At 44.3% G+C, this 72089-nt stretch overlaps 1 long non-coding RNA gene across 14 annotated transcripts; it reads left to right on the top strand.

Moving 5' to 3' along the window:
- The first annotated feature begins 13230 nt into the window (after positions 1–13230).
- Positions 13231–35984, top strand: LOC123092402 (uncharacterized). Of its 14 annotated transcripts, none has more exons than XR_006444541.1 (8): positions 13231–13845; positions 14156–14265; positions 14667–14786; positions 25131–25295; positions 26173–26277; positions 26736–26855; positions 27009–27135; positions 30857–32116. It is a non-coding gene; the product is annotated as an uncharacterized lncRNA (long non-coding RNA). The 14 variants fall into 14 exon arrangements; XR_006444542.1 differs by lacking the exon at positions 30857–32116 and adding an exon at positions 27225–27920; XR_006444540.1 differs by lacking the exon at positions 30857–32116 and adding an exon at positions 35894–35984 and having other exon boundaries at positions 13232–13845; positions 26736–26812.
- The last annotated feature ends 36105 nt before the right edge of the window (positions 35985–72089 follow it).

Raw genomic sequence — 72089 nt, forward strand, 5'->3', positions numbered from 1 at the left:
CTTGATGCTAAATTTGGTAAAAATGGGATTGGAGAGGTCATGACTTTAAATAGTATTGAACCCACTATCTCGGATTTCAAGGATTTTGATTATGATAATTGTTCTTTAGAAAGTTTTATTTCCTTGTTGCAATCCGTTGTTAATTCTCCTCATGCTTATAGTCAGAATAAAGCTTTTACTAAACATATTGTTGATGCCTTGATGCATTCTTTTGATGAAAAACTTAATTTGGAAGTTTCTATACCTAGAAAACTTAATGATGAGTGGGAAACCTACTATAAAGGTTAAAATTAAAGATCATGAGTGTTTTTCTTTGTGTGATTTGGGTGCTAGTGTTTCCACGATTCCGAAAACTTTATGTGATATTTTAGGTTTCCATGATCTTGATGATTGCTCTTTAAATTTGCACCTTGCGGATTCCACCATTAAAAAGCCAATGGGAAGATCAATGATGTTCTCATTGTTGCAAATAGAAATTTGGTGCCCGTAGATTTTATCGTTCTTGATATAGATTGCAATCTTTCTTGCCCTATTATTCTTGGTAGACCTTTCCTTAGAATGATTGGTGCGATTATTGATATGAAGGAAGGGAATATTAGATTCCAATTTCCATTAAAGAAAGGCATGGAGCACTTTCCAAGAAATAAAGTCAAATTACCTTATGAATCTATCATGCGAGCTACCTATGAATCAAGTGCCAAAGATGGCACTACTTAGATCTATCTTCGCTTTTATGCCTAGCGAGGGGCGTTAAACGATAGCGCTAGTTGGGAGGCAACCCAATTTTCTTGTGTTTTTTGTTTTTGTTCCAGTTTAGTAATAAATTTTGCATCTACTTTCTGTTTAGATGTGTTTTCATGTTTTATTTAGTGTTTGTGCGAAGTAGAACCTATAGGATAACCTATGATGATAGTTGATTTGATTCTGCTGAAAAACAGAAACTTTGCACTCACGACAAAAAATTCAATAAATCACAGAAATGTGCTTTGGCATTGATTCTTTTTGCTGCTGATCAATAAACAAATGTTTTAGGACGTACTATTACGGTAGGAGTTTTAATGTTCCATAAGTTTGCGTTAGTTACAGATTGCTACAGAATGTTCTGTTTTTGACAGATTCTGTTTTTCGTGTGTTGTTTGCTTATTTTGATGCATCTATGGATAGTATTAAGTGGTATGAACCATAGATAACTTGGAATACAGTAGGTTTAACAGCAATATAAATAAAGAATGATTTCATTACAGTACTTTATGTGGTGTTTTTGTTTTCTTTCACTAACGGAGCTTATGAGATTTCCTGCTGAGTTTTGTGTTGTGAAGTTTTCAAGTTTTGGGTAAAGATTTGATGGACTATGAAATAAGGAGTAGCAAAATACTAAGCTTGGGGATGCCCATGGCACCCCAAGATATTCAAGAATAGCCAAAAGCCTAAGCTTGGGGATGCCCCCGAAAGGCATCCCCTCTTTCGTCTTTGTTCATTGGTAACTTTACTCGAAGCTATATTTTTATTTGCCACATGATATGTGTTTTGCTTGGAGCGTCGTGTATTATATTAGTCTTTGCTTGTTAGTTTACCACAATCATCCTTGATGTAACACACCTTTTGGGAGAAGCCTACTTGATTGAAATTTATTAGAATACTCTATGTGCTTCACTTATATCTTTTGAGCTAGATAGGTTTTGCTCTATTGCTTCACTTATATTATTTTGAGAGTCTTTTAGAACAACATGGTATTTTCTATGGTTATAAATTGGTCCTATAATGATGAGCATCCAAGTTGGGTATAATAAAAACTATCATAGGAAGTGAATTGGATGCTATGATCAATTTGATACTTGATAATTGTTTTGAGATACGGAGGTAGTGATATTAAAGTCATGCTAGTTGGGTGATTATGAATTTAAAGAATGCTTGTGCTGAAGTTAGCAAGTCCTGTATCATGCACGTATGGTTAAAGTTGTTTAACAAATTTGAAAGAGGAAGTGTACCTGGCTTGTGCATCCTTATGAGTGGCGGTCGGGGACGAGCGATGGTCTTTTCCTACCAATCTATCCCTCTAGGAGCATGCGCGTAGTGCTTGGTTTTTGATGACTTCTAAATTTTTGCAATAAGTATATGAGTTCTTTTGACTAATGTTGAGTCCATGGATTGTACGCACTTTTGCCTCTCCACCATTGCTAGCCTCTTCAATATCGTGCATTGCCCTTTCTCACCTTGAGAGTTGGTGCAAACTTTGCCAGTGCATCCAAACCCTGTGATATGATACGCTCTATCACACATAAACCTCCTTATATCTTCCTCAAAACAGCCACCATACCTACCTATTTATGGCATTTCCATAGCCATTCCGAGATATATTGCCATGCAACTTTCCACCGTTCTATTCATCATCATCATGACATACATTACTTTTGTCATATTGCCATTGCATGATCATGTAGTTGACATCGTATTTGTGGCAAAGCCACCATGCATAATTTTTCATACATGTCACTCTTGATTAATTGCACCATCCCGGTACACCGCGGGAGGCATTCATATAGAGTCATATCTTGTTCTAGTTTCGAGTTGTAATTCATGTGTTGTAATCAATAAAAGTGTGATGATCATCATTATTAGAGCATTGTCCCAAAGGAAAAAAGGCCAAAAGAAAAAAAGGCCAAAGAAAAAAAAGAAAAAAAGAAAAAGAAAGAAAAAAAAGGGGAAAAAGAAAAAAAATAAAAAGGGGCAACGTTACTATCTCTTTTTCCACACTTGTGCTTCAAAGTAGCACAATGTTCTTCATATAGTGAGTCTCATATATTGTGCTTCAAAGTAGCACCATGTTTTTCATATAGAGAGTCTCATATGTTGTCCCTTTCATATACTAGTGGGAATCTTTCATTATAGAACTTGGCTTGTATATTCCTACGATGGGCTTCCTCAAATGCCCTAGGTCTTCGTGAGCAAGCAAGTTGGATGCACACCCACTAGTTTTCTTTTGTTGAGCTTTCTCTCATTTATAGCTCTAGTGCATCCATTGCATGGCAATCCCTACTCCTCATGTTGACATCAATTGATGGGCATCTCCATAGCCCGTTGATCATCCTCATCAATGTGAGACTTTCTCCTTTTTTGTCTTCTCCACATAATCCCCAATCATTATTCTATTCCACCCATAGTGCTATATCCATGGCTCACGCTCATGTATTGCGTGAAGGTTGAAAAAGTTTGAGATTATTTAAGTACAAAACAATTGCTTGGCTTGTCATCAGGGGTGTAGAATTTGGGAACATCTTTGTATGACGAAAATGAAGCATAGCCTAACTATATGATTTTGTAGGGATGAACTTTCTTTAGCCATGTTATTTTGAGAAGACATGATTACTTTTATTAGTATGCTTGAAGTATTACTATTTCTTTTGTCAATATGAACTTTTATTTTGAATCATTTGGATCTGAACATTCATGCCACAATAAAGAGAAATACATTGAGAATTATGCTAGGTAGCATTCCACATCAAAAATTCTGTTTTTATCATTTACCTACTCGAGGACGAGCATGAATTAAGCTTGGGGATGCTTGATATGTCTCCAACGTATCTATCATTTTTTATTGTTCCATGCTATTATATTACCTGTTTTAGATGTTTATGGGCTTTATTTTACACATTTATATCATTTTTGGGACTAACCTACTAACCGGAGGCCCAACCCTTATTGCTGTTTTTTTGCCTATTTCAGTATTTCGAAGAAAAGGAATATCAAACGGAGTCCAAATGGAATGAATCCTTCGGGAGCGTGATTTTTGGTATGAACGTGATCCAGAGGACTTGGAGTGCAAGTCAAGAATCAATCGAGGCGGTCAGGAGATAGGAGGGCGCGCCCACCCCTCCTGGGCGTGCCCCCTGTCTCCTGGGCCCCTCGAGCGGCCACCTACGTACTTCTTCCCCCTATATATACCTACGTACCCCGAAAACATCCAGGGAGCCACCGAAACACAATTTACACCACCGTAACCTTCTGTATCCACGAGATCCCATCTTGGAGCCTTCGCCGGCGCTCCCTCGGAGGGGGAATCGACCATGGAGGGCTTCTACATCAACACCATAGCCCTTCCGATGAGTTGTGAGTAGTTTACCACAAACCTTTGGGTCCATAGTTATTAGCTAGATGGCTTCTTCTCTCTTTTTGTATCTCAATACAATGTTCCCCCCCTCTCTTGTGGAGATCTATTCGATGTAAACTCTTTTTGCGGTGTGTTTATCGAGATCTGATGAATTGTGGGTTTATGATCAAGTTTATCTATGAGAAATATTTGAATCTTCTCTGAATTATTTTATGTATGATTGAGTTATCTTTGCAAGTCTCTTCGAATTATCGGTTTGCTTTGGCCACTAGATTAATATTTCTTGCCATGGGAGAAGTGCTTAGCTTTGGGTTCAATCTTGCAGTGTCCTTACCCAGTGACAGAAAGGGTTGCAAGGCACGTATTGTATTGTTGCCATCGAGGATAAAAAGATGGGGTTTATATCATATTGCTTGAGTTTATCCCTCTACATCATGTCATCTTTCTTAATGTGTACTCTGTTCTTATGAACTTAATACTCTAGATGAATGCTGGATAGCGGTCGATGTGTGGAGTAATAGTAGTAGATGCAGGAAGGAGTCGGTCTACTTGTCACTGACATGATGCCTATATACATGATCATGCCTAGATAATCTCATAATTATTCGCTTTTCTATCAATTGCTCGACAGTAATTTGTTCACCCACCGTAATACTTATGCTATCTTGAGAGAGGACACTAGTGAAACCTATGGCCCCCGGGTCTATCTTTTATCATATAAGCTTTCAATCTACTTTTATTTGCATCTTTACTTTTTGTATCTATATTATAAAATACCAAAAATATATTTATCTTATCATATTATCTCTATCAGATCTCACTTTTGCAAGTGGCCATGAAGGGATTGACAACCCCTTTATCGCGTTGGTTGCGAGTTCTTTGTTTGTTTGTGTAGGTTCGTGGGACTTGTGAGGAGCCTCCTACTGGATTGATACCTTGGTTCTCAAAAACTGAGGGAAATACTTACGCTACTGTGCTGCATCACCCTTTCCTCTTCAAGGAAAACCAACGCATGCTCAAGACGTAGCAAGCAACTTTTTAGCGTTTTTGTACATTGCAATCAAACACACAGGGTTCATAGAGAACATTCAAAACAATCGATGATTATGCATCTCAGCGTCTCACATGTCAGGGGCAATATTTACTTCACAACTAAAGAATAAATAAAAAATTGATCGATGCTGCTGAGAGCAAAGGGTGTCCCATTCGAAAATATCAAACACATGTCTTGCTAAAATCAATGAGGAAAATTTGACAAGGTTGTCCCATTCCAAAATATCAAATGCCTATGATTGTGGAATGGACAGGGTTTGCCATCAGTTCGGACATTGACATGGCACCTCGTACTAAATAAACCAGCTGTTCTTTTTGTGCAGTTCCACCAAAATCAACCAAATTCATGCGTAGCTTGTATGATTTTGCCATTATATGTTGCAACGCCTTGAACTTATCAGCACCTCCTTTCTTGTGGTGGAAATAAATGTTTCGATGTATTCATGAACATTTTGTGCAGTTCCCATTGAAATCAAGCTGAGCACCCCTGTTTGCACAAATACAAAAAAAGTGATTAGTATAAAGCAAACAGTACTATGAATTGACAGTTTAGACAGGCACCACATGGTCCATGTAGAGCACACTTTTAGAAAAATGGAACTCAGCAGAAAGAATCCTAGAACAACATTGTACTTGCGCAACACAGCAAAAAATGGAGATTTGTCAGTCCTTCTGAGCTGAAGTTAGTTTGGTCTTGTGGGGAGTAATGTAACCATCCTTCAACTGCTCCTACTGATGAGAAGATAGATAGGGCTTCTTCATACTGGCATAACCGGAACTAGTCACTTCACGCAGTCCATATTCTTCTTTAGAGGAAGATGATCCTGTTGTGCAAAGAGAAGAGGACAACTAAATGCTAGCATCCCTGTTTCCTCAAAAAATGAAAGGAAATATTTAAAACAACTCAGATGAAGCACTTCTCAAGGACAATACCACTTTTTCATGACAATATCTAAACAGTAGCACAACACCAATAGAGATGTTAAAGCTCAAATCATATGGATGAAATCAGTGGGCGAGTACCAACCTTTGCCAGGAGGCTTATTGTGTAGAGCATACAGATGAAGCACTTCTTCGGAACGTGGTGGCCATGCTTACTATATACTCCTCGATTAGTTTAATGTTTCCAACATCTTATTGTGCAGTTCCACTAAAATATATGGTATCTTCAAAGAAGATCCCTGTTTGCACAAGTAGAGATAATTACATATTACATTAAGAGTGGCATCAAATCAGTGGCAAAACAATTGCTCGTTCCAGCCATAGCAATAAATTAAGATGCAAAACTATATCATTACTTGTGTCATCACAGTCCCAGTGCTTCATTACAGCACCGGGAGTTGATTTTTGTTTTTCTTCCGCTTGTTCTTCCCCTTCATCACTTGGTTCAATAACGGACAAGCTTCGCCTTCAATGTAAGATTTGGCATGTCAATTAGGGAGCACAAGTATAGTACTAAACTTAATTTTCTGATGAAAGTGGCAAAATACAGGCCAATAGTTGTGAAATATCCTAATCTTACCTCAATGGGATATTACGGTGCACATACAGATTGGAAGTCTTGTCTCCATTTGTGTAGTTCACTAAAATCAAGCAACATTATCGTACAAGTAGCACAACATATGAAAGCACACTGCAGAATCATGTGAAAGAAAGCTAGTACTGACCTCTCATGATGCGGAATTCAAACAACTCACAAGAAGAAGATCTGAACCAAATTTGCCAACATGGATAGGAAGGAAGATCTCCTCTTGTGCAGTTCCACTAAGATCAAGCAATCAAGCAACATGTTCAGTGTGACATTTTGGTTGAACTGCACAAAACACTCTTAAAACAAAAGTGTTTTGTGCAGTGCAACAAAAGGTCACAATGGCAACGAGGTGAAGTAGATAACCCTATTTACACAGAGGTGCAAAGGAAACAACTAGTGGTCAATAACGGTGGATGACACATAAGCCAACAAAAAGAAGCATCTACCTTATCTAAATGGGAAAGAAAGCAAGACAGTAGCATTTCTCAAACGGTGGCATTGATTAATATTAACATAGAGATTATATTAACAATAAAATTCGTTAAACATCTAATTTGCTTTTAACTGTGGCATTGCATCAATTTTCCAGCGGCATTATTAGAGGGTGTTTGTTTACAGGGACATTTTGGTGTAGGGACTAAAAAAACTCCGTGTCAGTCCCATCTAAACCAAACAGGAGGGACTTTTAGGGACTAAAAGTGGGCATTTGGGAGTAAAGAAAGAAGACCCCGAGGGAGTCTTTTTGGGACTTTTTCCAACAGTCGCCCCTGCCATGCATCGCGCCTTGTCTCTATTAGTTCATTACTAGGGGTAACAAGGTCTTTTAGCATGTCATTTAATAACATCTAGTCCATGTTTAGTCCCTGGAACCAAGCAGGTAGGGACTCGGGAGTTTTTAACCAAACAGGGCCTTAGATTAACAACAGCTAATGAGTTGCACGGGACAGTGGACGCACCAGCACCATGTGCATCTACTGATGTACTGTGGTCATGCACAGTCTGTTGCAACAAAGAACAAACAACCAAGGAGCATATTTGTGTTGGTCCCAATTTTGTTATCTTTAGACACCTTTCCCTATGTGAGCGCAACAAATCTAGTCCTGCTCATACTCGACAGCCTTGTCCCCCAAAACAAAAGATCAGTTCCTTACAGATGTGCGTATTGTGTTTGTCATTGTTTTCCCTTTTCGACCAACGTAGGTGCTAGATAGCCAGTCTATACTAGTACTTTCATCCCTTCCTTTCCTCTTTGAACCACGTCCAAGATTTATGCGATACAACTTTCCCCACTACTTTCCCCCATTCCTTTCCTCTTTGAACCACGTCCTAGATCCATGCTATACAACTTTCCCCCTTCCTTTCCTCTTTGAACCATGTCCTAGATTCATGCTATATACAACTTTTCCCACTACTTTCCCCCACTCCTTTCCTCTTTGAACCACGTCCTAGATTCATGGTATACGTGCAGCTAGAGCAATGCATGTGGAGTAAGTAAATTATACCTTAAGGTTCTTGGGGCGTGGTTCGGTGGGTGATGGGATGGTGGCGAAGAAGAAGGGGTCGGAGGCCCTCCTGCGCCGCCGCTGGGTGAAAGTGAACAACTGCGCCGGTAGTGGATTCCCTCCCTCGCGGACGGCGACAGTGGTAAGCCTCCTTCCCTTCCCGGCGGATGGATCCTGCCGGTTCTTTGAGCAGCAGTGAGGGGAGAGAGAGGCCAACGAAGTCTTGTTTAGATCTGGAGAGGGCGAGAGAGTGTGAAGAGAGCAACTACAAGCGCTGAGGCTCCAGCGTGTATATATATATTGTAGAGAGAGTTTGAAGCGTGCAAACCCTAGAAAACAAGCGCCGAAGCTGCAGCTTATACATGATGAGGTGATTATACGGTCACTACGAGATCGTATAGCTCCGTATACATCCATTTTGACCAGTCAAAGAATGCTCCTGGCACAAATTATGCTCAAGTGTCGTTATCGAACCCGAGACCTCAAGTTTGATGAGCGAACAGGCTAAACAGCTACAGAACCCTCCCGTTATGTTCAACGAGAGGAAAATAACCTTTTATACATTCCTGCATTCATGTGACAAGCATGCCGTGTTTTTTTGTGTGTGTGGGAGTCATTGGGATTTCAATCATAATCGTGTGATGTGGCTCTGGTGGTAAGACTATCCACATCGGTGCAGAAATCATGCAGCCTTAGTCACCTTACCTCTCTCCACGTAGTACGTTGGGTCCCACCAGTCAGAGGGTGAAACAAACAAATTAATAAGAAAAATTAAAAGCGCCAGTGGTGTATCTTACCTCACACATCTCGCTACTGCTCGGGAACAATGTCCAATTGATCCCTCTGTTCGCTCACGTATTATTTTAAGTGAATCCTTATTATAACATGCACACAATTTTGGGCACTTGTATTCGACCTAAGTCAGTGTGCCACCGTATCTTGTATACTTACTACTCCCTCCGTCTAGGTGTAATAAGTCACATTAGAAGGTGCAACAGGACCAAGGTGCGTGCGTGTGCGTGTGTGTGCTTAACAGCATGTGTGTGTTAGAGAGAGCGACAAATTGACCTACTGCTACACAGAGATGGTGTGTAGTGTATGATTTTAGCCGTGAGAGTCGGTGCATCCTATCGTTTCCGGGCGTGTCCGGTGGGGACATGCGGACAGCTGCCATGCCCGCTCCAGACTAGCCTGGCCCACCCAAAGCCCCTCCATCGCCCCCGCGCGCTTCCCGCCTAAAACGATCAGCGCCGCTCCAAAGAATCGGTGCCGCATTCATGCCCGGGTAGAGCGGACGCGACCTCTCACTAACGCAAGAGTGATGGTTCCTTCGTCCGTCCAACTTACTGCTGGGTCTATGTGATTTGACGGCTCATTGGTCTTTATTACTGAGGTGGTAGAACTGCTGGATGTCCGACGCTTTCGGCGAAAGGAGGTACTACTAGATTACAATTTTCTCCATTCTTACAGCGGAGGAGTGCAAGAGCAGTGAAAACACACAGGATCAGTGATTACATGGCCCACCTCGCACTATCACCATATTTTATGGACACCGTGCGACACCAAACTCTTTACATAGTACTCCCTCCGTTCCTAAATACTAGATGAGTCCTCGCACGTTGCCACGGAACAGCCGTATATCTCTCTGCGCAAAATTATTGATTTCATAGAACTAAAAAAACTCTATAACCGCATGACAAATGTGGTAGCCAAACTAAATAAACTCCCATCATCATTTAGATCATCCCACGTAAGGAAAAAAGATCAGCCAACTCCTACTGCATAATGGGATTATATTTTTATTTTTGACATGTTAATGGGACTTAAAAGCTTACTTACATGCATGCTACTGGTGCATGATTGCATGCAGACATGTTGATGTGATTTAAAACCCACTCACATGCATGCCACAGTATTTCTGCATGCTTGCTTGTGGCTTAGTGTAGAGCCTCTCAACATCTAGATCAGACGGCTATTATGGACTGATTTAGTTCATCTAACGGCTACATTAATTTTGATGATGTGGCTCAAGGAGAGGATAGAGAATTCCTAGTAGTGGGGGCTACTAGCTATTACTAGTAGATAAGTCTTTGTAGAGATTCCACTAGGTGAACTACATACGGAACAAAATGAATGAATCTACACTTAAAATGCATCTATATACATGCGCATGTGGTTCATGGTGAAATCTCTACAAAGACTTATATTTAGGAATGGAGGAAGTACTAGTATAGTACGTACTGTAATTTATCAACGAGATAAATTTGTACAATGCTATGAAGCTTCCAGCTTCTGTTACATGTATCTTGTGTCCAAGGTTGCCCGTTGCAACATTTCATCAAATACAAAGGAGACTAACATGCATGCTATTGCATCTCAATGATTGACAGATCATAGAAAATATGTACTCCCTCCGTTCCAAAATAAGTGTCTCAACTTTGTGCAAACTTTATTACAAAGTTGTACTACTACTAAAGTTGACACTTATTTTGGAATAGAGGCAGCTAAAGAAAAAAACGATCCATGCAGTCCCTAGCCCTTGAACCGTGAACCCTAACCAGACTTCAATTTGCTGGCAACGTTCGAGCTTCCTAATAAATGAAGTTTGCAACCTTTTGACCATCAGATCGTTTTGTGCAGTTTCACCAAAATCGAGATGAGCATCCATGTGGCAAAGAAATTGAAGAAGCGTGATTAGAATAAGATTACTGGGACTAGTATAGTACGTACTATAATTTATCAACGAGATAAATTTGTACAGTGCTATGAAGCTTCCAGCTTCTGTTACATGTATCTTGTGTCCAAGGTTGCCCGTTGCAACATTTCATCAAATACAAAGGAGACTAACATGCATGCTATTGCATCTCAATGATTGACACATCATAGCAAATATGTACTCCCTCCTTTCCATAATAAGTGTCTCAACTTTGTGCAAACATTATTACAAAGTTGTACTACTACTAAAGTTGACACTTATTTTGGAACAGAGGCAGCTAAAGAAAAAAATGATCCATGCAGTCCCTAGCCCTTGAACCGTGAACCCTAACCAGGCTTCAATTTGCTGGCAACGTTCGAGCTTCCTAATAAATGAAGTTTGCAACCTTTTGACCATTGGATTGTTTTGTGCAGTTTCACCAAAATCAAGATGAGTATCCCTGTGGCAAAGAAATTGAAGAAGCGTGATTAGAATAAGATTACTGGGACTAGTTGATGAGACATAAACTCATCACAAATACAGTACGTAGAAGCCAGTAGAGGTATGTGTGGGGCAAAGAAGTAGAGAAATATCCACATGATGTGGGCAGCTAGAGCATTGGTGCAAGCCGGCTGTAAAGGGCGTTGTACCTGATGGACATAGCTCAACCTTGAGGAGGGCGGCGGGAGGCGGCAATTTCCCACGTTGCGGCAGTGAGCAAGGGACGAAGGCAACCTCACCAGCTTTGTGAGAGAGAATGGCGGGGACCCCTGATCGGGACGTGCCGATAGTGGGTTTTCGCCTTCGGCGACGGCGACCGCATCTACACTAAGCATCCACCCCTTCCCCCGGCGGACGTGATCCGCCGGGATGTTAGAGATGTGGCCATAGTCATTTTGTGCTAGAGAGTGTGAAGAGAGCAACCCCAGCAAGCAACCGTGTAGGCTGGCCCGTCCTGACTATGTATATAGTGGAGCAGTTTCCTTTTCTCTCCATATGAACCTATCATATTGCGTACGTGCCACTGAAAAAAAAAACTTTATTTATAAATGACGCGGCACCTACTACTCGTTCTCCTATAACCTTGTGCTTGGCATCTCCACAATATTAACCTTGTGATTGGCTCTTCGCCTCTTCGGGAAGTCGAGCAATAATGGTAGTGCAGTATATATCGTTCTGGCTATATGAGACCGAATGAATTGTTGCACGTCCACCACATGGGTGAGGGTCGAGGGACGAGGGAGACTGCTACATACGGAGCAAAATGAGTGAATCTACACTCTAAAATACGTCTATATACATCAGTGTTTGGAGTATGTACTAGTAGTTCATATTGAAATCTACTAAAGGACATATATATATTCCAAACAATATGATATAATCTCTATAACCAAGGTAGTAGGGACGAGGAGTAAATGGAGGGAGTAGTAATTTTTTCTCCTCGTCTTTTGAGCCACAGCGCGCATGGGCGAGGGAGCGGGCGTAAGGCGGAGCAAGCTTCACCTCATCCTGCGAGTCACCGCGCCCATGGGCGGGGGAGACGGTGTACTAAGAAAGCTTCTCCTCGTTTTGCGAGTTGACGGGACACATCAAAAGTACTCCAGTGTATAGAGCCTTGCCTCTAAGGTAGGCCCCACATGGTTTGCCTCTATTTTTAATTTAACATAACGCATCAAGTCGCAATTTGTTTGTTCACCCATGGTAGATGATCCTCCCTCCACCAAGTGGACAACCAGTACACGTACCAAATTACCACGTGGGATGCCTTTTTCGTACAGAAATGAGCTCCATTGTGTATCCGCGCGGGTGTGGTTGGGAAAGAGATGGGAGTACATGTGTCGTGCATGCAAATCTTCTCTTCGTGCATGTCGCCCACCTACGTGGGTGTGTGTGAGAGATACAAAGCACATTCGTGAGTGTTTTTTGTTTTGGGGTGGGGGTGGGGTGGGGTGGGGGGTTGATTTCATGAATTATTTGTAGGAATATGTGTCGATGACATCTCAAACAAAATTTTGCATGAAATGTGTGTGAAATGGAGGCCTATCCATTTAAAACAATACAGAGGCTAGCCAACTCACCTCCAGGATGCTCCCCTGATTTAAGCCTTCGTTGGCCGTTGGATGGTGGTCAAAATAGTCTTCTACGTGATCTGGAACATCGGATGGTTGCGCTGCTCATTTTCACCGTGTGGTAACCTTGCCTTGGCCAATGACGTGTGGGCTCATGCGATGTGCTGGTTGGCCGGGTCAACCTGCGCACCCTGTCCCTGCACGCCGCGTGCACATCGCGCTGTTTGCGAGAGATCGTGCGAGAGCCACACCCATTGGTCACCGCCCCGCACAAACCCTACCCTTTCCAGTGCTCCCAAATCCATGCAGCCGCCTCCCCTCTCCCTCCCTTCCTCCCCAAACGTGCCGGCCGCCTCCTCTCCACCTGCCGCCTCCCCTCTCCCTCCCTTCCTCCCTAAACGCGCTAGCCGCCTCCTCTCCACCTGCCATACCGCGTCCCTACTGCCGCCATGGCCTCTTCAGGAGGCACGCCCCTCCATGGTGCGAAGCAGCAGACCAGGATCTGGATGAGGAAGAGGAGATCCGGGCCCCCCAACGGTGGATCGATCGATGCGAGGTGATGACGAGCTCCTTCGGACATGGGGGAGCAGCGAGACTAGAGATCCAGTCAAAGCTGCAGCGCTCCGGTCCCCAAACTGCCTCCAGGCTCGCTTCCTCCATCCTCCCGCATCACACCCATCTCGATGGATGGCGTGCAGGCATGGAGGCGAGGTTCTCCGACGGTGGTGGGAACCTCCAGGCAGAGAGCGACCCCATGGATCCGTCCCTGCAGGAGAGAAGGAAGGAGAGGAGACAGGCCATGGAGATGGGATGAGTGCGTGACCCCAGGATTTTGCGCTGTCGTCTTCTTTCGCCGGTCGGTGCCCTGGAAGAGCGACACCGTCCAGGTAGGCCTGTCCCTCCTCTCCATACTCCACATGAGTTGTGCAGGTCACCACCGTGACATATCGTCTCTGGTCTCGCGGTTCTGCCTTACTTGCAGCGTGTGTGATGTGTGCATGCTTACTAATGTGTGGCAATTTCTTAATTATAAGTCCAAGTTTATGCACTTTCTAGAAGGATGACGGTGAGGATGGGCTACCTTTTCCTCGGAGAGGATGCAAACTGAACTTTGTATCAAAGCTTTGTGTGTGTTTCTCCTTAATCTGTGTATGAATTCAGAGTTCTAATCATCATCCTGGTGTTTGCTGGTTTCAGGCATTGTATGGGATGGATCTATCATACTGGGATTAGTTGTAGACTTCCTTGTTGAACCCTACAGGGAGCAATGCATCCCCAGTTTGCTTCCAGAGAAGGAAGGGGAAGAGGTGAACCTGCTTGTTCTTCATTGATTCCTAAATAAATATCTAATCTTTAATATTTTGTTATATCTATGCTTAGTTACAATTACAACATGGGGCTTCAAGTGTCTATTATTGTGGATCACCAACATTTTGTTATATCCATGCATTTTAGTTACGACTAAGTGCCACACCAATGAATGTGAATGTCTGTTCAGGTAATAAGTATCACCATTAGCAATTTCGTTTGTCCCCATAGTCTATGTGTGTCCCATGTCCTTTCAGCACCTTCTGCTCTTTTCCTGCATTTTCGCGTACCATGCTGCAATGTTGCATTAGATTTTGGCCAAAACTTCTTGCCTAGATATGGCCATTTTATTTTTGCTACACCATAGTTAGTTAGCTGAGCCATTTAAATACAATTTCAGGGTTTTCTTGTTGCTGCTATTCCTCGTGGATATTCAAGAGGCAACTTGGCACCTAATGTCAGCAACGTGCTTATCGGTGACGAGGGAAATGAAAGAAGGCTGCAATGGAATTTGTACTAGGTATGTTTCTCCGTCTCCTCAACTCTCTAAGTCTTCATCCCAATTCCCAGATATAGAGATTGATATTGGTCTGTAGCTAGGTTCAAATATTTTCTTCCTTACATTAAGCAACTTCCCTCAAAAAATAATGTTTCATCGTTGTGCCTCTTACAGACTATAGTACCTATTACAGACTACAACTTACCTGTAACTCCAAGTCCTATCATAATCTTGGTGGAATGTGAAAGACATAAATCATATGTACCAATAGACCAAAAAATCCTCTCTGTTGTAAAATAAAAGAATTAAGAACTTAATAGTACGTAGAAAATAGTGGTATTAGTTGAAACACCTGTTGGGGAACGTTGCAGAAAATAAAAAAATCTACGGTTTCACCAAGATCAATCTATGAGTTCATCTAGCAACGAGAGAGAGGAGTGGATCTACATACCCTTGTAGATCGAGCGGGAGCATTCAAGAGAACAGGGTTGAGGGAGTCGTACTCGTCGTGATCCAAATCACCGAAGATCCTAGCGCCGAACGGATGGCACCTTCGCGTTCAACACACGTACGGTCAGGGAGACGTCTCCTCCTTCTTGATCCAGCAAGGGGGAAGGAGATGTTGATGAAGATCCAGCAGCACGATGGCGTGGTGGTGGATGCAGCAGGGATCTCGGTAGGGCTTCGCCAAGCGTCTGCTAGAGGGAGAGGTGTAGCAAGGGGGAAGGGAGGCGCGAAGTGCATGGGTGCGGCTGTCCTCCCTCCCCCCTCTTTATATAGGGACCCTAGGGGGGCGCCGGCCCTAGGAGATTGAATCTCCAAGGGGGGGCAGCGGCCAAGGGGGTGCCTTGCCCCCCAAGGCAAGTGGAGGCGCCCCCCACCCCTAGGGTTTCCAACCCTAGGCACAGGGGGGCCCAAGGGGGGGCGCACCAGCCCACCAGGGGCTGGTTCCCCTCCCACTTCAGCCCATGGGGCCCTCCGGGATAGGTGGCCCCACCCGGTGGACCCCCGGGACCCTTCCGGTGGTCCCAGTACAATACTGGTGACCCCCGAAACTTTCCCATGGCCGAAACTCGACTTCCTATATATAATTCTTTACCTCCGGACCATTCCGGAACTCCTCGTGACGTCCGAGATCTCATCCGGGACTCCGAACAACTTTCGGTTTACTGCATACTCATATCTCTACAACCCTAGCATTACCGAACCTTAAGTGTGTAGACCCTACGGGTTCGGGAGACATGCAGACATGACCGAGATGCCTCTCCGGTAAATAACCAATAGCGGGATCTGGATACCCATGTTGGCTCCCACATGCTCTTCGATGATCTCATCGGATGAACCACGACGTAACCCTTTACCATGATGTCGAGGATTCAAACAACCCCGTATATAATTCCCTTTGTCAATCGGTATGTTACATGGCCGAGACTCGATCATCGGTATCCCAATTCCTTGTTTAATCTCGTTACCCGAAAGTCACTTTACTCGTACCGTAATGCATGATACCATGACCAGACACTTGGTCACATTGAGCTCATTATGATGATGCATTACCGAGTGGGCCCAGAGATACCTCTTTGTCATACGGAGTGACAAATCCCCGTCTCGATTCGTGCCAACCCAACAGACACTTTTGGAGATACCCATAGTGCACCTTTATAGTCACCCAATTACGTTGTGACGTTTGGTACACCCAAAGCACTCCTATAGTATCCGGGAGTTGCACAATCTCATGGTCTAAGGAAATGAAACTTGACATTTGGAAAAACTCTAGCTAAACGAACAACACGATCTTTGAGCTATGCTTAGGATTGGGTTTTGTCCATCACATCGTTCTCCTAATGATGTGATCCCGTTATCAATTACATCCAATGTCCATAGTTAGGAAACCATAAATATCTGTTAATCAACGAGCTAGTCAACTAGAGGCTCACTAGGGACATGTTGTGGTCTATGTATTCACACGTGTATTACGATTTTCGGATAATACAATTATAGCATGAATAACAGCCAATTATCATGAACAAAGAAATATAATAATAACCATTTTATTATTGCCTCTAGGGCATATTTCCAATAGTCTCCCACTTGCACTAGACTTCAATAATCTAGTTACATTGTGATGAATCAAACACCCATGGAATTCTGGTATTATTCATGTTTTGCCCTAGGGAGAGGTTTAGTCAACGGATCTGCCACATTTAGGTCCGTATGTACTTTACAAATATCTATGTCTCCATCTTGAACATTTTCATGAATGGAGTTGAAGCGACGCTTGATGTGCCTGGTCTTCTTGTGAAACCTGGGCTCCTTGGCAAGTGCAATAACTCCAGTGTTGTCACAGAAGAGTTTGATCGGCCCCGACGCATTGGGTATGACTCCTAGGTCGGTGATGAACTCCTTCACCCATATTGCTTCATGCGCTGCCTCTGAGGCTGCCATGTACTCCGCTTCACATGTAGATCCCGCCACGACGCTTTGCTTGCAACTGCACCAGCTTACTGCCCCACCATTCAAAATATACACGTATCCGGTTTGTGACTTCGAGTCATCCAGATCTGTGTCGAAGCTAGCATCGACATAACCCTTTACGGCGAGCTCTTCGTCACCTCCATAGACGAGAAACATGTCCTTTGTCCTTTTCAGGTACTTCAGGATATTCTTGACCGCTGTCCAGTGTTCCTTGCCAGGATTACTTTGGTACCTTCCTACCAAACTTACAGCAAGGTTTACATCAGGTCTGGTACACAGCATGGCATACATAATAGATCCTATGGCTGAGGCATAGGGGATGACACTCATCTCTTCTTTATCTTCTGCCATGGTCGGGCATTGAGCCGAGCTCAATCTCACACCTTGCAATACAGGCAAGAACCCTTTCTTGGACTGATCCATATTGAACTTCTTCAATATCTTATCAAGGTATGTGCTTTGTGAAAGACCTATGAGGCGTCATGATCTATCCCTATAGATCTTGATGCCTAATATGTAAGCAGCTTCTCCAAGGTCCTTAATTGAAAAACACTTATTCAAGTAGGCCTTGATGCTGTCCAAAAGTTCTATATCATTTCCCATCAAAAGTATGTCATCTACATATAATATGAGAAATGCTACAGAGCTCCCACTCACTTTCTTGTAAACGTAGACTTCTCCATAAGTCTGCATAAACCCAAACGCTTTGATCATCTCATCAAAGCAAATGTTCCAACTCCGAGATGCTTGCACCAGCCCATAAATGGATCGCTGGAGCTTGCATACGTTGTTAGCATTCTTAGGATCGACAAAACCTTCCGGCTGCATCATATACAGTTCTTCCTTAAGATAATCGTTAAGGAATGCCGTTTTGACGTCCATCTGCCATATCTCATAATCATAGTATGCGGCAATTCCTAACATGATTCGGACGGACTTCAGCTTCGCTACGGGCAAGAAAGTCTCATCGTAGTCAACTCCTTGAACTTGCCGATAATCCTTGGCGACAAGTCGAGCTTTATAGATGGTAACATTACCATCTACGTCCGTCTTCTTCTTAAAGATCCATTTGTTTTCTATCGCTCGCCGATCATCTGGCAAGTCTGTCAAAGTCCATACTTTGTTTTCATACATGGATTCTATCTCGGATTGCATGGCTTCAAGCCATTTGTTGGAATCTGGGCCCGCCATTGCTTCTTCATAGTTTGAAGGTTCACCGTTGTCTAACAACATGATTTCCAGGACAGGGTTGCCATACCACTCTGGTGTGGAACGTGTCCTTGTGGACCTACGAAGTGCAGTAGCAACTTGATCCGAAGTACCTCGATCATCATCATTAATTTCCTCTCCAGTCGGTGTAGGCACCACAGGAACATCTTCCTGAGCTGCGCTACTTACCGGTTCAAGAGGTAGTACTTCATCAAGTTCCACTTTCGTCCTACTTACTTCTCTCGGGAGAAACTCTTTCTCCAGAAAGGACCCGTTCTTGGCAATAAAAATCTTGCCTTCGGATCTAAGGTAGAAGGTATACCCAATGGTTTCCTTAGGGTATCCTATGAAGACGCATTTTTCCGACTTGGGTTCGAGCTTTTCAGGTTGAAGTTTCTTGACATAAGCATCGCATCCCCAAACTTTTAGAAACGACAGCTTAGGTTTCTTCCCAAACCATAATTCATATGGTGTCGTCTCAACGGATTTAGACGGTGCCCTATTTAAAGTGAATGTAGTTGTCTCTAGAGCGTATCCCCAAAAAGATAGCGATAAATCGGTAAGAGACATGATAGATCACACCAAATCCAATAAAGTGCGATTGCGATGTTCGGACACACCGTTACGCTGAGGTGTTCCAGGCGGCGTGAGTTGTGAAACGATTCCACATTTCCTTAAGTGCGTACCAAATTCATGACTTAAATATTCTCCTCCACGATCTGATCGTAAGAACTTTATTTTTGGTCACGTTGATTCTCTACCTCATTCTGAAATTCCTTGAACTTTTCAAAGGTCTCAGACTTGTGTTTCATCAAGTAGACATACCCATATCTACTCAAGTCATCAGTGAGAGTGAGAACATAACGATGTCCTCCGCGAGCCTCAACGCTCATTGGACCACACACATCAGTATGTATGATTTCCAATACGTTGGTTGCTCGCTCCATTGTTCCGGAGAACGGAGTCTTGGTCATTTTGCCCATGAGGAATGGCTCGCATGTGTCAAATGATTCATAATCGAGAGACTCTAAAAGTCCATCAGCATGGAGCTTCTTCATGCGCTTGACGCCAATGTGACCAAGGCGGCAGTGCCACAAGTATGTGGGACTATCGTTATCAACTTTACATCTTTTGGTATTCACACTATGAATATGTGTAACATCACGTTCGAGATTCATTAAGAATAAACCATTGACCATCGGGGCATGACCATAAAACACATCTCTCATATAAATAGAATAACCATTATTCTAGGATTTAAATGAGTAGTCATCTCGTATTAAACGAGATCCAGATACAATGTTCATGCTCAAAGCTGGCACTAAATAACAATTATTGAGGTTTAAAACTAATCCCGTAGGTAAATGTAGAGGTAGCCTGCCGACGGCGATCACATCGACTCTGGAACCATTCCCGATGCGCATCGTCACCTCGTCCTTCGCCAGTCTCTGCTTATTCAGCAGCTCGTGCTTTGAGATACAAATATGAGCAACGACACCGGTATCAAATACCCAGGAGCTACTATGAGCACTGGTAAGGTACACATCAATTACATGTATATCACATATACCTTTAGTGTTGCCGGCTGTCGGTGTCAAAACCGGCGGATCTCGGGTAGGGGGTCCCGAACTGTGCGTCTAGGCGGATGGTAACAGGAGACGAGGGACACGATGTTTTTACCCAGGTTCGGGCCCTCTTGATGGAGGTAAAACCCTACGTCGTACTTGATTAATATTGATGATGTGGGTTACAAGAGTAGATCTACCACGAGATCAAGGAGGCTAAACCCTAGAAGCTAGCCTATGGTATGATTGTTGTTCCTCCTACGGACTAAAGCCATCCGGTTTATATAGACACCGGAGAGGGCTAGGGTTACACAGAGTCGGTTACAAAGGTAGGAAATCTACATATCCGTATCGCCAAGCTTGCCTTCCACGCTAAGGAAAGTCCCATCCGGACATGGGACGAAGTCTTCAATCTTGTATCTTCATAGTCTTGGAGTCCGGCCGATGATGATAGTCCGGCTATCCGGACACCCCCTAGTCCAGGACTCCCTCACCGGCCTTCTTGTCCGCTAGGTATTTGGGGCAGTTCCGCTTCCAGTGACCCTTCCCTTTGCAATAAAAGCACTCAGTCTCAGGTTTGGGTCCGTTCTTCGACTTCTTCCTGGCAGCTGGCTTACCGGGCGCGGCAACTTCCTTGCCGTCCTTCTTGATGTTCTTCTTACCCTTGCCTTTCTTGAACTTAGTGGTTTTATTCACCATCAACGCTTGATGTTCCTTTTTGATCTCTACCTCTGCTGATTTCAGCTTTGAATATACTTCAGGAATGGTCTTTTCCATCCCCTGCATATTGAAGTTCATCACATAGCTCTTGTAGCTCGGTGGAAGTGACTGAAGGATTCTGTCAATAACCGCGTCATCCGGGAGATTAACTCCCAGCTGAGTCAAGCGGTTGTGCAACCCAGACATTTTGAGTATGTGCTCACTGACAGAACTATTTTCCTCCATCTTAGAGCTGAAGAACTTGTCAGAGACTTCATATCTCTCGACCCGGGCATGAGCTTGGAAAACCATTTTCAGCTCTTCGAACATCTCATATGCTCCGTGTTGCTCAAAACGCTTTTGGAGCCCCGGTTCTAAGCTGTAAAGCATGCCACACTGAACGAGGGAGTAATCATCAGCACGATACTGCCAAGCATTCATGATGTCTTGGTTCTCTGGGATGGGAGCTTCACCTAGCGGTGCTTCTAAGATATAATCTTTCTTTGCAGCTGTGAGGATGATCCTCAGGTTCCGAACCCAGTCCGTATAGTTGCTGCCATCATCTTTCAGCTTGGTTTTCTCTAGGAACGCGTTGAAGTTCAGGTGGACATGAGCGTTGGCCATTTGATCTACAAGACATATTTGCAAAGGTTTTTTAGACTAAGTTCATGATAATTAAGTTCATCTAATCAATTTATTTAATGAACTCCCACTCAGATTAGACATCCCTCTAGTCATCTAAGTGATACATGATCCGAGTCGACTAGGCCGTGTCCGATCATCATGTGAGACGGACTAGTCATCATCGGTGAACATCTCCATGTTGATTGTATCTTCCATACGACTCATGTTTGACCTTTCGGTCTCTTGTGTTCCTAGGCCATGTCTATACATGCTAGGCTCGTCAAGTTAACCTAAGTGTTTTGCATGTGTAAATCTATCTTACACCCGTTGTATGTGAACGTTAGAATCTATCACACCCGATCATCACGTGGTGCTTCGACACGACGAACTTTCGCAACGGTGCATAGTTAGGGGGAACACTTTCTTGAAATTATTATCAGGGATCATCTTATTTACTACCGTCGTTCTAAGTAAACAAGATGCATAAACATAATAAACATCACATGCAATTAAAGAGTGACATGATATGGCCAATATCATATAGCTCCTTTGATCTCCATCTTAGGGGATCCATGATCATCTTCTTCACCGGCATGACACCATGATCTCCATCATCATGATCTCCATCATCGTGTCTCCATGAAGTTGCTCGCCAACTATTACTTCTACTACTATGGCCAATGCTTTAGCAATGAAGTAAAGTAATTACTTGGCGTTAAATCATTGACAGGCAGGTCATACAATAATTAAGACAACTCCTATGGCTCCTGCCGGTTGTCATACTCATCGACATGCAAGTCGTGATTCCTATTACAAGAACATGATCTCATACATCACAATATATCATTCATCTTTCATCACAACTTTTGGCCATATCACATCCCAAATCATATGATGCAAAAACAAGTTAGACGTCCTCTAATTGTTGTTGCATGTTTTACGTGGTTGCAATAGGGTTCTAGCAAGAACGTTTTCTTACCTACGTAAAAGCCACAATGTGATTTGTCAACTTCTATTTACCCTTCATAAGGACCCTTTTCATCGAATCCGCTCCAACTAAAGTGGGAGAGACAGACACCCGCTAGCCACCTTATGCAACTAGTGCATGTCAGTCAGTGGAACCCGTCTCACGTAAGCGTACGTGTAAGGTCGGTACGGGCCGCTTCATCCCACAATACCGCTGAAGCAAAATAATACTAGTAGTGGCAAGAAAGTTGACAACATCTACGCCCACAACAAATTTGTGTTCTACTCATGCAAAGAGAACTACGCATAAACCTGGCTCTGATACCACTGTTGAGGAACGTTGCAGAAAATAAAAAAAATTCTACGGTTTCACCAAGATCAATCTATGAGTTCATCTACATACCCTTGTAGATCGAGCGGAAGCGTTCAAGAGAACAAGGTTGAGGGAGTCGTACTCGTCGTGATCCAAATCACCGAAGATCCTAGCGCCGAACAGATGACACCTCCGCGTTCAACACACATACGGTCAGGCAGACGTCTCCTCCTTCTTGATCCAGCAAGGGGGAAGGAGAGGTTGATGAAGATCCAGCAGCACGACGGTGTGGTGGTGGATACAGCAGGGATCCTGGTCGGGCTTCGCCAAGCGTCTGCGAGAGGGAGAGGTGTAGCAAGGGGGAAGGGAGGCGCCAAGTGCATGGGTGCGGCTGCCCTCACTCCCTCCTCTTTATATAGGGCCCCTAGGGGGGCGGCGGCCCTAGGAGATTGAATCTCCAAGGGGGGGCGGCGGCCAAGGGGGTGCCTTGCCCCCCAAGGCAAGTGGAGGCGCCCCCACCCCTAGGGTTTCCAACCCTAGGCGCAGGGGGTCCCAAGGGGGGGCGCACCAGCCCACCAGGGGCTGGTTCCCCTCCCACTTCAGCCCATGGGGCCTCCGTGATAGGTGGCCCCACCTGATGGACCCCCGGGACCCTTCCGGTGGTCCCGGTACAATACCGGTGACCCCAAAAACTTTCCCGATGGCCGAAACTCGACTTCCTATATATAATTCTTTACCTCCGGACCATTCCGGAACTCCTCGTGACGTCCGGGATCTCATCTTGGACTCCGAACAACTTTTGGTTTACTACATACTCATATCTCTACAACCCTAGCGTCACTGAACCTTAAGTGTGTAGACCCTACGGGTTCGGGAGACATGCAGACATGACCGAGACGCCTCTCCGATCAATAACCAACAGTGGGATCTGGATGCCCATGTTGGCTCCCACATGCTCCTCGATGATCTCATCGTATGAACCACGATGTTGAGGATTCAAATAACCCCGTATACAATTCCCTTTGTCAATCGGTATGTTACATGCCCGAGACTCGATCGTCGGTATCCCAATACCTCGTTTAATCTCGTTACTGGCAAGTCACTTTACTCGTACCATAATGCATGATCCCATGACCAGACACTTGGTCACATTGAGCTCATTATGATGATGCATTACCGAGTGGGCCTAGAGATACCTCTCCATCGTACGGAGTGACAAATCCTAGTCTCGATTTGTGCCAACCCAACAGACACTTTCGGAGATACCCGTAGTGCACCTTTATAGTCACCCAGTTACGTTGTGACGTTTGGTACACCCAAAGCACTCCTACGGTATCCGGGAGTTGCACAATCTCATGGTCTAAGGAAATGATACTTGACATTTGGAAAAACTCTAGCTAAACAAACTACACAATCTTTGAGCTATGCTTAGGATTGGGTCTTGTCCATCACATCATTCTCCTAATGATGTGATCCCGTTATCAATGATATCCAATGTCCATAGTCAGGAAACCATGACTATCTGTTGATCAACGAGCAAGTCAACTAGAGGCTCGCTAGGGACATGTTGTGGTCTATGTATTCACACATGTATTACGATTTCCGGATAATACAATTATAGCATGAATAACAGACAATTATCATGAACGAAGAAATATAATAATAACCATTTTATTATTGCCTCTAGGGCATATTTCCAACAACACCATTGTAAAGAGCAATTTCAGTTCATTGAAGATTTTGTCCCTTGTGGTAGGCATTCTTTGCAAATTCTTTAGCTTAATTGATGTGCACTCGTTGTAATTTTCAGTAGCAAGTGCATCACGTATTTGGTTAATTCATTATTTTTTATTTTCCATCCATAATGATATTTGAAGACAAGGAATTAGTATGAGATGCTTTGGGGGGTTCAAACACTTGGGTAAGATTAAACACATGTGCTGAATTGGCAGTCCTTCATCCAAATTTTCTTGATAATGGTACACCATTTGGCGACAAGTTCTCTACAAAACTGGTATTTTTATGACACATGGCCGTGTAGCTGTGATCAGAGAACTTGTTAAGATATAGTGGGAAAGGGACCAGAAATGCGGTCTGTATGACCGAAAACATCCTGAACAAGTGAACATATGGTTGTTTATTATTTATTATGCTTTGTTTTTTAGGAAACTATCTGAACTCTTCTGAGGGTCAATCGTTCTCTATTGTTTTTCTTCAGAAGTTTCTCCACGGTGGCACTTTCCACCTAGAAAGAGCATCAAGGCCGGCGACCCCATTTTTGTTAGGATGGAAGATAAATTATTGTTAATTTTTTTTGATTTCCTTTATTCCGTAAATGGGAATACAAGATATGTTTGGGCCACATGATTCTATTCCAAAAATTTAAACAACTTAGCAATTAATGGTGCATCTGTTATGTATTTGTTTATAATGAGCTCGACTATTTTGCAACATATACTGCATTTCCAGGGGTAACCCTTTTGGTTATTTATTTTTTCGCTATGCTCTCTGAAGATCAGATTTTGGCCATATAGTTTCCGATGACTAGAAGTCTAAAACTGATGATAGGGCAGATTGTTTTGATTCTGATTACTTGGAGATCTTGTGGTTTGCTGTCCCTGGATCAGTCAGACCTATGGCAGCATCAACTCGTTGATCCTAGAGGCCATGGTTCTCGAGGTAAGAAATATAAGCACACTAGAGAGAATCCATGTGCCATATGAACAAATCTCTTTCTCATCGATGCAATCTCTTCATTTAAAATAATAATGAGCCTAGCCAACTCGCATGGAGAAGGATCCCCCGATCGCTTCCTTCGATGGCCGTTCAATCGTGGTCAAACTGGTCTTTAGTTTGCTTCCCATCTTGCTTCCATGTTGGCTGCTGACTTAGATGTCATGCTACTTAGCTCATTAGTTTGCTTCCCATATTGCTTCCATATTTTTTCTTCACCATGTTATCTTTAGCCTTCCACGCCACTGATTTGGTTGGTTTATTTCCTTGCATAGTTCTCCTTGTTTGCCACTGATAAATACAACGATTATGTGATGTATGTACTTATTGTTTTAGCTAATGCGTCTCTTCTATTATTATTATCATCCTCTATGGTTAATCACACATTTCATTGTTGTGCTTCGGAGTCTATGGTGTACTGCATGCAACATTATACAATCCGCAATGGTTAATAAAACTAAATATGATAGCAAATGAAAACTATTGTGATGCATTGAACTGTGATGGAAACATAACAAAAGGCGTACAATAACTTCAAACTTTATTCCACTAACCAGATGTGTCAAATTTATTGTACAATATGTTCTAAATTTATTCCACTGACAAGATGTGTCAAATTTATTCAATGTTTTTTGTATTTTGGTCGATGCAGTCCCAGGACTAACGTTGGAATATTCATGTGTTATATGCCAATATAGATTTCTCAATGTATCATTTTGGCACTGTTTGACTGCTGAACAATATTTCCATGCTGATCATTTCTCATGTCTTTGTAATTTTTGGTCTTTGTTTTGATTTTGTTGTGTGGTGTGCTTTTATCTAGGTGAGTTGAGTTGCTGCTTGGTTGGAGATGTTGATGTCGTTCGAGACGCCCGCTGGATTCACACTTTTCAAGGTTCTGAATAAGGGCAAGCTCGACAAGGTCAATGTGAGTGTTCGTCACCACCTGAGCTCTTGGTTTGGTTTGGATTACTCGTGTTTTTTTATTTTCACTACAAAATAACTTCTCTTTTCAACACACTTAGTACATGACCTAGCAATCACATTATAATAGAGTAAGTGAGAAAAAGCTCTTTATTTAAATGACCAAGAATCCACGGTGTGCTCCTGAACTGCAAGGAACACTCCACTACGAAACTCACTTAAGCAGGCTGATAGATCGATGCTAATTCTGTTATTATTATTTTTCTTGCCTAAGCGCCGAACAAGCACTCTTGCATTGGAGATGCCCTGATTAGCTTCTTCTACAAATTTGTCCCAATGCAATTAGTAGGCTAACATATTCAAAAAATGAAATTTTGAATGACATATAGCAGGATATGCATGTATTCCTACTCCTATCTTATATGGACAAATAGATCTAACAGCTGGCTTGCTTGCTTGCAGTGGTACAGGTATGATCTTCATGGAGCTAGCCATCATTGGATTTGGTAATACATAATCACTTATTCAGAGAGCCCAAGGTGAGAAGGGACGACCATCTAGAACACCGCCACCTACTAATCAGTGAGCTACTATATGTCTTTGAATGAGTTACTTAACAAGATAAGGCAGGTAGCCATAGAACACGTGCAATCTCAATGTTTACTAATTATCTATTTCTGAATTTATTCGTTCCCAACTGCTCTGAATCTGGGTGCTTTTCTTGCTGCTTTGTAGGAGTTTCCTACCTTTCTTCTGCAAATCTGGAATGCCTTTATGGCATGATCATGTGAAAAAGTACCTTGATGCAGTAATGGATTTGATTATCACTGGTTACTCTGTTTTCACGAATTACTATCCAACTGTAAGTCTGTTCTATACCCTAAGGCCCATGTAAATCTGATAGAAGATTAAGCTATTTAATTTTAACTAAAAAGGATAATATTCTTTCAGTCGCTTGAATCTGTCCAGACCTGAAAAATTATTATACTTTGAAAGATTGATATATGAGTATGTAATTTTACAGGTATGTAAATACCAAACAATATTATTATTCAAATGTGCTCGAGCCGGGTTTTCGGTGTTTCATTGCAACCAAAAGAATTAGTAATATTGTTTTGATGAAAACAGGGTCGCACTTGTCAGTGTTGTATAATAGGATTTTTAATTAGTGGCATAGGAATTTTTCCCTAAGATCCACTATGAAGTTGATTGAAAGTCCATTTTCCCTAAGATTCACTATGACAATGAAAAACATTTCTGAAAACTGTGTCACCATAAATGTTCCATCATTGTCCATAGCAGTCCCATGCGGAAAAAAAATCCTATACGACCAAGTCGTATGGACCCGATCGTGAGACCCACTCCAGCACTCGCCAACTGTCCGTCCGAATCTTAATGCAACAGGCGTCTCCTTCCTCGCTTCCATGTTTCACTCCTTATCTCCTCCAATGCACCCAAAATCCAGCCGCTGGTCATGCCATTCTCGCCACCGCCCGACGGCACAGCGCACCCGCACCACTTTCCCCTGGGAGCCTTGCCACCAATGGTGCCGGGCGCGGTGGTCGCCCCCGCCTCGTCCACCCTTCCCTGTTTGCAAATCCAGATTGAAACTCAAACCATTTATTCTGCTAGATATGCTTGTACTGAAATTATTATCTTATACATTAACAGAGCATGGAAGAACCAAAAGGTAGTTGATCAGCGGGATGGCAAGAGGAAGACAAGAACCAAATTAAGTTTGTTGCTATGCATGTCTGTATCTATCAAGATTCAGTGCTATGTAGAAATGTCCCTGAGATTTGTTTCACTCAAGGAGACCAAACAATCAGGAACACAAGTAGGATAGTTGATGATTTTTTCATTTTTCTTCTGGTAAAAAGGAATCTTCCACTACTAGGGAAAAGGCTAGCACCAGCACGGGTTCTAGGTGTATCAGTAGCGCGGGGTGGGGTGCTACTAATAAGGCGCTACAGCTAACATATAGTAGTAGCGCGTGGTCACCGGCGCTACTGCTACACAAGTGTAGCAGCAGCGCGGTTACTGGGAGCACGCTACTGCTAGTAGCTCTAGCGCCCTTTGTAGCAACGCGCTACTGCTATAGCGGCGCTGCTGCTAACTTCTATACACTGGCTACTGCTAATTTAACATGTTTTTTGTTTTTTTGGGCATATTTGTTTTGTATTTGAATAGGCTTTATAGAAGAATCTTTAGCACATAGAAATGTCATCATGATACACATACAAATGCCTGCGAAACCACGAATATAATCATAGCATATATATACAAATAGTCTCATCATAATCATCATCTAACACAAAGTGGTCTCTCATCATCATCTCGAAAATAGCGATACAAGTCCTTGATTACTTGCAAATACATCGTCATCCATCTAAACAATTTCGGCATGACCTTTGTAAAAACTGGACAAATCGAGAACCTGAAATTTGCCGGAACAGAAATGAATCAACATTCCGGCAAAACATAGGCCACTCAGCATCATTCCCTGGAAACAACAAAGCCACTTGGGCACAATCGAACAACTTCAATGAAATGATATAACATGAGCAAACACTATTGAGGAATTTGCATATAACATGTCCACTTCAATGAAAAGATATAATCAACAATAATGAAATATGCAAATGAACATCAATGACATATAGCTACTGTTCTGTTTGACCAAGTTTTTGAAAAGAAAAACAATTCTGTTTTTTGTTTATAGCTAAATGCCATAGCTACCTTTTTAATTTATAGCTAAATACTTTTGTTTTTTGTCTAAAGCTAAAAGTCTAGGAACTACATTTTCTCTAACCCTTTTGACCTCACCAGAATTTCCACAGCAAGACCTTAGTACCTACACCCAATTTCTTCAAAAATATTCAGGTCCATAGTCCAAATAATTCAAATTTCATTTGAATGAAATTTGGAACAAATTCAGGTCTGTAGTCAAAATATTTTTTTATAGCTAAGTGTTTTTTTGTTTATATCCTCTGTTAATTTAAATCTAAATGCTACTATTATTTATATACCCTCTATTAATTCAAAGCTAAATGGAATTACTGTTTAGGAATTTTCATAAAAATTGCCCTAGCTAATCTTCTAAAAAAATTGCAAATCATTTTTCCTAAATGCTATAAAATGCCTACTGCCCTAAAAAATTCTAGGGTTCATATGAACACCTAGGGTTCATATGAACATCAACACAGTATCAACACATATATATAATTGGCCTAGCAGAGAGAAATAGGAGGGTAGGGACAGGAGAGACATAGCCTTACGGTCGGCGGCGAGGGCAGGCTCTGGCTCGGGCAGCGGCGGTGAGGTCGAGGGCGGCGGCGGCGAGCTTGAGGGAGGCGACAGTAAGGTCGACGACGGCCTCGGGCGGCGGCTGTGAGGTCAAGGGGGCGGCCTCGGGCGGCGGCGGTGTGGTCGAAGGCGGCGGGCGGCGGCGGTGTGGTCGAAGGAGGCCTCGGGCGGCGGGCGGCGGTGGTGTGGTCGAAGGCGCGCAGCAGGGCAACGGCAGCGATGGAGCAGTTGGGGGACAGGGGGGAGTAGAGAGGGGGGGAAAGGACTTAGCGAAATTTTGAGCCAGGGCCGCCGGGATTTGAGTCAAACTAGCAGCAGCGCGTTTTGCTGAAACGCGCTATAGCTAAGATAGCTATAGTGTGTTCCAGAGAAACGCGCTGCAGCTAACCCTTTTTGTTTTCTTTTTCTTTTTCTTTTGTTTTCTTTACATTTTCTTTTTTTTTCATTTCTCCTTTTTCTATTTCTTTCATTTTAATTTACTTTTCTACTTATTTTTCTATTTATTTTCTTTTACATAGCAGTAGCGCTGTAAAGAAGAAACGCGCTGCTACAATGTTTTTAGTAGTAGCGTGCTTCTGGGAGAAGCGCTGCTACTATTCCTAGCCTACCGGCACTAGTGAGAGAATTTTAGTAGTAGTGCTTTTCTTTGAAGACGCGCTACTATTAAAATAATGATTGTAGCGTGGTTTTGCAACAAGCGCTACTACTAAGTAGCGCTAGCGCCGAGTTTTGACCAACGCTACTGCTATACCTCTGTGTATAGCGTTTTCCCTAGTAGTGTTCATCTGCCAAGAATACGACCTACAAGCATGTATGCCTAATTACCTATATGCTGATTAACGAGCTCACATACAATGTCCATTTCTGAAAATAGTTTACTCATCCTCAAACATATAACTTGTGTGTTGTTGCTTTCCATTATATTGAGAAAAACATAAGTTTCATTGGACCTAGATGACACCATTGTATTGGCAACATATTCAGTCATTCCGGATCATCTTTCAGAGTCATTCTTGATTGTTCATGCCTAATTGTTGGTGTGTGCTGTAAAAAACTGAAAAAAAAGGCAGTTCATGTTTATTTTTCTTCTAAATTTTGTTCCCCTATAAGAGGTGGCCTACTGTATACTCTTGGGATAAATGAGTTGTGACATTTGTTGTTGTCCACTATTTTCTTTGCAATTTCACTGGTGTGTTGTCAACAATTTGGCGTGAACATTCCAGGCTTGTCAGAGACAAATTCATAAGGTTTGACAATACATGTTGGCCAATTGTTAGGTAACAAAGCAAGCATATAGTTACAGAACAAAAGGATATAGTCATTTTTATGTTCCTACAAGTAAATGGCAGCGACAGAGTGGCACCCAGCCAACAAAGGATTTCAGGCCGATCAATACCCTTATGCCAATATACATGGTTCAGTTCTGGACCACAACAGTTCACATTTTTGTTACTGAAAACCCTGAGGGCCTCAACTATCAATGATGGTTGAAAGAAGTAGTAGAGAAAGATACCACACAGGCTGTTACAAAACTTATTGCTGGACCTATACATCACACATTGATCTTCACATCCATGCCCTCGACAATAAAGGGGATCAATCGCGTGATGGATGGGCTGGAGTTTGTTTCCATGGCCGACTACGCATCGTCACCAGGATGCCCGATGGATAGCCGTTGTGCCAGCTCCGAGGTGCCGTGCAGTTCGTCGCCATGGCTGACTTTGCGCGTGATGGAGCAGATGGATGGGTAGCCCGTGGTGGTACATCAGGGACGATGTGTCGCACGGCCGCCGCCATGCGGTCAGGCAGTGGCGAGAATGGCATGACCAGCGGCCGGATTTTGGGGGCATTGGAGGAGATAAGGAATGAAACAGGGAAGCGGGAAGGAGACGCCTGTTGCATTAAGATTCGGGCGGGAAGTTGGCGAGCACTGGAGTAGGTCTCACGATTGGGTTCGTACGACCCGGTCGTATAGGATTTTTTTCTGTCCCATGCCATATTAATTTCAGAAGAATAAATTCTCATTCCGATGTTCATTGTGTTTTTATGTACTGCTATATCTTAAAAAGCAAGTTTTAGCTAAAACCAGAGGCGTGGTTAAGATACTCTTCGCACCTAGGATTTGTGTATATGTTCAGATTGCTCTCTGCGCCATTTTGTTACCCAGCTGATGAACTGAGAAAAAAAGGAAAGGGATAGACAGTCTTCGCTGGCTCCGCCCCCTGCCGCTTCATATTTAGCTCCTTATGGGCCACAGGCATCGCTCTACGTGGGTTGGGCTAAATAACATATGGGCTATCCTAATACCTCCTGATCCCTATATCTCCGTATATGCACAACAAAGACATATTTTTTCTTAGGTTTCTTATCTTTTCCCCTCCTTTTTTGCAGGAAAAATATGCATGGCTAGATTTCTCATCATGATAACCATGTTTCCAAACTTGCTAAAAAAATACAACCATGCCAACTTTACTCTCTCATCATAGTGCCCATATTTTCAAACTGAACATATGCATATCATGCAAAGTTTCCCTTTTCCCAGACTATTATTTAACAACGTAATAAACATGTTTAAAAAATAGCATGATTTAGTTGAAGGTTCTTGTAGCATGAAAATATTTTCATCGTCAACATGTCTTCAGCAGGTCTCTATGCCATTTGGCGCAACGGGTCAACTAGTATCATATATAGAGGGTCGGGCAATCCACGAGAAAGAGAGGGAGGGGTCATAGATATTGATAGAGTCGAAGAGAGGATCAAGTGGGTGGGTGCGAGATCGATGAAGAGAGCCATCGAAATTGTGTGTGTGTGCAACTCAAAGATATAGGCGACTGACCTACCAGAATGTTAGAGGGCAAATGTCAAGTTTGTGTGTGGCAGGGAGACATGACTAGAGCACTCGATGTATCAGTGTGTGTGGGGGGGGAGGGGGGGAGGGGTAGGCAGAGGCCTAACTATAGAGGTAGAACGACTCGTATATATGTTGAGAAGGAGAGACCCAGCTATGTCTTGAGGGAGATCGGTCGACATCCATACATAACTGAAGGACGGGAAATATGATGGGACAGAGAGAGAGAGAGGGAGGGAGAGGGGTAGAGTGCTGGATGGGTGATGGAGTTGCTTCTTGAAGATGGTGGGAGAGGCCTACTAGACAAACTAAGGGTGGAACTGCAATGTTATTAATAAGAGTGGGGATGTGTTTCTGTGTGTGCCTGTGCGTGATAGATCTGTCGGGACGCATCCATGGATGATGAATGGGAACCATGTGTTTGGTAACCAAAACTAACTAGATCATAGATCAATTGTTGTTGTCGGAGGAAGGGAGAGACATAACTAATGAGGTAGATCAATGGACGCGTCGGTAAAAACGAGTTATAAGGACCTAGCTAGCTATATGTATAGCGAGAGATCGGTCGGTGTACGTCCATTTGTTAGAGGCAAATAAGGCCCAGCGAGACGGATAGACAGAGAGAATGGAGCTAGGAGGTGGTGAGAGAGGCCCAGCTACTAGCTAGATAGGGGGAGGAGTGTGCGGTTGTGAGATCGATGAAAAGAGGGGTGAGAGTTTACACGTGTGTGCGACCGTATGAGAGACACGAGGCAAGGACACATAAATGAGGAGATTGAAGGTGTGTGTGTATGTTGTAGGCAGGCATCACTGGAGAGGTTTATCGATCGGTGTGTGTCGGAAAGGAGTTGTGGAGACTCTAGGAGAACAACCTAAAGAAAAAATGAATGTGCCCGTTGGATAGAATGACGAGGGAGGGGGAGGGCGAGGAGGGTGTGTGCATGCACGAGAGAAAGTTAGTGGTAGCTACAAAGGTTAGAGGATTGTGTGGGTGTAAGACACTAACAAAGATCATAATTTGATATGAAAGCGGATTCATATATTTGAATAGGAGATCGTAGTGTTTTAAACATATGCATGCATGAATATAGTGGTGATACACGTGTTGTGCACATGTTATACCATAATGTGATAATGCATGGCGTTTAAAACGCACAGCTAAATGCCGAATAATCTAAACCATACTATACATCAAACAATCTAACATTTTATTTGAATTTGTGATAATGTGTGGCGTTTGCAGCTTACAACTAAATATCGAACAATCTAAACAATACTATATAACAAACATTCTCACATTTTATTTGAATTTGTGGTAATGTGTGGTGTTTGCAACTCACATCTAAATACTTGTAGGCGTAGGGGGCGGGGCACCATACATAATGTGATAAACACATCATACATATGAGACATGGTTTAGATTATGAAGATCTAGCTAGAGCTAGAAATGTAATGTGATTTGAAATCAACATAAAGTGGATTCAAAAAATCGAGTTCGAGTTCATATAGTACACATAGTTCATATGTAACTCGAGACTAATCATGTGGTGTGCTGTGAAGATAATACACAAACAATGGTTTAATTTGACAATAATAATGATTGTAGATCTTATTAAAACAGAGAAACGAATTCAAATGCTTTAACTTCACAATAATCATTACTGTAGATCTTATTCAAATAGAGAAACAAATTCAAATTTAGTTCATATTGAAGCGGTAGTATATACGTTTGGAATGCACTAAAACGTTCATTTGAGTAGGTTGCATGCATTATACACGTAGTGAAATATTTTAATTGAACATAACATGAATTCAAAGTTTTGAATGACATTTGTAGTGCGCATAGATTCGGTACAGTACACGTTAGGCTTGTCCGGAAAATTCAACCCACGCCTTGTTAGCCCGAAATATTTAAGATATATCTTTGTCTCAGTCGTGCTCCGACAACTCCCTCCATCTCAACCCTCGCCTTGCTATTCCGAAATTACAACACGCGCGAAAACTCCCACCTCCTGTGAAATCCTGACACGTGAAATGCTCGTGGTACCCCTGAACCGAAAGAACCGCCTCAAATCGGTGGGGGTACTTTTGTAACTTACCCCACATTTCATACAAGCGCGTCCCTAAGCCATGGTTCCCCACTGCCATCCCATTCGCCCACCCATTCGTACACCGAGGCCGCGAAAACCCGCGACGAAGCCCCACACCCTGCTCCGTCCGCCACCCAGCCGGAGCCTCTTCCCCGACGATGTCGTCCACCGCAACACCTCGACATCCCTCATCCATCGTACCTGATGAGGATCCGTCATCGATCTCGTCGTCCCGCCGGTTCAACCACCCCGTCCTCCACCTCCAAGGAGCTGCCCCAATGTTCCCCTTGTCTTTCGCGCCACCTCCATTCCCACACTGCCGTCTTCACCTGCACCACCGGAAGAGCATCATCATCACCATTTCTTTGGATGAAGTTGCGGCCTAATCGGCGCCACCAAAGAGGTTGTACACTAATCGCCGCATTTTCTTCTTGATTTGATCTCATGGTGCTGCCAGCGCTCGGTCCCGAGCCGACACGACGCGACTCCATCCACGGCGGCATCGTCGGCCACTTCCTCACGGCGGCGCTCCCTCGATGGCGACATCCACATCAGTAGGAGCTATTGCTGCTTTAGCTCTCGCTCGCGCTGCTGCTCTGCTCTTGCTCTCGGTCCCCTTCCTGGTCTACTCTTGCTCGCGCTGCTGCTCTTGCTCTTGCTCTTGCTTGCGATGCTGCTCCAATTTAGCTACACTTCAGTCGACTGAATCGACTTTTGGGTCAGTCGATTTTCAGGGGGTGGGGGGGGGCTCGCCGGGGTGAAGGATGAACCAGCCGCAGCATGGAGGGGGGCTCGCCGGAGAGGTTCCCCACTATCTATCTTAGGGTTCAGGGTGGGGCGGTGGTCACCGGCGGTGGCGGGGCGGTGGCGTGGGGATCACCGGAGAAAAGCTCGGCACGGGGGGGGGGGGGCTAGAGGGATGTCCGGGGTGGCGGCAGACCTACGGCGGGGACCGTTTTTGGGGCGGGCGGGGCGGCGCACCGCCAGCCGCGGGCGACGGGGGGCTGCTGTTTGGCCGGTGGTGGTTGGCGGCTCAGGGAGGTGGAGGTTGAATATGAACTGCAGGCCCTTGATTTCGTATCCAACGACTGCAAAAGTCGACTGACCAGAGATGAAAGAGTCAGTCGACCGACGTGTAGCCTCACCTTGCTAGTGTTTTCAGTTTCGACAGCAAAATTCAGTTTCGACAGTTAAGTTCAGTTTCGACAGTTAAGTTCAGTTTCGACAGTTAAATTCAGTTTCGATAGTTAACTTCAGAGATGAGCAGCTGATGTATTTTACATCTAGCACTTTGTGGTTATGTATTTTACGTCATGTATTGGAGATGCTATTAGAATTACACTTAGGTTAACGTTGTCTCTCTTGTCCTGCTTCAGCCTCGGTGTCATACAACTCATCGGAGCTGCTTCAACGACGAAACCCTCCATCACAGCGGAGCAGTACCTCGGGCTCCATCTCTAGATGCCTAAGATCTTCTTCCCCTCCTCCAACAACCAAGTCAGCCGGAGCATCCTCACCGGCCAACCCAATCATGCTGATATCGACATGGTTTCGCCAAAGAGGTTGTACACTTGTTGCATCTCTTTTTTACTCTACATGTTATATATATTGTCCACTGAGCACACGGATTTGTTCCTTTAGTGTCTCCTTGAAAGAAAAAACATAGGAATTTTAATTTTCACTTGTCCTCCTTTTCAAATTCCTATTCATGAAGCACAAGACTAAGAGATAGTAGCATAATAGTATTATAACCGTACATTTTCTTGTGGTTTGACTTAATCTCACCATGCTTCTTTGCATCCTGTGATCTTCCACTTGTTGTCAATCAAACACCCAGATTGGCAAAAATCCTGTGTTTTTAAATCCTATCCTATTCCTGTCTATTTCCTATCCCTGCATTATTGGAATCCTCCAATTCAAACGAGCCATTACATAATTACTTCTCTTATAGATAGTTGTTAGAGAAAACCTTGCGTGGTTTGTCCCGCTCCTGCTGCGCCGTCGTCCACCCCAGCTCAGCTACTCCAACGACAAAAGGGTGCAGCATAGCAGGGATCCGGCCTCCAGACTATCTTTCGCCGCCTCAGATCTTCTTCCCCGCCACCGGCAGCCATGAAAACTGCATTACCATCATCAACCGAGCAGATGACCTCGAGGACTACACGGGTCCGCAAGAGAGGTCGCACTCTTTCGTGTCTGCTTACGTTATGCATCGTTTAATATTACATGCTACTTTATTGTCCTTTTCACCGATTAGACTCTGAGTTAGCTCCAAACTAATGGTCAAACTTGAGTTTTTAAATGGTTGTGGGGTACCTATCGGGGCCGCAATCAATAGTATCTATCTACTATCTGGTTAATCTCAGGTGTCTACTATGAGTTTCATGTTGGGTGGGAAACAAACAGTAAAGGAGCCATTATTTGTATTTTTTAACTGAAGCCATTATCTGCCTGCTATTATTGGTTTTGGGTCTATCCACAGGTTGCTACCATCACTTTGGATTTCTGCATCCACTCCTTACATAATCTCACTATGTTTTATTCCTATGCATGACTGTTATTGTAAACAATGGAACTGAACATGTAGAGCAAAAGAGACGAGCCTTGCGCGGCAATAAAATTTCATACAAACGTCGTTCCATGGTAGGCACAAAGGCAGCCCCCCTCCACGCATTTCAGATTGTAGTCGAGAGGAAGATATCTGTTCTGAGGGGGATTCAGAAGGAGAAGACAACTCCTATTTACCCCCTGAGGTCTTCGCTCTAACTTGGCATGCTGATTTTGGTTATATCATGCATATGGTGTCTTGCATTGCTTAGTTTGTACATCAAATATGTCATCTGCTTAGTTTAGACATCCTTTGTACGAATGCCATATGTTTAGTTTATTCATCGTTTATGTGAATTATGCAACGCCATCTTGTTTAGACAGGCATCATATATGTGAATTTTGCAATGCCATCCTGCTTAGCCAGTCATCTTATATGTAAATTATATCAGGCCATCCTTTTTTCGTTACATATTACATTTGTCAACAGTGTCAGTACATTCAACTGCTCTTCGTGTGCATCAGCCATTTGACACGGTGATGGCAAATTCCGGAGTGAAAACAAGGTCTTCAGAGCAGACTATGCTATCTGACGAAGCGCATATCTCGCTGGTTATGGATAGCTCCTCAGAGGAGGATTCAGAGACAGATGACCAGTCCTATCCCCCCATGAGGTGTATGCTCTAACTTGGTAGGGTTATGCTGCTCATATCGTGCGTATGGTGTCTCGCATTGCTATGCCATTTGATTAGTTTAGACATGCTTTGTGTGAATGCCACCTGTTCAGTGTCTCATTCCCATATATGTGAATTATGCATTGCCATCTTGTTGCAAGACATTATATATGTGAATTATACAATGCTATCTTGTTGCAAAGGCATTATATATGTGAATTATGCAATGCCATGTTGTTTAGCCAATCATCATGTATGTGAATTATATCATGCTATCATTTTTTTTGTATTACGTGTTCCATTTGTCAACAATGTTAGTACATTCAACTGCTCTTCGTGTGCATCAGCCATTTGACAAGGTGATGGCAAATTCTGGGGTGAAAACAAGGTATTCAGAGCAGACTATGCTATCTGACGAAGCGCATATCTTGCTAGTTATGGATAGCTCCTCAGAGGAGGATTCAGAGACAGATGACCAGTCCTATTTCCCCCCTGAGGTCTATGCTCAAACTTGGTAGGGTTATATTACCCATGTCATGCATGTTGTCTTGCATTGCTTAGTTTTTACATCATATATGGATTGCTATCTGCTTACTTGCTTACTATATAAATCATATATTTGAATTATACCATGCCATCATGTTTACATAGTACATACACATCATCTATCTAAATTATGGCATGGCAACCCATTTAATAAAGACATCATATAGTTATATCATCTCATCCTGTTTAGTGTTTACAGTCATCATATTTTGAATTATGGCATTCTATCCATGAATGTATGTGAATTATGGCATGCCAACCTATTTAATAAACACATCATATAGTTATATCATGTCATCCTGTTTACATAGTCTCATATTTTGAACTATGTCTTTCCATCTTTTTTAGTTAGCCATCATATATGTGAAATTGTGTCATGCTATCCTGTTTGGTTAGACAACATAAATATGAATTATTTCATGCCCTCTTTTATTCCCCACTATCCATTGCACCTATCTATAATACAATGTCTATACTTTTAATTACTTTTCTTGTTTATCAGCCATTTGAATTGGAGAGGGTGATGGCAGTATCTAAGGGAGTAACAACACGGTCTTCAGAAAAGATAGTGCTACCATTTGATGCAGATAGAACCACGGTTGTACTTGCCCAAGGACCAGATCCACCACACATAACCCAGACTCTCGCAGATTGTACCCCTACCCAGTTGGACAGAGAACCAGCTACACCCCTTCTAACCCCAACCCCGGCAGACAGTAACCCAGTTCCTGTTGACACAACACCGTCTCTAACACAGAGCACCCAAACATGAGCAGTTAGTAAGGGAACTGCAGTGCCCAAAGCACGAGGACCACCACTCTGAATCCCAACTCAATGGTTAAAGGAGAAGAAGATTTGTTCTCAGGTGAGGTTCTGTAGCTATGGTTCATACTCCTTTGGTCTTGCATTACTGTATTTACTCATACCAACTATTTTCAAATTTGAAGGATGGAATTGAAACTCCAATGGCGCAACAGGTATGTTTTAAACCTGTTTCTTTAACCGGTTTGCTGTTGTAACCTGCTCTATGTTGATTTCAGTTTCAATTGAATAAAAAGTTATGTTCTCATGTCATGCACATTACAAGTGTTGTTATTGCTCTATAGTTTCCCACACTTATATTCTGTCTATTCTACTTTGTCTTGAACAAATATTATTTGAACTGTGTCTCTATCTTGATTTGGCAACAAAAACTAGAATGATATAGATCATAAAGTGACCATGGTACATAGATATATGTTTGTTTCATGCTGTTATCCTGTCCACTTTACTACTAAACTCATTTACCAAAATGAGTTTCATATACAACATGGTAAACATGTGATGTGTCTGCTTGTTTCTCTTTTAGAATGCGGACAAAATATTGGAGAACAGTACCGCGTTATCCAATGGTAAAGGAAGTAATGCAGATAAGGTTCAAGATAGTGAGACATCCCTGTTGGTCTCCAAGAAAGCTGATAAAAACTATCTTGACGATAGTGAGAGAACCCAAAAGTCTTGTCTTGATGTAGTGTTCGAGTTACTGGCCACTACTGCTAGCACAAGCTCTTCGAATCGCTGCCTAAATCAGTTCGTCTTCTTGAGTCTCAACTTCAAGTTGAAAGACATCGATCAGATGTGCTGTGACAAGAAGCTGAAGGACTGAGGAAGTCCATGCAGAATTCAGATGCATATTTCCTGGTGCAAAAGCAAGCGCTGGAGGATTTAAGCGCCAAACAAGAGAAATTTAATAAGCTTGCTAAGCATCTTGCCAGCATTATGGGTACCCAGGATATTGTTTCTTGAGATCTTCTGAAGTGGTTTCAGTTCTGGATTTTTTTGCTGCGGTGTTTATTTGCGCTGGTCGCCAACTTTGACAACCAGTGTATATGATATGCTGCTTTGTTCCCTATATTTGCACTGGTGGCGAACTTTGATGCCCAGTGGATGTAATATGTGTAATAGCCGTGATAGCCTAGTGTTAGTTGCTTGCTTATTTATTTCCTTGTTGTCTTGTTTATTTGTTTGCTTGTAGTCATTGCAGTTCTTTTTCCGCGGTTTGCTAGTGGCTGCAATAACCTATTTTTTAAAACTAGGCCACAATAACCATGGGCTAATATTTACTGTAGTGACACTGTGCCTCCTACGGGCCATAGAAACAGTGGGCCATCTATGGGCCGTAGAAACAATGGGCCTTCTACGGGCCATAGAAACAATGGGCATTCTGCAGGCCGTATCATCAATGGGCCTTATATGGGCCGTATGATAGATTGGCCAAACATGGGACAAATACACTGCATTATGGTCGTAAACGGGCTAGAGTTGGAATTGTCCGTTCATGGGCCGACCATAATGGGCCATCGTTAATAGGCCGTATTTCATGATGCTATGAAAAAGGCCCAACGTATTAATGGACCACAAACGGGCCAACTATAACCACGGGCTGAATTTGGCCCACAAGCAGAAAATGATAGTAATGGGCCATAAGTAAACGAATGCTGGAAATGAGCCCAAGAATAAATGGGTTCTAAGAAGGCCGAAAGATAACATGGGCTGGAAACGGCCCAACGGAATAATGGGCCGTTAATGGGTATAAAGTGATACACTGTTCATTACGGACCAGTTTCAACACGGACCGTTAATCGGCAAGAGTTACAAAGCGCCTCATATGGGTCGAAATACGTCATGGGCCATACATGGGTCAGAAGTGAAAACGGGCTCGAATCATATTGGATGGCCTAGATGACGCTACTGGGCCTTATTCGGATAGGGCGTAATGGGCCTTGGGTTAGCGGGCTGTAAATGGGCTATATGCGAACAGGCCATTAACAGGCTTTCCATGGGCCGGCCTGCCACCTTTTGACCAAGTCAAACGGGCCGGCCTTTTCACAGGAATGGGCCTCTGTTGGGCCGTGCCATGTGTCGACGTATCATAGGCGCCTTCTGTCCAATGAGTGGATGGCATCTGTCCCAACAATGAGCCGACACGTGTTTCCTCCAGCCAATGATGATTTTACACATGGAAAATCCCCATTGGTCGGGGTTGTTAACAGGTTATCGGATCCAAAACCCGACTCGATAGCTTATGTAGCGATCAGACCTCAAACAGTCTGATCTCTGTGCATCAGTGTCATCCCTGGATCAGGAATGCTGACACGCACAATACTTGAAGGATTTATAATAGAGTGGCAATCACACACTTATTACACCGAATGTCTCAAAAGAGAGATTAATGCAATAAATATGGCTTAAGGCCATCTAATAACGATAACAGCGGAAGGCTTGGAAGATAGGTGAGTCCATTAACTCCAACGACATCACTGAGTATAGGACCATGATCCTAAAGCATCTTACTCGTTGTCTAAAAAGTCTGCAACATGAACGTTGCAGCCCGAAAACGGGTCAGCACATGGAATATGCTGGCAATGTAACACATAGAGAGTAATGAAAATGATAAAGATATACTACATGCATATATGGCTGGTGGAAAGGTCTATGGTTACAATTTTTTTTTTGCATAAGGCCATTTTTTCCCTACTGCAAAGGAATAGATTTATTTAACTATCATGGTAGTTGTTAAACATTGAGAATGGTTGACAGCATTCTCAATCCCAATTAAGCATCATCAATAGAACCCAACAATATTAATTAAAGTAACATGATGAGATTCACATGATAATCCAAGTACTAGATACTCGAAACATCCATAACCGGGGACACGGCTAATCATGATTAGTTTATACACTCTGCAGAGGTTTGTGCACTTTTCCCCACAAGACTCGATCTCCTCCCTTGGTTTTCTCGCACTGCATGGTGTTTGAGAAACGGATGAGCGAGAAATAGTCTTTCAGAAGCGCTAGCACCTTATGATGGGTAGACCTGTACACCTAATTTCCCCTACATCTGCTAGTCTACCACTGTAAGAGTTCGCACGACTTAATCAACTACGCTAGGGCCCTTAATAGCATGTGGCTGCACACGAAAGTTTCTAGCATGAATAATCTTATGATCCCTTTGAGCCTGGGTGGCGGTCCAAAACAAACAGGCAATCCTGGAAAAACCCAGGTACCTCAATCCACCCAGATGTGTATTAAAGTTGCCACCTTAAATAAACCATTAATTAACAATCTCACATCTGTCATGGATACACTCACCCAATCCACGTCTACTAGCATAGCATGGCATAATAAGCAAACGTAGAAGTAACTCCCAAAGGTTTGATAATAAAACTGGTAATAGGTACTACCTCATCTAGTTCCCAAATCCCACATATTAATTAGATCCTAATCATGCAATTGTTTCAGGATTGATCTAATGCATAAAAACTGGGTAGTAAAGAGGTATGATCAAAGTGTTACTTGCCTTGCTGATGATCCGTGAAACCTAGGGATTCGAAGTAGCAAGCGGCGCAATCCGGGTACTCTATCGCAAGCAAACAAACAAACAAGCATACAATAGGTATTCATCTAATGCACTGGTAAAACTCAAATAAGAGATCTAACCAGAAAGTTCAACTTAAGAACTCCGGTTGGCAAAAAGAATCAAATCGAACAAAGCAACGAAGATCAAACTTTGAAAGAAACAAACTTCGTTTAGTAATCTGGACCTAGGTCAAATTTTACAGAAGTAAAAACTTGTTTGAGTAGATTAAACGGAAAAAGGGTTTCGAGACAAAACTCTAGGCGCTTGAATCGCCTGATTCTGATAAACGAGCGAAAAGTTATACTAAAACGAAAATCGGATCAGAAATCACGATCAGAAAATCGCGGAATAAATCCGAGAAAAAGAAAAACGGCGAACAGATTAACGAACGAACGTTCATTATCTGGATCTAAACGATTAACGCGTTCGTTAAAACGAACAAACGAGCGAACGCTCGCTAATTAACCTAAACCAAAAAAAAACGATCTAATAAAAAAATGGATCTAAAAAAACCAACAAAAAACCGACGGAAAAACCGAACGGTTTTTCTCAAGAAAAAACGGCGGCAGCGGTGGTCAACCTCGGCGGTGGGGTCCGGCGGCGGCGGCGGCTCCGGCGGCGGCTCTGGCGATGGCGGCGCGGGGCGGTGGCGGCGGCGGCGCGGATTAGGGTTAGGGTTTGCGCGCGGGTGGCGGCGGCTGGGCTGGGGCGGCGGCTTGGGTTGGGGCGGCCTGGGGCGGCGCTATTTAAAGACCCCGGTCAGGCAGAGTCCTGGCCGGTTACGGCCCAAGGTCGGTTCGAACTCTTTTTTTAAAAATAATTTTTGCACAGAAAAACAAACGAAAGAAATACTAAACGGACTCCAAAAATCCCGAAATAAATTTTCCCTGACTTCTAAAATCAAGACGGACAAGATAAACATTTATTTGGGGCCTAAATGCAATTTTGAAAAACGCACATTTTTTCCTAAATTCAAATAAAATAGTAATAAAATCCAAAATAAAATCTTATTTGATTTTTTAATTAAATCCTCAATATTTCTATATTTTGGGAAAGTCATTTTATTCCCTCTCTCATATTTTTGTAATTGAAATAATTGAAATAAAATAAATAAAATCAAATGATCCTATTTCAAAATTTGAGAAAACTCAAATATGAAATTTACGAAATCCCCAACTCTCTCCGTGGGTCCTTGAGTCGCTTAGAATTTCTAGGATCAAACCCAAAATGCAATAAAATATGATATGCAATGATGATCTATGTATAACATTCCAAATTAAAAATTTGGGATGTTACAAACCTACCCCCCTTAAGATGAATCTCGCCTTCGAGATTCGGGTTGGCTAGAAAATAGGTGAGGGTGGTCCTTCAACAGATCTTCCTCTCGCTCCCAGGTGGCTTCATCTTCGGTGTAGTGGCTTCACTGAACTTTGCAAAATCTGATAACCTTGCTGCGGGTGACTCGGCTGGCCTTTTCAAAAATCTTGACTGGTTTCTCCTCATAGGTCAAATCATTGTCCAACTGAATCGCCTCTAGCGGCACTGTATCTCTGAGCGGTATATCAGCCATCTCTGCGTGGTACTTCTTCAACTGAGAAACGTGGAACACGTCGTACACTGCTGACAAACCTTCGGGTAATTCCAACTTGTAGGCAACTTCTCCCATACGCTCCATAACTTTGTATGGTCCCACAAAACATGGCGCTAACTTACCTTTAACCCCAAAATGCTTAATCCCTCGAAGTGGAGATACACGAAGATAGACTCTATCTCTGACTTCGTAAACTGTCTCCTTGCGTTTTGAATCTGCGTAGCTTTTCTGCCTGGACTGGGCTACTTTCAGTCTATCGCGAATCAACTTCACCTTCCGATCAGACTCCTTAATCAAATCCGGTCCAAACAATTGGCGGTCTCCAACTTCATCCCACGACAACGGGGTCCTGCACCTCCTTCCGTATAAGGCTTCGAAAGGGGCCATCTTCAAACTTGATTGATAACTGTTGTTGTAAGAAAACTCTGCATATGGCAAATTGTCATCCCAACTTGACCCATAATCTAGGGCACAAGGTCTTAGCATATCTTCCAAAATCTGATTAACTCTCCTCGTCTGTCCATCTGTCTGCGGATGAAAAGCTATGCTGAACTCTAATCTGGTACTCAAAGTTTCATGCAACTGATTCCAGAACTTTGAGGTAAACTGGGTTCCTATATCTGATACAATGCTCCTCGGAACTCCATGCAGACATACTATCCTAGTCATATATATCTTGGCCAACTTAGCACTGGTGTAAGTGGTCTTCACTAGAATGAAATGTGCTACCTTCGTCAAACGATCGACTATAACCCAAATTGAGTCATAGCCTGAACGAGTCCTGGGCAATCCCGTAATGAAATACATGCCTAGCTTATCCCACTTCCATTCGGGTATTGGCAATGGCTGCAACAGTCCTGCTGGCTTCTGATGCTCTGCTTTTACTCTCTGACATACATCACAAACTGCTACATATTCCGCAATATTCTTCTTTATTCCGGTCCACCAGAAAATATCCTTCAAATCCAAATACATCTTGGTATTTCCTGGATGAATCGAATATGGTGAATCATGGGCCTCTTGCAAAATCAACTTCCTGATCTCCGGATCATTAGGCACATAAACACGATCTTGAAACCATAGGGTATCATGCTCACCTTCACGAAAACCCTTAGCTTTGCCTTTCCTCATCCTCTCCTTTATATCAGCAATTTCCTTGTCAGTCTTCTGAGCTTCTCTGATCTTATCCATCAGGGTCGACTGAATCTCCAATGCTGCTACATAGCCTCTCGGAACTATCCCTAAACATAGCTCACGAAGGTCCTCGGCTAGCTCCATCGGTAACTCTCCAGGCATTAGTGTATTGACATGGCTCTTACGGCTCAACGCGTCGGAAACTATGTTAGCCTTTTCCGGGTGATAATGCAATCTCATGTCATAATCCTTGATGAGCTCCAACCATCTCCTCTGCTTGACATTCAACTCCTTCTGTGTGAAAATGTACTTCAAACTCTTGTGATCCGTGTACACCTCACAATGGTTTCCGATGAGAAAATGTCTCCACGTCTTCAATGCATACACTACGGCTGCTAACTCCAAATCATGTGTGGAATAATTCAACTCATGGGGTTTAAGCTGTCGTGAAGCATATGAAACAACTCTCCCCTCCTACATAAGCACTGCTCCAAGTCCTCGACGTGAAGCGTCGTAGTACACCTTGCAATCCTTACTCTGATCTGGCAGAATCAATACTGGCGAGGTAACCAAACGTTCCTTCAACTCCTGGAAACTGGCCTCACACTCCTCTGTCCAAACGAACTTGGTATCCTTCTTCAACAATTCTGTCATAGGCTTTGCAATCTTTGAGAAGTTCTAAATAAATCTCCGGTAATATCCTGTGAGTCCTAGAAAACTCCGGATCTCTCCTACCGTTGTCAGTGCTTCCCAGTTTGTCACGGTGACAACCTTGGTGGGGTCTACTTCTATACCTCCTCCAGATATAACATGTCCGAGGAATCCAACTTCCTTCAACCAAAACTCACATTTGCTGAATTTGGCATACAACTGGTGTTCTCTGAGCTTCTCGAGTACCAAACGCAAATGCTCCTTATGCTCTTCTTCGTTCTTCGAGTAGACCAAAATATCATCAATGAACACCACGACGAACTTATCCAAAAACTCCATAAACACCTTGTTCATCATGTTCATGAAATAGGCAGGTGCATTAGTCAGACCAAATGACATAACGGTGTACTCATATAGCCCATACCTGGTGGTAAAAGCCATCTTAGGTATCCTGCTCTCGAATCTTCAACTGATGGTATCCTGATCGCAAATCAATCTTGGAAAATACCTTAGCTCCTTGCAATCGGTCAAACAGATCATTGATCATCGGCAGTGGGTACTTGTTCTTGATTGTTACTGCATTCAATCCCCGATAGTCAACAACCACCATCAATGATCCATCCTTCTTCTCCACTAGAAGTACTGATGATCCCCAAGGCGAAGAACTTGGGCGAATATATCCTTTATCCAGTAACTCCTTAATCTCCTTCTTAATTTCCTCCAAATCATTTGCGGGCATCCGGTACGGTCTCTTAGATATTGGTCCTATGCCCGGCAAAAGATCAATCAAAAACTCGATGTCTCTATCCGGTGGCATGCCTGTCAACTCTTCCAGAAATACATCAGGAAAATCCTTCACCACTGGTACTTCCTCCTGAGCAACTCCTGATAAGGAATTTACTTGCATTCTCTTTGGCTCATGTCTTGATACATACTTGATCCTTCTTCCTTCTGGGATGGTAAGCAAAATTGACTTGCTGGCGCAATCGATGTTTCCTCCATACATCGATAGCCAATCCATACCCAGAATCACATCCAAACCTTGAGGTTCAAAAATGATTAAATCGGAGGGAAAGACATGCTTGCCTATACTCAATGGCACTTGAAAACATCCTCGACTGGCCATATACTCCGCTCCTGGTGAGGTTACTAACATGGGTGTTCCTAGAACCTTGGTGGGCAGTTTATACTTATCCACAAATCCCCTTGATATCTATGAATGCGATGCATCAGTATCAAAAAGAACGAGTGCAATAAATGACTTAACCAAAAACTTACCTATTACTGCATCTGGTTGGGCTTCAACCTCCTCCACGTTAACGTGGTTCACCTGTCCCCTACTGAAAGGGTTCGGCTTCTTCCCTGAGCTTCGATTGCCATTTCCGTTTTGGCCTTCGGGACATTCATTGGCGTAATGTCCGGTCTTCTGACACTTAAAGCAAGTGACTTGGCTCAAATCTTTCGTGGCTGGGGTTGATGGGTTGGTACCGTTCTGGCCGTTGCTTTCTCCATTCCCATTACCATTCTTGGGAACATTGTGACTATGCGAACTACCTCCCCCATGGGTATGCTGAAATTGTCCTCCCGACTCCCGACTTCGGGGTAAAATGTGGCTTCTGCTAGGCTCCAGAATTGTACTTCCCTTGTCCATACTTCCTCTTGCGGTTCTCAATCTGCTGCTGCTTCCCTTAAATCATAAGAGCACGATCTACCAACTCCTGGTAGTTGTTGAAACTTGCTACCATCAACTGCATGCTCAGCTCATCATTCAGTCCTTCCAGAAACTTCTCCTGCTTAGTTGCATCTGTAGCAACGTCATCTGGGGCATAACGTGCTAACTTACTAAAGTCATCCACATATTGGCCAACTGTCCTTCCTCCTTGGCGTAAGTTGTGAAACTCATGCTTCTTCATGGCCATTGCTCCTGCTGAAACATGGGCAGTACGGAAAGCCTGCTGAAACTGATCCCATGTGACAGTGTCTAATGGATAGGTGGCTGTGAAATTCTCCCACCATGATGCTGCGGGTCCATCAAGATGATGTTCGGCAAATCACACCTTCTCTGCATCTATGCATCCTATGGTGGTCAACTCCCTGGATGTCTTGTGAAGCCAATCATCTGCAACAATCGGCTCGGTGCAACTGGAAAACACTAGCGGATTCAGCCTAAGGAAATGGGTTAAGTGATCAACAGGTGGTGGTGGTGGTGGGTTGTTGTTGTTGTTGTTCCCCTGATTCTCATTCTGAACTAACAACTGCATCAGGGTATTCTGCAACTGGATCAACTGAGTGAGCTCCGGTGGGAAAGAAAATCCGTTGTCACGTCTCAGAGGCATCTGAGGTTTTTTTAGAAAAGATGAGAATATAGAATAGAATGAGGTCTAGAGGGAAAAACACTACCCATATGCACATGAGACAATTGCAATCAAAAAAACACTTTAATCAATTCAAACAAGGGCATACAACGGTCTAACTATCGTTACAAAAGGTGCTCAGACTATACTAGATACATGGGGGAACACTACTACTGTTATGGTGGTCGACTAGAAAAACTGCTCCGATGAGGACTCCATGATATCTGCACCAGCTTCATCAACATAGTCATCATCACAATCATCTGGGTCCGAGTCGGTGTCGTCAATGATGATGTAGTTCTCTCGACATGTGAAATCTTCATCTTCTCCTTCTGTCGCGGGGAATCCCATAAATACTTTTAGCTTCTTCTTCAGGTCATCGCTCTTCTCCACAAGTGTTGCTATTTCTTCCTCATATCCATCGCGTGTTGACTTGAGTTCTTCTTCCAGTTCCGTGATCTTGGTCATGGCCTTCTTCAGATCTATCATGCATGCGCACATCTTGTTCTCCTGGCGTCGAATGTGCTGGTTTAATTCCTAGATGAAAGCTAAAATTGATCTATCCTTCCTGGTGCTAATCATCTCCCATTGTTCATCTTTGCGCCCACGAATCTGGTAGACAGTATCCTTAAGCTCCTTGTGGTACACTTCTCCAATACGTCCCATGGTGATGTGGGCTGCCATGCTCTTTCCTAGACTCCAGGTTGGTGCATCAAACGAAAACTCTATGGGTTCAGTGACGGGCATGAACGTCCTTCCGGGAACTTGAACTTGAATCGTCCAACACTCCTCTTCTGGTAAAGTGGCTTTGTAGGTCCCAGTGAAGCTTGGTACTCCGATGTTCAGGTACTTGGTGACTTCCTTCAGGTGTCGTCCAAAGGGAGTATCTTCATCCGGTTGCATGAACTTGTTCCTTGCATCCGCCATCCTAAAAGAGAGTAGAAAAGATGAGGAGTCAAAATGAGAAGAGAGAGTAGTGATCTAGGGATTTGGCTTAGTGGTCATGTCCTACAGTCAGCGTGTGATCTGATACCATCTTGTAGCGACCAGACCTCAAACAGTCTGATCTCTGTGCATCAGTGTCATCCCTGGATCAGTAATGCTGACACACACAATACTTGAAGGATTTATAACAGAGTGGCAATCACACACTTATTACATCGAATGTCTCAAAAGAGAGCTTAATACAATAAATATGGCTTAAGGCCATCTAATAACGATAACAGCGGAAGGCTTGGAAGATAGGTGAGTCCATCAACTCCAACGGCATCACTGAGTATAGGACCACGATCCTAAAGCATCTTACTCGTCGTCTGAAAAGTCTGCAACATGAACGTTGCAGCCCGAAAACGGGTCAGCACATGGAATATGCTGGCAATGTAACACATAGAGAGTAATGAAAATGATAAAGCTATACTACATGCATATATGGCTGGTGGAAAGCTCTATGGTTACAGTTTTTTTTTCATAAGGCCAGTTTTTCCCTACTGCAAAGTAATAGATTTATTTAACTATCATGGTAGTTGTTAAACATCGAGAATGGTTGACAGCATTCTCAATCCCAATTAAGCATCATCAATAGAACCCAACAATATTAATTAAAGTAACATGATGAGATTCACATGATAATCCAAGTACTAGATACTCAAAACGTCCATAACCGGGGACACGGCAAATCATGATTAGTTTATACACTCTGCAGAGGTTTGTGCACTTTTCCCCACAAGACTCGATCTCCTCTGTTGGTTTTCTCGCACTGCATGGTTTTTGAGAAACGGATGACCAAGAAATAGTCTTTCAGAAGCGCTAGCACCTTACGATGGGTAGACCTGTACACCTACTTTCCTCTACATCTGCTAGTCTACCACTGTAAGAGTTCACACGACTTAATCAACTATGCTAGAGCCCATAATAGCATGTGGCTGCACACGAAAGTTTCTAGCATGACTAATCTTATGATCCCTTTGAGCCTGGGTGGCGGTCCAAAACAAACAGGAAATCCTGGAAAAAACGCAGGTACCTCAATCCACCCAGATGTGTATTAAAGTTGCCACCTTAAATAAACCATTAATTAACAATCTCACATCTGTCATGGATACACTCACCCAATCCACGTCTACTAGCATAGCATGGCATAATAAGCAAACGTAGAAGTAACTCCCAAGGGTTTGATAATAAAACTGGTAATAGGTACTACCTCATCTAGTTCCCAAATCCCACATATTAATCTGATCCTAATCATGCAATTTTTTGAGGATTGATCTAATGCATAAAAACTGGGCAGTAAAGAGGTATGATCAAAGTGTTACTTGCCTTGCTGATGACCCGTGAAACCTAGGGATTCGAAGTAGCAAGCGGCGCAATCCGGGTACTCTATCGCAAGCAAACAAATAAACAAGCATACAATAAGTATTCATCTAATGCACTGGTAAAACTCAAATAAGAGATCTAACCAGAAAGTTCAACTTAAGAACTCCGGTTGGCAAAAAGAATCAAATCGAACAAAGCAACGAAGATCAAACTGCGAAAGAAAGAAACTTCATTTACTAATCTGGACCTAAGTCAAATTTTACAGAAGTAAAAACTTTTTTGAGTAGATTAAACGGAAAGAGGGTTTCGAGACGAAACTCTAGGTGCTTGAATCGCCTGATTCCGATAAACGAGCAAAAAGTTATACTAAAACAAAAATTGGATCAGAAATCGCGATCAGAAAATTGCGGAATAAATCCAAGAAAAAGAAAAAACGACGAACAGATTAACGAACGAACGTTCATTATCTGGATCTAAACGATGAACGCGTTCGTTAAAACGAACGAATGAGCGAACGCTCGCTAATTAACCTAAACCAAAAAAATCGATCTAATAAAAAAACGGATCTAAAAAAACCAACGAAAAACCAACGGAAAAACCGAACGGTTTTTCTAAAAAAACGCCGGCGGCGGTGGTCAACCTCAGCGGCAGGGTCCGGCGGCGGCGGTGGCGGCTCCGGTGACGGCGGCGCGGGGCGGCGGCGGCGGCGGTGCGGATTAGGGTTAGGGTTTGGGCGCGGGTGGCGGCGGCTGGGCTGGGGCGCCGGCTTGGGCTGGGGCGGCCTGGGGCGGCGGTATTTAAAGACCCCGGCCAGGCGGAGTCCTGGCCGGTTACGGCCCAAGGTCGGTTCATACTCTTTTTTTAAAATAATTTTCACACAGAAAAACAAACGAAAGAAATACTAAACAGACTCCAAAAATCCCGAAATAAAATTTCCCTGACTTCTAAAATCAAGCCGGACAAGATGAACATTTATTTGGTGCCTAAATGCAATTTTGAAAAACGCATATTTTTCCTAAATTCAAATAAAATAGCAATAAAATCCAAAACAAAATCTTATTCGATTTTTTTATTAAATCCTGAATATTTCTATATTTTGGGAAAGTCATTTTATTCTCTCTCTCATATTTTTGTAATTGAAATAATTGAAGATAAAATAAATAAAATCAAATGATCCTATTTCAAAATTTGAGAAAACTCAAATATGAAATTTATGAAATCCCCAACTCTCTCCGTGGGTCCTTGAGTTGCTTAGAATTTCTAGGATCAAAACCAAAATGCAATAAAATATGATATGCAATGATGATCTATGTATAACATTCCAAATTGAAAATTTGGGATGTTATTGCTTTACGGCGTTCCGTTACGGTGGATGCCACGTGTCGGTCACCCTTGACGAAAGCACTTCTGTGACGCAGGATTTATCGTCATGGAAGTGGACACTTCCATGATGATAATTTTGGTAATGTCATGGAACACTTCTACAAAAGCATAGGTATGACTATCTTGATTCTGTCATAAAATTCTCATGGATGTACATGCATGACAATAAACGCAACCTACTGTGACAAACACATATCATCACGGAAGTGTATTTTTTTGTAGTGAGGACAGGGGGATGTTGGATTGGGCCGGTCTGCAGGTGCGTGATCCACCACATTAAAAACAATAAAGTAAAAATGTCGGATATATTATTGTGTCCTGACACTTACGAGTTGGATAGGGGCTTGGCCCTGGGCTCCCACTCCCGGACGCTATTGGTGGCCACTGCGGAGTTGTCCGGAAGGGAAGTTTTCCCCTTCTTGGATGCCTCGGCCTCCCCATGTGTGGAGGCCTTCCTCTTCTTTCTCCCCCCGGTAGGGGGGGATGGATTTCTTCTTCCGCCTCCTCTTCCTCGTCGTCTTTGGTAGAGGAGTGCATCTCGGAGTCTTCGGACGTCACGTCCGAAGTGCCCTTGTGACGGAGACCACTTCTAGTCCTCGGGGCCTTCTTTTTGGCCTTCTTCTCCGGTACCTCATAAGGTGCCGGAAACAGCATCTCCGTTAGAAGAGGCGTTTCTGGATCTTCGGGCAGCAGATCTGGACAGTTAATCTGCTTCGCTACCTCTATCTAGGCCTAAAAAATTGGTAGGGAGGCTTAGATTCCTCCCTCGGATATGCCAGTAAAGGATACACCTTGAAAACATAAAAGAACTTACCGGATTAGCCGGGCATTTTAAGCTAAGCCCACGATCCTCAGTTGTGGGCAGTGGTACCTCGCCGGCCTTGGAGACCACCTTCCAGATGTCTTCATGCGTCGTGCCGAAGAGCTCTAGCAGCGTCTGGTGCTTGGCTGGGTCGAACTCCCACAAATTGCAAGTTCGGCGCTGGCACAAAAGGATCCGGCGGAAGAGCATGACCTGGACCACGTTGACAAGCTTGATTCTCTTGCTTATCATGTTCTGGACACGCGTCTGGAGCCCCGTCAGCTCTTCCGAAGAGCCCCAAGCCAGGCCCTTCTCTTGCCAGGAGGTGAGCCACATTGGGACTCCGGATCGGAATTCGGGGGCCGCCGCCCAGTTGGTGCCGCGTGGCTCGGTGATGTAGAACCACCCCGATTGCCACCCCTTTACTGTCTCCACAAAGGAGCCTTCGGGCCAGGTGACATTTGGCATCTTGCCCACCATGGCGCCCCCGCACTCAACTTGTTGGATGCTCACCACCTTGGGCTTCACATTAAAGGTCTTCAGCCATAGGCCGAAGTGAGGTGTGATGCGGAGAAAGGCCTCGCACATGACAATGAATGCCGAGATGTTGAGGATAGAGTTGGGGGACAAATCGTGGAAGTCCAGCCCGTAGTAAAACATCAGTCCGCGGACAAACGGGTGGAGAGGGAATCCCAGCCTGCGGACGAAATGGGTGAGAAATACCACCCTCTCCTAGGGCTCTGGGGTGGGGAAGATCTGTCCCTTGGCTGGAAGTCGATGAGCGATGTCCTTGGCCAGGTACCCGGCCTCCCGGAGTTTCTTGATGTCCTCCTTCTTGACAGAGGAGGCCATCCACTTGCCTCCAGCTCCAGATCTAGACATGGTTGGAGTGCTTTTTTGGGTGGAGAAAGCTAGGGCTTGGGCACTGGAGCTCGAGAATGGATGGGTAGAGGAAGGAGAAGGCATGGGTGAATGAGGATGTACCCTTATCCCCTTATAAGGACGGCAAAAGTGATGCGCCTCCCTGCTCGCCTTAAAATACGCCTATTCGCCAGGCGCCATGCAAATGGCACGGTTGGGTTACCCATGCCCGTATTGATGAGAATCCCGTGATAAGGGGACACGATCTCTGCTTCGACAAGACATGCCAATGAGACCGCACCTCGAAACACGGAGTGGCAAGCTAGAAAACGGTTTGAATAATGACCGGGCAGTGGCATGATGTCACGCTACAAAAAGTTGTTAGCGGATTGGACTCGTGAAATATTATAATCTCTACGGTTGTGTGTGGTACTTGTTTTGCAGAGTCGGACACGATTCTTGTGTTCGGAATTTACTTTGAAGTGTTCGGAGAAGGAACCCGCCTTGCAATGCTGAAGACAATCTACGCGCCGGACTCATCATCTGAAGCCTGGTTCAGGGGCTACTGAGGGAGTCCTGGACACAGGGGTCCTCGGACAGCCGGACTTTATCTTTGGTCGGACTGTTTGACTATGAAGATACAAGATAGAAGACTTTGTCCCGTGTCCGGATGGGACTCTCCTTGGCGTGGAAGGCAAGCTTGGCGATTCGGATATGAAGATTCCTTTTTCTATAAACCGACTTTGTACAACCCTAGCTCCCCCAGTGTCTATATAAACCGGAGGGTTTAGACTTCTAGGGTTTAGTCATAACAATCATAATCTCATAGGCTAGACTTCTAGGGTTTAGCCATTACGATCTCGTGGTAGATCAACTCTTGTAATACTCATATTCATCAAGATCAATCAAGCAGGAAGTAGGGTATTACCTCCATAGAGAGGGCCCGAACCTGGGTAAACATCGTGTCCCCCGACTCCTATTACCATTAGCCTTAGACGCACAGTTCGGGACCCCCTACCTGAGATCCGTCGGTTTTGACACTGACACCCACAATGGTGGGATGCTGACTTGTGGGCCTACTAACTTGAAGCAGACAGAGGGCTTTGTCAACTGAGTCAATATGAACGATTCTAGCTCCAATGACCGTATGATGTCCATCCAACAACCGTAGTGCTTCTTCAACCTCTGGTCTTCTTGCTCCAGCCGCCCAAACCAACGCTGGTCGTGCCGCCTGCTCCTGCCTCCCGTGTCCGGCTCTGCTACTACACAGGCCTAACCGCCTCACTCTACTCCAACCTTTGGCCAGGCCATCCCTCTACCCACCCACAACCCCTGTTATTCTGCGGCGATGGCACCCTCACACCGTAGCCGAACCAGTCAACCCTCCTACTCCTCTCCACATGGGCATCCACTGCCGTGTCTTCCCCGGCTCCGCCTCGTCCCCTTCCTGGGCCTCTCCGTCGTCCACCGGCTTGGTGCTCTCGGCGCGGCGTGGTTAATGTGGTCAAGGAACGACTTCCATCGGAAGAGTACTATACATGGAGAGGCTGACAGCTGGGTCCACGGCCGCAGCAAGGAGGTGCAACCTTATTACGCGTAAAATAATTATTCCTCCACCTGACAGTAGGGACCCATTGGACGGGCCACCGTATTTTGCAAAAAAAAAACATTTCCCCCTGACTGTTGGGACCCACCAGCTACATCTTCGCACGCAAGGAAGTGCGTCCATATTACGGGCAAAAAAATGATTCACCCGCTTACAGCTGGGATCCACCAGCAATAACTTCGCATGCAAGGAAGTACCTCCTTATCCTCCATGATAGTCGGGACCCACCTGGTTGAAGTGTATGTAGTGTTGTTATTCTGATCGCGAACGTCTATGTACATACTGGTCGATCGGTCTGTCTGCAGGCTGCAGCAATGAACCGTGGTCGAGTAAGGAAGGGCACGTGTCATAGTAGAAGCACGGATGTAGCATGTCAAGTAGTCTTGTCAATATTGTCTACACCGTATGTACAACCAGGGTGCAAGAAAGTAAATATGGCCATGTACGTACATATGGGCGGGGTCTTGAACAACTACTCGTGCATACGTGCGGGCCAGGGCTCATGTACATGGAGAGGCAGCGGAGAGCAGCGGCGGCGTCCTATTCATCGGCAGCCAACTGACGAGGTCGGAACGGAGAAACTGCATCGTCATGTTCATTGGGAGGCAACGGAATGCGTCGTGTTCATCAGGAGCCAATCAGCTTGGATGGAACATCCGAAATGAGGCCTGGTGTAATGCAGAACAGAGGAAACAGCCTTCTGTTCGACTGCCTACGATCGAAACAGGGCCCTGTTCATCAGGATGGGTCTGGCGTATCGCAAAACAGTGGAAACAGACTTCTGTTTGAGCTCCTACTGTCGAAACGGGGTCCTGTTGATTGGGAGGGGTGTGGCATACCGCAAAATGGAGGAAACGGACTTCTCTTCGACTTCCTACAGTTGAAACAAGGGTCCTATTCATCAGGAGGGGTGTGGCATACTGTAAAACGGGACTCCATAGGCTACTGTTCATCCACCGTCTACTGCCTCACTCCAGCCTTCACGGACTACTGTTCATCCACCGTCGACCTCCTTCATCCTCCACCTGCGATTGTTCATCCACAGCGTCTCCCTCCTGCCTCCACCAGTTATTGTTCATCCACGAGCTCCTCTTCATCCAGCCTCCACCGGCTACTCTTCAACCGCCCCTCCAAGGGCTATTGTTCATCCAGCCCTCCACCGGCTACTGTTCAACCAGCCCTCCACGGGGTCCTGTTCATCCACCCCAACCGGCTCGATCGGGGTCCTGTTCATCCAACGACAATGGCCTCTACTACCACAGGGTCCTGTTCATCCAACCCCCACAGGGAACTGTTCATCCAACCCTAACAACGCTCACTATTCATCATGGGGCAGAAGGTTCGATCGGCTTTAGTTAACAACAGTAGCGAAGGAATCGCTCGATCGGGTTCAGTTAACAGCCATGGATCGATCGATCGCTCGGGTTTAGCAAAGCCTACCCAGTGCAATCTCTCGGGTTCAGTAGGCGAACGCCTCACCCGGGTTTAGTTAGAGCCCAATGCCTCGCACGCATGCACGTATGTGTTTGAGAGAAACATGCAATCCCTCCGTGCATCGCTCGGCCCCGACCACCCACCGTAACCGGGACCCCCTGATATTTTTCTCGCCCTCGCTTCTAACACGGTTTTTTCCGTCATGGACGGCCCAAAGAATGTCATGCAGCTGCGTCTCCGTCCCACCCAAGATGAAAAGCCCATTTTCTGTCATGATTTTTTGTCATAGAAGTAGGAGCCCACCACATCTACGATGATACCGGGTTTTGTCACAATTATCATCATAGAAGTGTCATAAGCATGACATTTTTTTTGTTCGGCCCAAAATGTCACGTATACATATTTTTTATAGTGATCGGAGGGAGTGGCAACCCCGGGGCTACTGAAGCACCGGAGCACGGCGTGGAGATGGAGACAGAGGTTGCCATCACCGCTGGTGAGTTATCGCTGCACCCTGACATCATCAACGGCGTCGAGCTTCCACATCCGGAGGCAGAGTTCCACACCGACTCTGGTGATGACTCGGGTGACGACCCTGGCAACGACTCCGACGATCACTCCGACGACGACTCCGATGACGACAAACAACTAGTTAGTCATCTATACCCATTTATGTGTCGAATAGATCCTAGGGTTTCTTTGGTTACTCCTGCCTCCCCCTTTTTGGAATAGAAATCCTATGGCTATGTTCTCTCAATCCATGAAATCTAAGTAAGTTTCGTTAGATCCGTGTAGTGTATTGATTGTTTGAATGGTACAAGTGATAAGTGATTTGTTGTTCATCTGTGGAAATGATTTCTGCTAGTAATCCGACTAGGGTTAGTGTTCGTGCTAATAGTTCCTAGCCAGGACTTGACAATTGATTTTGAATGACCTACATATGTTTGTGCCATTATTTTCTTCAAGATTGGTCTGTACATAGTCGAACGTGCTTAAAAATCAAACCATAATCTCTGGATATTATAAATAAATAGCCATAAATTCCTAATCCTACTTCACGACATGTAATCGTTGATTTGGTGCCAATATTTGGCAACTACCAAATGTTCGCTAGAGATTAGTTTGTAAATAATAATTTGATGCCACATTTTTTTACTATTTGTATAGGTGCTGTCTAACAATGTGGATAGCGAGGATGAAGATGTCCAAAGGAGGTACAAGAGGCAAATCCTGAGCGGGCTTTATGCGGGAATGCATAACAAGTGTATTAGGACCTGAGAAGATGGCTATCGATGCCCATTTTGCAACCACAAGCTTCATGACGCATATCAAAGTGTTTTGGCGCATGCAAGAGGATGGGACATTGACTCCTTCAAGTAGAAGTATTCTCGCAGTGTGGCGCATGACCCTTACGCCGTGTACCTGGAGAAGCTTCAGGATCATGCGGGCATGTTAGACGAGATGTGGGATCGAACCATGTATTCTTGAGCATGCTTAATGATGGTTGAACTATGCTTGTGTACGTGTACGCTTTATTATCTATGTCTGAGTATGTTTAATCTATGTTTACTTATGTCTAAATATCAGATATGGATGCAATCAGTTTGGTTGATGGAATCTACCTCCATCCTCATTTATTTGTCCCCTTTGTAATTTGTGTTAAATGTTGACCAAAGATTTAACTGAAAAAATGTTGGTGTAGGTCAGCAAAAATTATATCGTTGGATGCGTATTTGAGCATAGTGTTCAATGATATAATTTTTCGTGACATGCATAAACATATCTTAGTTAAATATTTGGTCAAAATTTGGTACAAATTACAAAGGGGACCAATAAAGCAGGACAGAGGTAGTACGTCAATCACACACTGTTGGGGATATAACTATTGGGTGTGACACGCCCAGGAGGGGCCGGGTCATACCACTGGCGGTTCATAATGACAAGGCCCATGAAGATGTTGAAGATAGCGGTTCACGAAGCAAGCTTACTAAAGGCCCAAGACCCAAAGGGAACTTGAGGCCCACAAGCGTAAACCGCTATATGTTAACTTGTATGTTAAGGAAAGTGTAGATTCTGTCATCGAGCCGGACACGTTGTGTATGAGCCGGCCGGGACTCTGTAAGCCGCCGGGCATCAGCCTGTCTATATAAAGGGGTGACCCGGTGGTGGTTTAGGGAAAGAAAGAAGAGATCAAGAACTAGATCAAGTGTATTCGCTCCCTAGTAATCGAAGCCCATGAAATACAACCCTAAACTGGAGTAGGCCTTTACCTCCACCACGAGGGGCTGAACCAGTATTTGCTCTCTATGTCCCTTGTCCCATTTAACCCCTTCAAGCTAACTACGTTGTGATGTCTCCACACCTAAGTCCTCATGCTAGGGCATCTGACGTGACAATTCCACGACAGTTGGCGCCCACTATGGGGCCAGCGCATAGTGGTTTGAAGTTCTTGAAGGGCAGCTTCGCAGGGCTCAAGGGATACGCTATGGGCCGAATGACTAAGAGTCGTCGCGGCAAGCTCTACATCGATGACGAGGGCTGGGGCCCCAAGGCTGAATCAATCAAGTACATGTACCGGGTCCCCTTTGGTGGAATCCGCGTCTTCATCGACAAGATCAGTGAGTTGGAAGCTGAGCCGGACATCTGCACCGACATCGTCGAGTCGGCTCGGCGCGCACTACCCGCCAAGGTTCAAGACGCCCCGAAGCATGTCTTTGTTGGTTTCGTTCATGGAGCGGAGTTGGTAGGAGGATCTAAATCTAGTGGTGAGACAGTTGTCTACTCAGGTGACGAGTCTTCCATTAGTGAGACCAACTCTCTCTATCAGCTTCAGGATGGTGGGCTTGGGGGCTATTCCGATGGTGATAGTATTCTGGACCCCTACGAGCCACCACACCGGTTCGCAATCTTCAAGGCCGGTACATAGCCAGGGCAGGATTCTTCCACTACAACAGCAATGATCTCCGGGTCAGCGGTGCCAGCGGAACCCGGGGCAGGAGGCTGTGTGCGCCCGCCAGCTCAGGTTTTGTCTGATCTTTTGGATACCATGGCAACATTGTTGACGACGGAGGTTAACCTGGCAAATAAAACTGAGCATAATGCGGATGTTGCAAAATTGCGTGACGAGATAGCCCAAGCCAAGGAGGAGTTAAACGCAGAGAACACCTGGATGGCAACGGAGCGAGCCACCTTGCAAAGGGAGGCAGAACGGCTTCAGGCAAAGAGCTTCCGCTTAAGCCTGGACCGAGACGCATCAAACACTGTCTTTAACAGAAGGCATGTGAGCAGGCTGCCCCCCGACTTATGATGTGAGTAACCTTTTCAACACGCCTGGGGCAGGAACAAGTAACCCGCCTGGTGTGGATCGGGCCATTGAGGCGCCGGCGGCTGGAGAACCGATTCAGCCACGTGCTACAGACCCCCCACGTTTGAACTCGACCCCTCCTCAGCATGTTCCCATGCTCCGGCTACTCGGCTGGTGGCTCTCGCAGCTTAGGATGAGTCGCCAGCGGCAATGGAAATATGGCAAGCCGGAGAACTTCTTCAGAGGTTGTGGCCCAATAGGCGGCTTATTCATACAGTCGTGATCGTATCCACTCAACACCACGTCCAAGCAGGAGTTATAGCAGACATATTGATGAGCCCGTCGTGTCAAGTAGTGAACAACACCGCAATCAGCCTCGTAGGCCTGACCGCAGCGCGCTGGTAATGATGCTCAGGCTTTGGTAGACCAGGGAAGAGCGCGGCATGAGGCAGAGCTGGCGGCTCAGTTGGCGGCTCAACAACAATCTCTGGTTTATCCGTCAGTGTCTATGGAAGCAGGAGTGACCTCTAGAACCTTGGGTGTTCCGTGTTTAGTGCCGGCTCTATGCAATGAGCGCTTGCCTAAGGATTTCAAGGGGCCCCGTAAGGTGTCTAACTACATAGCAGATCAGCCCCCAGAGGCTTGGATTGAGAGTTATGAAATGGCTATGGAGATGCTGGATATCAGTGATGTTGCATGTGCTAAGTATTTCACCATGATATTGGATGGGCCGACTCGTACTTGGTTGAAAAGCTTGCCCGCTAAGTCCATTGGATCATGGGCAGAGTTGAAAATGTGTTTTATTGAAAATTTTAAAGACACATGCAAGCAGCCTATGTCAATTTTGGATTTGGATTCTTGCGTCCAAGGTGAGGGTGAGTCAACAACCAATTGGGTGCGCCAGATTTCAACTATTATACACTCTTCGGACAGTATCAACGCCGGTTCAGCATCCCTAATGTTGGAGAAGAATTGTCGCTTCCTTCCCCTTAAGCAGAAATTGGGGCGGATTAAGTGTCATTGTAATGATATGGGGGAGCTCATGGCAGCTCTTGTCAAGTATGCCGACTCTGATAGCACTAAAGATCCTGAGTCTGATGATGAGAAGACTGGGAAGGGGAAGAAGGGTGGCAATGCAAAGGGACGACATAACACGGCGGGTCAAGGTGGTAATGGTAAGCGTAAGGCGGATGACGGTTTAGATTTTGTGGCTAACACCAGCACGCAGAATAGTAACAACGTCGTAAGGGGAAAGCTCAAGTGCCCCGGTTTGGAGGGCCAAAGTTCAACCTTGAAGCTATGATGAATCAGCCTTGTCCAAAACATGGGACCCAGGACAAGCCGGCCAGACATCTGTGAAAGGATTGCTTCATTATGAGGGAGTACAAAAAGTCTAACTTTTTTCAGAACAATCATGGCCAAAATGGCAGTTCAGGTTCCGGTTCTCATGGACCTGGCTTTTGAGGTGGTGGCTCAAGCTTTGGTTTTAAAGGCCAAGGTAATAATGGTGTTTTTAATTAGCAACCTAGCCAAGGGAATCAGCAGCAGTAGTCTGGTTATCAGAGTAAGAATCCAAAGCAGCTGAATGGTGGTCAGTATCATGTGTTCACCACAAGCTTGTGCAAGCAAGATCAGAAAATCCATAAGAGGGCGGTGAACTCTGTTGAGCCGGCGGTGCCTCATTATTTAAGGTGGTCTAAGCAGCCTATTGTATGGAGCTGTGAGAATCACCAGCCCCGGGTTGACAATGCAGGCTAGGGTGCATTGGTGGTTGCTCCACAGGTAGGAGGATATAAGTTCACAAAAGTTCTCATGGATGGGGGCAGCAATATCAATATCCTTTACTATGAGACCTTTTGTCGTATGAATTTGACTGACAAATATCTTAAGCCGTCTTCTACTGTTTTTCATGGGGTGGTGCCTAGTAAGTCGGCGTATCCAGTGGGAAAGATAACACTAGAGGTGGCTTTTCGAGATGACAAAGATTCCAGAGCTGAGAAGTTGACCTTTGAGGTGGTGAAGATCAAGAGCACGTACCATGCTTTGTTCGGGCGGCCGGCTTACGCCAAGTTTATGGCACGACCGTGTTATGTTTATTTACAGCTTAAGATGTTGGGTCATAACGGCACCATCACGGTGCATGGTAATAGAAGAATTGCTCTGGATTGTGAAGAGGGTGATGCTTCTTATGCTGAGTCAGCCTGTGCCACTGAGGAATTGAAGTTTTATAAGGACAATGTTGACCCGGCGGATATGACCCCTTTGAAGAAGCCAACTACTGAGAATGACCCCCTGTTGAAGTTTAAGTCAGCTGACAACACTAAGCTGGTTGATTTTGTGTCTGGCGACTCGTCCAAGCAGTTCAGCATCAATGCTAATATGGATCTAAAATAGGAAGGCACGCTCATCGAGTTCATCCGTCAGAACCAAGACATCTTTGCATGGGAGCCTTCTGACATGCCAGGTGTACCAAGGGAACTCGCTGAGCACACTTTGAATGTGGATCCCAAGTTTAAGCCGGTTAAGCAATTTCTGCGTCATTTTAATGAGGAAAGGCGCAAGGCAATTGGTGAAGTGGTGGCCCGGCTCTTGGCGGCTGGGTTCATCATTGAAGTTTTTCATCCTGAGTGGTTGGCTAACCCATTGCTAGTACTTAAGAAAAATGGCACTTAGCGTATGTGTGTGGATTATACGGACCTTAACAAGGCCTGTCCAGCTGATCCTTTTCCTCTCTTGTGTATTGATCAGATTATTGATGCTACGACGGGTTGTGAGCGTTTGAGCTTTTTGGATGCTTACTCTGGTTATCATCATATCAAAATGGTAGTTAAGGACCAGGAGAAGACAACTTTCATCACTCCATTTGGATCCTTCTGCTATGTGTCTATGCCCTTTGCACTCAAGAGTGCCCAGGCGACTTACCAACGTGTGTTCGGAATTGCCTCAATGTTCACGCTTATGTGGATGACATTGTTGTGAAATCCAGGAAGAAGGAGACATTGATTGAGGATCTGAAAGAGACCTTTGAGAACCTCTGAGTCTATAAAATGGTGCTTAACCCGACCAAGTGTGTTTTTAGCGTGCCAGCAGGCAAGTTATTGGGTTTCTTGGTTTCTAAGAGGGGCATTGAAGCTAACCCGGAGAAGATCAAGGCTATCACTTCTTTGGCTAAGCCGGCGTGTATCAATGACGTTCAGCGTTTGGTGGGTCATATCGTGGCTTTGAGCCGGTTTATGAGCAGCCTGGGAGAGAAGGCTATCCCTTTGTATCATATGATGAAAAAGACATATGACTTTGTCTGGAGCGATGCTGCTAATGAGGCGTTTGAGGCGCTTAAAAAACAATTGGTCGAGCCGTTGGTTCTTGCGGCTCCTATTGAGAAGGAGCCCTTGATGTTATATGTGGCTGCAAACAACAGGGCTGTAAGTGTGGCAGTTGTGGTTGAAAGGAAGGAGCCAAGCAAGGAGTATCCGGTTCAAAGGCCGGTTTATTATGTCAGTGAGGTGCTCATTGAGTCTAAGCAGAGATACCCACATTGGCAAAAACTAGTTTACGACGTGTTCATGGCTAGTCGCAAGTTGAAACAATATTTCATTGGTCATCCCATCATTGTGGTTAACTCTGCTCCATTGGGGATTTTATTCAAGACAGAGAAGCCACATATCGGGTAGCTAAGTGGGCCATTGAGCTTGGACCCCATGGCTTGAAGTATGTGCCTCGGACGGCTATCAAATATCAAGCACTTGTGGACTTCATCAATGATTGGAAAAAGCTGTAGATGCCTGAGGATGAGCCAGACAATTCATACTGGACTATTCATTTTGATGGGTCCAGGCAGTTGGAAGGCTCGGGGGCCAGAGTTATATTGACTTCCCCACGAGGTGATAAATTTTGTTATGTTTTAAGGTTGATGTTCCCTTGTACTAACAATGCAGTTGAGTATGAAGCCTTACTCCATGGTCTTCAGATGGCCAAAGAGATGAATCTAAGCCGGGTAAGATGCTTTGGTGACTCAGATTTGGTGGCTCGGCAAGTGTCTGGGACTTGGGATTCAAAGGATCCACTCATGGCAGATTATCGCCGAGAGGTTGATACTATTGCTGGTCACTTCAACGGTTATCAAGTGGAGCATGTTGATCGCAGGAAAAATGAGGCTGCTGATGTGTTAAGCCGGCTGGGGTCTCAGCGTAAGCTCCTAATATTTTCCTTGATGTTTTGCATAACCCATCAATAAAGTTGCCTACAGAGGAGGACTTGGTAGTTCCTGACCTGAAGGCACAGTTGGTGGCGGCTCTTCATATTACCCTTGATTGGATTGTTCCATATTTGGCTTATATGACCCGAGGCGAGTTACCTGAGGATGAAACTTTGGCCAGCCAGATAACCCGGAGGTCTAAGTCAATGGCTATTGTCAATGGTGAGCTTCACAGGTGCAGTGTTACTGGAGTGTTTCAACGATGCATTCTCCTGAGGAGGGCCATGAAATTTTAAGGGAGATTCATGAAGGAGATTGCGGTCATCATGTCGGCTCTAAGTCTCTCGTTGCTAAGTCTTTTCGTCATGGGTTTTATTGGCTGGCGGCTCATGCTGATGCAGAAGATCTGGTCAGTAAGTGTGATGGTTGTCAAAAAAATTCAAGATGAGCTCATGTGCCGACTCAAGAATTGAAGATGATTCCAATTACTTGGCCATTTGCAGTATGGGGGTTGGATATGGTTGGACCTTTCAAAAGGTCTAAGGATAATAAAACTCATCTCTTGGTGGCAGTTGACAAATTTACAAAGTGGACTGAGGCTGTCAGCAAATGTGATGCAGCCACCATGGTTGAATTCATCAAAAAGGTGATCTTTCGTTTTGGATATCCTCATAGTATCATCACTGATAATGGTACTAATCTGTCTATGGGGGCAATGAAAGAATTTCTGTCAACAAGAGCATATCCGGCTTGATGTGTCATTAGTAGCTCACCCCCGGTCTAATGGCCAAGTTGAATGAGCTAATCAAGAAATCTTGAGAGGTATCAAGCCCCGGCTTATGGTCCCTTTGTAGAGGACACCGGGTTGTTGGGTGGAGGAGTTGCCCTCAGTGCTTTGGAGTATCAATACCACCCCAAACAGATCTACGGGTTACACGCCTTTCTTCATGGTTTACGGAGCTGAGGCGGTTCTCCCTATTGACATACGTCACGATTCACCTCGTGTGGCGGCTTATGTTGAGGCTGGTAATGAGACAATGCGTCAGGATACTATTGAACTTTTGGATGAAGAGCGTGACCTTGCGGCGGCTCGTTCGATGATTTACCAGCAAGATCTGCATCATTATCACAGCTATCGGGTTAAGACCACCTTGGGAAGGGCCCTTTGTGTTCAGCAAAAATCTAAACAATGGGGCATACTACCTTATCCTTGTTCGAGACCACAAGGACTCATGCACGTCGGAGGAGGAGACCCACCGGCCGTGGAATATTGCTCATCTTCGGCCTTATTACACCTGAGCCACTGGCTCTTGTGATGTACATACTTTTATCCATGTATATGTTATGATTAGTATAATAAATCCAACATCCCTAATGATTTAGGGCCTCTGTCATTTCATTTTTGAGAATCTGAGTCTTTATTTACTTCATAAGGTCACTTGGGGGCTTCCTGCTCATTGAGCATAGCTATGACCCTTTTGATCCGGCTTGTATGGCTTGATTTCAAAAACTTGGGGGCTTCCTGCTCATTGAGCATAGCTATGACTACCCTATTGATCTGGCTTGTACGCCTGGATCACAATATTACTTGGGGCTTTTTGTTAAATGAACAAAAGCTTTGTTGTCCCTCGTAATAGGCTTGGTCGCCAGGTGTATTTTGTTAAATGAACAAAAGGTTCAAATCGGGTTGTCCTGCCTGTGTAAGTTTGCCACTCTGACCAAGTAATCCCGGAACGACTCACCGTACGCTTGACAGTCAATCTTTTAAAGACCCTAAACTTGTCAAAGTTAAAACGGCGATTTGGTCATGTGAGGCCCGGCTTACAGGTTTGAATTAAGGAATAACTCAGTGGCTGTACAGCCCTTGAATAGCACTTGATGTTGAGGTCTGACAGCCTTTGAACGCCTTGGTTTTCTGTTTTCTTTTGCCTTTGAATACTTTTGATGACTTATATATTTGTGCCATGTTGATATATGGTCGAAATTCGATTCAGGCCATGATGCCTTGATCTTTATTTGATGAAATCCGGTGTTTTGATAACCAGGCCTGGCTTTGGACGTTCAGTCGCCAGTCTATGATGTTTATATTCATGGAATTCTGTCCAAGGCATTGTAAGATGGAGGCATGGACAAAATTACACATAGTGATGCGCTCTATATTGGGATTGTTGCCCTTATTGCATTTGGCCTTGTAAGCCGGCAATACACATAAGTATCACAGGTATGATACTAATTTTTTTATACTTATTTGAGGTTTTGATAAACCGGCCCTGGTTTTGGATGAAATAGTCACCAGTGGTTTGTTATATGGGGCTTTTTGACCCGCCTTGGGGTAAACCGCCAAGGTACTTGTGCTCTATTTGTATGCATGGTATATGACAATATGCTTGGGCAAAATTGATAATGACTATGAGATTGAATATTCGATCATCAAAGAAGATCAATACAGCTCATCAAAGAATTTTGCAAGTGAACATGCGCGATGGCATGGCAGATAAATTGTTTGACAGCTAGCCTATTACAAAGCAACTTATGGCCCAAAAAGAATAATTGTTTTGGCAGTCTCACAAAGAACAGATGCTAAGCTGGCCTTGCGACTTACTGATCTTGGCCTTGACGAGTTGAAGGTTGTGGATCATCGAGCACCGATTCATCCTGCTCTTCTTCACCGATTGGCTGGAAATCAGTGGTTGCCCAGTGATCCCAGTCAAAGCTTTGAATATAGCTTCATCACTTATAAGTGTTGACGAGTCAATATCAGGGGCGAAAGTGTGCTTACGGATAGGCGGAGTCAGGTCATGTGAATCATGAATCGGTGCCTTGACCGTCTTGTTATCGGCGTCGTAAATAGGCCGAGAATGTGAAAGATTGGTATCTTCAGCTAGCTTACTGGCCAGAGGATGCATTTCCCTGGCTATTGTGGCAAATTCTTCTGTGTTGAAGGGTGACCCATCCTCTTTTATGCTAGGGCAGCCATTCGCCAAATCCGCCGGCTCAAGATCGACTTGCCATGCTTTGGCCCGGGTTAGCGCGGTGAGTGCACTGGCTCTTGCAGCCGACGTCTTCAACTCTTCAATCCGCAGAGGTAGCACATATAGCTTCTCCAATGTATCCTTGATGAGGGTTGGTGGATGTTTCTTGTGAGCAGCTGTGCAGATGGCTCGTTGCACGCCCGTATATAACTGCTCTATGAGCGTGTAGGTGGCTTTCAATTTCTTGCGCATGTCTGTGCCAAGGTGGGCAACTCTGGAGCCTGCATCATCAAGAAAAGTTTATAAGCCGGGTGCACATTGATTAAAATGCATTCAAATAAAATATTGAGATGAAGTTACTTACCAAAGATGGCAGCAGTCATGGCATTGACTTGATGTTTTAAGCCGGCAAGCTCTTCAGCTACGGGCTTAAGAGCCACTTCAGCGTCCTCCGCTCTCATCAACAAGGCTGATTTTTCTGTCTCCCAACTTGCTTGATCAGCCTTGAAGTCCTTCTTTAGCTTTTCTATCTCTGCTAAAGCGGTGGTCAATTCTGTTTTAGCCTTGGAAGTCTCAGACTACTGAGACTTGATGTTCTCTTGCAGGTCAGCAACTTGGGAGTTTTTGACAGTGAGTTCAGCCTGCAGGGTATAAATAATAGCTAGGTTAAAATCATCCTATTGGAAGTCCCAAGCACAATACAAGTATTTTACTTGGCACTTCGGGGCTAATGCACCTTGCTCTTTTTGAAGACAAGTTTATGATGACCTGACTGCTATGTGATGATAATAGCCGGCTCATGGAGGCTATATGCTTCAAATTTATGGACACATGTGGTAATGAGACCCGGCTTATATTGAAAGATTAGGCCGGCCCTTGAGGGCTACAGATATGAAATTAAATCATTGCTATCTAAAAGTCATGGCTCATATTGACAGATTAAGCCGACCCTCGGGGGCTACACCTGCAAAGTTGAAGTACTACTACTGGAAGTCCCAGTTTATCTTGAAAGTATAAACAGGCCCTTGGGGTCTACTGTAATTGATCTATAAAGCTATTTGAAGTTTACAACACATTCTATTCTATCATGTCCAATAAACTTGGTGGCTAATGGAAGTGTATTTATATGAAAAAGAGCTGTAGTGTTTACCTTAAAGCACTCCTTCATCAAGTTTACTAAGCTGGCCTCATAGTCACGGCTTGTGTAAAGATGGTTCAAATACCCAGAGTGAATTTCTTGGGCACTGAAATTGGCATAACTATCCAAATTGGTTGACCACTTGCCCTTGTCAGCAACGGAAATTTCTTCCTTAACATTGTGCTTGGATAGGATAGTAGGTTTGTCTGGCTCTGTATAGCCATGCCCAGTGATGGTAACATCGTCGTCTTTTTCTTCAGCCGGCTTAATAGGGCTTGCCGGTTTGATGGAGCTTGGCGGATTGGTGATGGGTGGGTCAACGTCCATCTGGTCAATATCAACATTGTGATCAACCAGTGGCGGTTCATTAACTGTGGCTTTAGGAGCTTCATGAGAAGTTTCTGCTGATTGCTGCTCCAGCTCAGAAGGATTCTCAGGAGTTTTTGTCACCTTCGTCTTCTTACTGGGCTTTGCCATGGCCATGTGAATGAAACACAGGACAAGGTTAGTACAACAATTGAGTATATAATTGAAAGCAAAGGCTTGATAGTCTTACTCTGGCACCGGTTTGAAGGCCGGGACATGAGTTCCCGTTGAGTCTCTAGAGGAAGAGTGAGATGTTCCCTAATAATTTGAATCAGAAGGATTAAGAGGTTGTCGGTAAAGACCAGCATTGGGATAAGTCGGAGTTTGTTGAGACCTCTGGACGATGTTTGCGAGGGGCTGGGGTGTTTGGTAAGCCGGATGAAAGGGTCCCGCTTCTGCTGTTCCAGGTTGTGCGGCGAGCTTCATATTGCTGCCTCTTCAAAATAAAGTTGGGATCCAAATAAGCCAAAGGATGATAAAACCTTATTCTCTGACTTGCCTGGCAAGTTTTCTGTTTTGGCACAGTCTTTGAGCCGGAGGAAAGAACAATTACCTCGTCATCACCCAGATGGCTGGCCTCGGCTTCCTCCTTATAAAATTCATTGTCAATGAGACATATAAAAAATGAGCCAAGAGAGTCAAGTTCTACCTCCGACTCATCATCATCACCGTCATCATCCAAGTTTAACTCGGTGGGCTCGGTGGTCCTCTTCTTGGCAGGCCTTTTGGTGGCCTTGGTCTTGGTACGAGCCGGTTTAGCCAGCTTATCTTGCGGCTTCTTCTTCCAAAATGGAGAGTCGGCCTACTGAGGTCAAAAGATCATAAGTGGGCGATATTAATGCAAATGTGATTGAACGGAAGGTGTGCAACACTTACAGCTGGCAGCTTGTTGAAGGTGCAGAAAGGACTGAGTCCTGTTTTACTAGAGTCTGCACAAGATTTGTTCAGCAACGCCTTGGTGGCTTCAGTGATTTCTGCGTCAGACAGTTGAATGTCGCAGTGGCGCTGGGGATCTTTTAAATTGCTAGTATATTCACACAAGGTCGATGCCGGTTAAGCCATTAGCCATGAAGGCTTTGAGCTTAGTAAATGTGGGCTCATACTTGGCCCGCTCATTCGTGTTGATCCGTGGGGGGAGTGGATGTGCGCTGCTAAGCCGGTGGTTGCGGTAACCCGGAAGAGGATTTTTGTCTGCTGGAGATGTGTTTTGATAGTAGAACCAAGTTTGGTTCCAATCCTTGGGATGACTTAGCGGCTTGGTGTATGGAAAGCTGGCTTCTTTCCTCTTCTGAATTGAAACTCCACCGAGTTCCAAGCTGGGTCCGTCAGTAAACTCCTCCTGACTGTTTAAGTAGTAAAACTCTCTAAACAATTCAACTCTGGGCTCCTCTTGAAGATAAGCTTCACAGAATACTTGGAAGTTGCAAATATTGGACACGGAATTAGGTCCAATGTCTTGAGGGTGAACTTGGAAAAAATGAAGTACGTCGCGGAAAAACTTTGAGCCGGGCGAGCTAAACCCCCGGATCATGTGGTCAGTGAAAAAAATCACTTCTCCATCCTTGTGCTTAGGAGGATTTTCTTCACCAGGGACACTCTAGTGGATGTCCTCTTTCTTGGCTATGGTGCCAGTTGCAACGAAATTGTTCAGGTCATCTTCGGTAACCTGGGATGGGACCCAGTTGCAGGCAGTATATGTCTTAGTCATTTTTGGTGATCTGAAAGGAAAATTATGACGATTTAAGATTATGTGGTTAAGCCAGCTGTTGGTTTAAAGGCAAATAATGATGAACATGCATGCAAATGTGTTAAGCCAGAGGATAGCATTGCAGTTGTAGAAGGTGAGCTATTGGCGGCTTAAAAGGGGACTAATGGTACCTAGCGGGTTACGGTTTTATGAGTTAAGCCGCCCACACATTTATTGGTTTACAGATCTATGAATGAAAAAATCACTAAGTGTTGGACAAATAGATTTCACAAATTGATGTTATGACTTTGGATCTACGACAGTTCAAGTAATGGAAAAATATTTAAACCTAAGTTGCAGCAGCTAAGCAGTGCATGTGTCCAGATTGGATCTCTCATGCAGAGGAGATGCTCAAATTGGAAAAATGAGCACTACAACTAATGCCGCACAGGAGGAGTACTAAGTTTGGATCAAAACCACAAGCTACAGTGAAGAACGAAGAAGGGCAGAGATGAACTCCGACGAACTCATGGAAACCCTAATGGGATCTATGGTGAGAGGTAAGGCGAAAACTCACCGGAGCTGTTGAACAATGGAGGCACGCGGACGGACTCTGGTCAGTTCCGGTTGATATAGCGGCCATAGTCGAGGCAGTGACAAAGGTCGATGGCGGCGGCAGAGCTCGGGTGCAGAGGCATCGTGAGGTAGAAGATGGAGACGAGGAGGCAAGGGGGGGAAGTAAAAGGGACCCCTGGCCCTATTTATAAGGCGGAAAGATAAGTGGCATGTGCGGGAATCGAGGAAGCTAAAAAATGGATGTGTGACAACACAGGCGCCTCGATTTTCGGAGATTCATTATAAGTGAAGGCATATTAAGATTTGGGCCTCGTGTAATATTAATGTGAGGTGACGCCATGGCGGGTTAAGACAATCCTAGTAGATGATGTCATGGCGGGTTACAAAATCTCGCAAGAGCAAATGAGGAAGGATTTTTCTAAGTGTGGAAGATTGATATGAACAAGTTCACATCAACCTGGGGCCTAATGTTGGGGATATAACTATTGGGTATGACCTACCCACGAGGGGTCGGGTCATACCACTGGCCTTTCATAATGACAAGGCCCATGAAGATGTTGAAGATGGCAGTAACAGAGCAAGCTTACTGAAGGACCAAAACCCAAAGGCTACTTGAGGCCCACGGGCATAAACCACCATATGTTAACTTGTATGTTAAGGAAAGTGTAGATTATGTCACCGAGCTGGACACGTTGTGTATGAGCCATCCGAGACTCTGTAAGCCGTCAAGCATCAGCCTCTGTATATAAAGGGGTGACCCGGCGGTGGTTTAGGGAAAGAAAGAAGAGATCAAGAACTAGGTAAAGCGTATCTTGAGAACATACTCGGGCATACCTACAAGCTTAACTAATCCACAAACTTCGTCCACATAGATTAGGTTCACATCAAGATGTAATGTTCCACCTCCTGCATAAGGATTAGCTAACAATTTCTCTAAAATAACAGAAGAAATTTCATATTAAATATTTTCAGTAGGTGCAGTAGGTTGAGGAGCAACTCTTTGCTCTTCCGGTCGAGGTGAAGATACCCCAAACAAGCCC

This window comes from Triticum aestivum, chromosome 4B (assembly GCF_018294505.1).
Source record: "Triticum aestivum cultivar Chinese Spring chromosome 4B, IWGSC CS RefSeq v2.1, whole genome shotgun sequence".
Taxonomy (NCBI): Eukaryota; Viridiplantae; Streptophyta; class Magnoliopsida; order Poales; family Poaceae; genus Triticum; species Triticum aestivum.